The sequence below is a fragment of the Stegostoma tigrinum genome, chromosome 17 (genome assembly GCF_030684315.1).
Source record: "Stegostoma tigrinum isolate sSteTig4 chromosome 17, sSteTig4.hap1, whole genome shotgun sequence".
Lineage (NCBI taxonomy): Eukaryota > Metazoa > Chordata > Chondrichthyes > Orectolobiformes > Stegostomatidae > Stegostoma > Stegostoma tigrinum.
The window spans coordinates 16725448-16787376 of NC_081370.1; the positions used below are offsets into that span (position 1 = coordinate 16725448).

At 42.2% G+C, this 61929-nt stretch overlaps 1 protein-coding gene across 3 annotated transcripts; it reads right to left on the minus strand.

Moving 5' to 3' along the window:
• Positions 1-7041: 7041 nt before the first annotated feature.
• Positions 7042-56042, minus strand: hps5 (HPS5 biogenesis of lysosomal organelles complex 2 subunit 2). Of its 3 annotated transcripts, XM_048545388.2 has the most exons (23): positions 55898-56041; positions 47102-47316; positions 44841-44951; positions 43020-43084; positions 40497-40689; positions 39037-39167; positions 36969-37184; positions 32402-32473; positions 32217-32305; positions 30012-30190; positions 29198-29356; positions 26820-26967; positions 26364-26487; positions 23071-23199; positions 22162-22233; positions 20799-21622; positions 19044-19164; positions 15114-15269; positions 14303-14422; positions 13068-13181; positions 11315-11421; positions 10013-10298; positions 7042-7554 (listed from the first exon to the last, which is right to left on the minus strand). In XM_048545388.2, exons 2-23 carry the CDS (start codon positions 47204-47206, stop codon positions 7494-7496), a joined length of 3582 nt encoding a protein of 1193 aa, XP_048401345.1. In that variant the 5' UTR covers positions 47207-47316; positions 55898-56041; the 3' UTR covers positions 7042-7493. The 3 variants fall into 3 exon arrangements, with proteins under 3 accessions (XP_048401345.1, XP_048401347.1, XP_048401346.1); XM_048545389.2 differs by lacking the exon at positions 7042-7554 and having other exon boundaries at positions 10294-10394; positions 55898-56042; XM_048545390.2 differs by lacking the exons at positions 40497-40689; positions 43020-43084; positions 44841-44951; positions 47102-47316; positions 55898-56041 and adding an exon at positions 39710-40427.
• Positions 56043-61929: the final 5887 nt, after the last annotated feature.

Below are 61929 nucleotides of genomic sequence, written 5' to 3' on the forward strand. Positions count from 1 at the left end.
GCATGGGCCCCAGCTATGCTTGCCTCTGTAGATTACGTGGAACAGTCCCTCTTCCGCACCTACACAGGCCCCAAACCCCACCTCTTCCTCCGGTACATTGATGACTGTATCGGCGCCGCCTCTTGCTCCCCAGAGGAGCTCGAACAGTTCATCCACTTCACCAACACCTTCCACCCCAACCTTCAGTTCACCTGGGCCATCTCCAGCACATCCCTCACCTTCCTGGACCTCTCGGTCTCCATCTCAGGCAACCAGCTTGTAACTGATGTCCATTTCAAGCCCACCGACTCCCACAGCTACCTAGAATACACCTCCTCCCACCCACCCTCCTGCAAAAATTCCATCCCCTATTCCCAATTCCTCCGCCTCCGCCGCATCTGCTCCCACGATAAGACATTCCACTCCCGTACATCCCAGATGTCCAAGTTCTTTAAGGGCCGCAACTTTCCCCCCACAGTGATTGAGAACACCCTTGACCGCGTCTCCCGCATTTCCCGCAACACATCCCTCACACCCCGCCCGCGCCACAACCGCCCTAAGAGGATCCCCCTCGTTCTCACACACCACCCTACCAACCTCCGGATACAACGCATCATCCTCCGACACTTTCGCCATTTACAATTCGACCCCACCACCCAAGACATTTTTCCATCCCCACCCCTGTCTGCTTTCCGGAGAGACCACTCTCTCCGTGACTCCCTTGTTCGCTCCACACTGCCCTCCAACCCCACCACACCCGGCACCTTCCCCTGCAACCGCAGGAAATGCTACACTTGCCCCCACACCTCCTCCCTCACCCCTATCCCAGGCCCCAAGATGACATTCCACATTGGCAGATGTGCAGGTGAACCTCTGCTTAATGTGGTATACTGCATCCATTGTACCCGGTGCGGCTTCCTCTACATTGGGGAAACCAAGCGGAGGCTTGGAGACCGCTTTGCAGAACACCTCCGCTCAGTTCGCAACAAACAACTGCAACTCCCAGTCGCAAACCATTTCCACTCACCCTCCCATTCTCTAGATGACATGTCCATCATGGGCCTCCTGCACTGCCACAATGATGCCACCTGAAGGTTGCAGGAACAGCAACTCATATTCCGCCTGGGAACCCTGCAGCCTAATGGTATCAACGTGGACTTCACCAGTTTCAAAATCTCCCCTTCCCCTACTGCATCCCTAAACCAGCCCAGTTCGTCCCCTCCCCCCACTGCACCACACAACCAGCCCAGCTCTTCCCCCCCACCCACTGCATCCCAAAACCAGTCCAACCTGTCTCTGCCTCCCTAACCGGTTCTTCCTCTCACCCATCCCTTCCTCCCACCCCAAGCCGCACCCCCAGCTACCTACTAACCTCATCCCACCTCCTTGACCTGTCCGTCTTCCCTGGACTGACCTATCCCCTCCCTACCTCCCCACCTATACTCTCTCCACCTATCTTCTTTACTCTCCATCTTCGGTCCGCCTCCCCCTCTCTCCCTATTTATTCCAGTTCCCTCTCCCCATCCCCCTCTCTGATGAAGGGTCCAGGCCCGAAACGTCAGCTTTTGTGCTCCTGAGATGCTGCTTGGCCTGCTGTGTTCATCCAGCCTCACATTTTATTATCAATTACAAGCTCCACAGTTCCGTATCCTGTAGCAATGGCAGCAGTTTGTACAGTGTAGAAGAAATTTTGACCCAGATTGTTGAAAACATGCTTATTTGGCGCAAACTAGCTCTCTCAGTTCTAAGCAGTTGGAACCCTCTCTTGGCTATGCATAATATATCCAGCATGTGCTGAATTCCACATCCGTTTTAAATTGAGGCCAAGTTCAAAATCTGCACAAATGCGTAGGATTTTATGCTCTCAACTTCTTAGATTCAGTTCCTCATTTCATTTGAATTGTCGCTGTTTGTTTTTACACATCTGATTACTTTGAAAATAATTTGTGTAATTCAATAATAAGTTTTTGGCAGAGAATTTCAGGTCTATTTATTTTCCAGAGTCCCATTAATTATTTCCCTGACCGACATGTGTTTTATTATCGTCTCATTATCATTTTCAATTTCCCTACTCCTCCACTTCTAGATGTCACATACAATATCACATGGTTTAGTTGGTTGTTGGTGTAAATGGAAATAAAACCTCCAGCCCTACTCTGGCCAAACCAATCTCATTGAAACAACTTGTGCTTTGAACACAAAATGTGGCATAAATGAGATAGAAAGGATTAAGGGGATGAAGGAAGGAATGAAATCAAACAGTTATGACAGCATTGGATTCGGTGGAGGGAGGGAGGTGATGAGGATTAAGGTATAAATAGAACAATTGTTCTTTTGAACTGAAAATTATAAAGGCAAGATGGAGATGGAGAAGCAACCAACTACATCAGGTTGTAGACTTGTTCACCCAGCTGGTGTCAGAGATAATGGGAACTGCAGATGCTGGAGAATTCCAAGATAATAAAATGTGAGGCTGGATGAACACAGTAGGCCAAGCAGCATCTCAGAAGCACAAAAGCTGACGTTTCGGGCCTAGACCCTTCATCAGATGAAGGGTCTAGGCCCGAAACTTCAGCTTTTGTGCTCCTGAGATGCTGCTTGGCCTGCTGTGTTCATCCAGCCTCACATTTTATCACCCAGTTGGTGTATTTTGTTGCAGACATTTTGTCACCCTGCTGGGTAACATTGTCAGTGTGTCTCAGGTGAAGCATTGGTGTTCTGTCCCATGTTATTTATTCGCCTTGGTTTGCTGGAGTGGTTAGTATCACTTCCGGCTCTGTTTTTCAGTGGTTCGTATAATCGGGTACAGATCAATGTGTTTGTTGACGGAATTCCAGTTGGAATGCCAGGTATCCAAGAATTCCCTGCCATGACTCTGTTTGGCTCATGCTATTATGGATGTGTTGTCGCAGTCAAATTCATATCCTTTCTTGTCCATGTGTATCCATATTGTCAGTTTTCTTCCAGTTTGGCCGATGTAATGTTTTTCACAGTCTTTGCATGGTATTTTGTATATTACGTTAGTTTTATTGGTTGTGGGTACAGGATCCTTAACGTTCATCTCTGGAGGCACACTGACAATGCTATGGTGATGAAATGTCTGTAATCAAACACACTAGCTCAGTGAGCAAGTCTACAACCTCATCCACAACCCCAGCTACAAATCTTCACAAAAACTTTCACCTACAACATCAGTTAGTATAAGGGTAAGGTCATCAGTAAGAAGCAACTGAACTGGAAAAAGAAATGAAACTGTGAGAAAACAGTTATGGTTTGTACAGTGGTACAGAGGGTGGGCTTTGAAGTATCTAGAATGAGTCAAGCATCATGTACATGGGGAAGACTTGAATAATCACCTGCTCTTTACCTGTTCATCAATTTGATGTCAGTGATGTGGATTTAGGCTCCAATGAATACAATTCTAACCAATTCAATCTCTCCTCATACGTCAGTTGCACCATCCCAGGAGTCAATCTGGTAAACCTTCACTGCACTCTATAGCAAGAACATTCTTCCTCAGGAAAGGACATCAAAACTGTACACAATATTCCAGTATGGCTTCACCAATGCACTGTATCATTCCAGCAAGACATCTTTGTTCCTGTACTCAAACCCTCTGGCTATGAAGGCCAACATACAGTTTGCTAGTTTTACTGACTGCTGCACATAGAACATAAAGCGCAGTACAGGCCCTTCGGCCCTCGATGTTGTGCCAACCTGTGAAACCAATCTGAAGCCAACCTAACCTACACTATTCCGTTATCATCCATATGTTTATCCAATTACCATTTAAATGCCCTTGAAGTTGTCGAGTCTAGTACTGTTGCAGGCAGGGCATTCCACACTCTTTCTACTCTGAGTAAAGAATCTCTGTCATCTGTCCTATATCTATCACCCCTCTTTTTAAACATATGTCCCTTCGTGCTAGCTATCTCCATTCAAGGAAAAAGGCTCTCACTGTCCACCCTATCTAATCCTCTGATCATCTTGTATGTCTCTCTTAAGTCACCTCTTAACCTTCTTCTAACAAAAACAGCCTCAAGTCCCTCAGCCTTTCCTCATAAGACCTTCCCTCCATACCAGGCAACATCCTGGTAAATCTCCTCTGCAACCTTTCCAATGCTTCCACATCCTTCCTATAATGCGGCGACCAGAACTGTACACAATACTCCAAGTGCGGCTGCACCAGAGTTTTGTACAGATGCAACATGACCTAACGGCTCCGAAACTCAATCCCTCTACCAATAAAACCTAACACACCGTGTGCCTTCTTAACAACCCTATCAACCTGGGTTGCAACTTTCAGTAATCTATGCATGTGGACACCAAGATCCCTCTGCTCGTCCACACTACCAAGAATCTTACCATTAGCCCAGTACTTCGCACATGCACACTTACTTTCAGCAACTAGTTCATGAGGACAGCCAGGTCTCTCAATTTACAGCCCAACAACTATCTGCCTTCCTACTTTCACCATATTAGCCAGTAAAGTCACAGACTTCTTGTGTAATGAAAGTTGATGTTAAGACTCAGTTTGTTTCGAGCAAAAGACCTTTAGCACTGGTTATTTAAATTGCTACTTTTGAAACTCAGTACTGCCTACAGTGAACCAATCCTCTAAGTTGTTGTGAGGTAGTTAAGTTGACAGAAGGTCCTGCAAAGATTTTTTGATCTGACAATGGAAACCATGATTTTTGCTTAAATCTGGGAATGAAAGTGGCAGACAATGTGTGGTGGCCCAACCTAGGGTTCCTTCCAGACATAATGAAACAACTGAGCACACTGAATTGTGATCTGCAGGGAAAGGACAGATCAATGTTATGAATAGATTCAACTAGGTCTATGATCCTTCAAAATAAAGAACAAAATGGTGCAACACTTCCTACACTTGAAGAAAATGGCAAAGAAAAATGGTTTTACCAAAAAATGCCTGTGCATACCTGAGGAAGATAGCAGGGGAACTCGGACAATTTCAGGAATTATATATAAGAATCATATAGCATGGAAACAGATCCTTTATCTGTGCCCAACATAATCCTAAACTAAACTAGTCACATCTTACTGCTCTTGACCCATATCCCTCCAAGCCTTTTCTATTCATGTACTTTTCCAAATGTCTTTCAAATGTTGTAGCTGTACCCACATCCAACCCTTCCTCAGGAAGTTAATTTCCATGCAAACCACCTTCTGTGCAAAATATTTACCCCCATGTCTTTTTTAAATCTTTCTCCTCTCACCTTAAAAAATGTGGTCTTGAAATCTCCCATCCCATGGAAAAGACACCACTAACTCTATCTATACCCCTTATTATTTTGTAAATTTCTAAAAGGTGGCCTCTCAACCTCCCATGAAAAAAGTTCCAGTCTATATCTGTAACTCAAATCTTCTGCACCCAGCAACATCCTGGTAAATTCTCTTCTAAACCCTCTCCAGTTTAGTAATATCCCGCCTATAACTAGGTGACCAGAACTAGACACAGTATTCCAGAAGAGGCCTCACCAATGTCCTGCACAACCTCAACATGACTTTCCAACTTCTATACTCAAAGGACTGAGCAATGAAGACAAATGTGCCAAATGCCTTTTTAACCACCTATCTACACATGATGCAAACTTCAAAAGAATTATGTACCTGAACATCTTGCTCTACAACTCAGTCCCTCTGCTCTACAACACTACCCAAAGCCCAATGATAGAACAAATCATTATGTTTGTCTCAAATCTATTCCTTCAAGTGATCTGGCTACCATATTTTATCAGGTCTTTGCTTTACAAAGCAGTGGACTTGGATACAGAGATAATTGTAATGAAAAACCGTATTAATCTGAAAATCAGATCAAGGAACAGGGCTTCGAAAACAGAGGAAAATATTCATTCTTACCATTCAGTGCTTTTGAAATAAAGGTTTACTTTCACTACATATCTCTGTGAGACAATGATCTTCAATTGGGGAAAATGCTAAGTTAAAGCATTGCACCAACCTTGTAGATATTCATTTGGTGAAATGTGAATGACTAGCGGTCTCAAACTACAGCCCAAACGTCAAGACTCTCGCAGCTAATGTGCAGTTACTGGTGTCACACTGAAACTTGGTGAGTTGAGGGCATAATGAATAATTATATGCACTTGGTTTTAGATTCATATTGCGTTTTAAAAACTGTTCATTCTACACTTCCTTGGAGGTAGATCCTGGGTCGCACTTATTTTCAAAAGTGATCTTCTGCTTTGAAAGGTCAGTGGCCACTGAATCAGATCATGGATGACCTGCAGTTAAAGCCCATTTATCTGCCTTTGCTCCCTAAACTCTCACTGCCTTGAAAATTCAAATTAAACTAGCATCCAGGGTCTTTTGGGAAAGAGAAAGAAAAAATGCTTCCTGATCCCACTCTTAAATGTCCCAGCTCTACATATTAAGAGTACATCCTCTTTTTCGAAATTACCTCACCAGTGGAAATGCTACTTCTGGATGAAATCTATCAAATCACAATTTTGATGTCCCCAAATAGATCATCTCTCAACCTTTTAAAATCTGGACAGTACAATCTAAGTGTATGCAAGCTGTTCTTTAAATGTAACTATATCATCTGTTGAATTTACACAGCAATGTTTTCAAAGCTAATATTTCTTTCCAAGGGCGATTACATAAAACTGAATGCAGTACTCCAGACATTTTGATCAAGTTTCTCGAAGACAATTAATGATGGGTGACATGGTGTCTCAGTGATTAGCACTGCTGCCTCACAGTGCCAGGGATCCAGGTTCAATTCCATCCTCCGGCAACTGTCTGTGTAGATTTCCTCTGGGTCCTCCCACAGTCCAAAGATGTGCAGGTTAGGTGGATTGGCCATGCTAAATTGTCCACAGTGTCCAGAGATGTGCAGGCTAAGTGGATTAGCAATGGCAAATGCAGGGTTACAGGGATAGGATGGGATTCCTCTTCAGTGTCAGTTTGGACTTGATGGGCCAAATGTCCTGCTTCACTATAGGGATTCTATTCCATGGAAATGCTCAGCTTGCCAGCAATATTATCATCCCACAAATGAAAAACAGCACACACTTGGCATCAAATCAGAGGTTAGAAGGTTTATTCAAAAGTCTGACAACTTTCCTCTCTCAGATGAAGAAAGCATATTTGTGCTATGGGCAATTAGTCAGTGTTTATGGCAACTGCTGTCAAGCAAACACAGTGTCCCAACATACAATACACCTGGCACACAAGGACAAGACTTTGAACCCAGTGAACAGATAGTCTAGTCTTCTACTAGTTATTAAGTAGAAGGCACAGGTAAACGGTTATATTCTTGTACAAGTCCCTTTACCAGGCATGCAATAGGGTTTGATTCAGCCATTGCACCAAACCTCTCAGAAATTAGCTCTACCAAAATATCAATGGAATTAGGAAACCAGAATCAGTAGCTTATTGCACATTGGAAGTGAGCAGGAAGCAAAGCTTATACAAAACATGGAGTTCTTCTCTAGAAGGTAGCTGAAAGTGTCCAGTTTCATTTGGCTCCTCTATGCCTGCTGAGACAACAGGAAGCGATCACATCGCTCCAGCATGGACTGGACAAGAGCCCTGCAACATAAAATGGGGCAGTCAGTCACATTACAGGATGGATAATCACACAATTTTTATTTTGATCATTTTTTAAACCTGACCTCTCAAGCCTGGACAACAATTGTACAGAGTGAGCTGCTATTTTGTGGGCAAACAGCAAACAGAACTAATCTTCTCATCCAATATCTACAGACATGTAACTTTTCAGATGGAAGCCTTTAAACATTCTAAAACAAGCTGCTCAGAAACATCACGATGACCTTCACAGAGAACATGTCAGGTCAATCTTGAAGAGTTAGGACCGATGATTGAGGATGGTCAAAGCAGTGGTTTCTGGGAGGCTTTTAAAGATAAAGTAAGAGGCACAGCACAAAGTGTGAGAGAAAGAGAGTAGGGGCGAAACACCCAAGTAGTTCTGGATACCAGCAGGGAAAGTGAGGCAGGAAAAATGCAAGCAAATTCAGATTTGTGGAATCGGACAGACAAATGAATACAATTGCAGAGGTGTGGCGTAAAAAAGTCAAACATACAAATTAGGTTCAGAAGTAGCCCATTTAGCCCCATATGCCTGCTCAGCCAGTCAATAAAATTATGAGATACAGTCAGAGAGTCATACAGCTTGGTCCAACCAGTCCATGCTGAATGTAATCCCAAACTAAACTAATTCCTCCTACCTGCTCCTGGCTCATATGCCTCCAAACCTTTCCTATTCGTGTATCCATCCAAGTGTCTTTTAAAAGTTGTAATTGTATCTGTATCCACCACTTCCTCAGGAAGTTCAATCCACGCAATGAACCACCTTCAGTGTAAAGGTTTGCCTCATGTCTTTTTTAAAATCTCTCCTCTCACTTTAAAAAAGTGCCCCCTAGTCTTGAAATTCCCCATCTAAGGGAAAAGATAACTACCATCAACCTCTATTCTGAGGAAGAGTCACCGGACCCAAAACGTTAACTCTGATTTTTCTTTATAACTTCAGACGCTGCCAGGCCTGCTGAGCTTTTCCAGCAACGTCTGTTTCTGTTCCTGATTTACAGCACCCACAGTTCTTTCAGTTTTTACCATCAACTCCTTTTTTACTGCTCATTATTTTATAAACTCCTATCAGGTCACCTCTCAACCTTCTATACTTCAGCGAAAAATATGTTTGCAATTGGAATTCCACGTTCCTATTTATGATAACAGGCTCCATAGATTAGGATTTTAGATTCAGTGCACTGGGAAACAAAGATCTAGTTGCTGAAGTTCTGAGGAAGGGTCACCGGGCCCAAAACGTTAACTCTGACTTCTCTTCACAGATGCTGCCACACCTGCCGAGCTTTTCCAGCAACTTGTTTTTCATCCAGTTGCTGAATTTTGGTTTACTATTTGAAGGAGCAAATATTAGAGATTGGAGAGCCATTATTAAATATTTTAAGAAAATCTACTTGACAAAGATCTGAATAACAGTTCCAGAAAGTTACAATGAGTGAATAGAGTGTCTTGGTGATTGACGAGATATTCAATATAGTTTAGCTCAAAGTCACATTAGATCCACAAGTTGTTTCAGTCTGGCCAAATAGCCAGAGTACTGGAAGAGTACTGGGATTCTGTGACAAGATGCAGAGAGGCTGCAAAAATGATTTTGGTTTCTTTGATTTTCAATGAAAGGAAATTTTGGTTCTTTCAAAACTTCTAAGACAAGTAAAATGACAAAATCAAATCAGTCATGGGAAGTGAAAGCTCGGTGCCACCTGAAGAAGTCATACTGGACTGGAAACATTAACTGTGTTTCTCCCCCCACAGATGCTATCAGACCTGCTGAATTTCTCTAACATTTTCTGTATATCAGATTGCCAGCGTCCGCAATATTCTATTTTTAAATGGAGCTGATCCTGCATCTGCAGATGACAATAATGAAGGGAGGTCACCAATAATGAATCCTTGGCCAACTAAAAGCTTATTTATATGGCGCAAGCACTGTGGGCCAAATGGTCTCCTCCAGTGATGTTGGTACTGTGATTGCTGAGATCGATTCACAGAAGTCAGCCACAGAAGACAGATGCCATGACAGCAGTGTGGTTATATAAAATGCTCTGGCAAGACCAATAAGCGTTAAGGGATCATGCCTGTAATTGCTGAGGATATCAATGGTAACTTTGAGCAGAGCAGATTAGCTGCTGTTGTGTACGGCAGTAATCAGACTGAAAAGATAAATTTGCTGTACTATGGTATAGGTGAGCAGAGCTGAAAAATGCCAACACATTCAATAATTTGAGCAAGGCAAAATGAGGTTGTGGTTGGAGATGATGCACGGGCAGCTCCAAATGATATTCTGTCATCAGCCCAGATGCAGAATGGCAATTGTCTGAGCACCCCAGTTGATACATCACAAGAATAGAAACCTGGACTTTCAGCTACACTGAAAATACCTTAAACTATAAGGACAACAAATGGAATATGAACAAGTTTGACTAAACTGGGCTTGGAGCCCCCTCACCTCTGTCTTTTCTCTGCAATTCTTAGGATGTCACATACTCTGCCGAATCTCTCAGACATGCTCCCGTGCAGGCTGCAGTCCTGTAAGACAGAGAGTGCTCGGTCTGGGCCAAGTGTCTTTGCAAGGAGCACAGCGACATTCTCAAGGGTGACACTGTTTGACCTATCAGCATCACCATTGATGACACTGTCTCCATTCTCCACAGCAGGATAGAAAGCGATGCGTTGGTGATTCCAAACCAGCTCCAGAATGAACTTCCACTCTTCCAAAGTCTCAGGCATCAGACCTAAACAAGGGAGTACCATCAACTTTTAGAATTTTCCCAAAACCAATTCAGTTAGTTGGACCGATCAGTACAATTGGCATTCTCACTCTGACCAACCTGTAACACAAGACAGTGTAGTTTGAACAAACTCAATCCAGCGAGATTTATTCAAGACAACATGATTTGAGCAGATTGATTCAAACAAAGGTTACTCAAGCCAATGCACTAGGGGCAGACTGAGTCCAGATAGAGGCACACTGAAAGGGCAGTAGTATAGACAGATTCATGCCCAGATTTACATATATTCCAAGCAATACAGACAAAAATGAATTTGTCCAGAGGAACTCAAGACAGTGTTGTTAGCAATCTTAATACAAAGTGGCAACATTCAGTACTTGGCATACCTCTCAACTGAGTTAAAAGTCTCCTAATCAAAGGCCAACTTCGAAAATCAAGGTTGACATTCCAAAGGATTACTGAGGTTGGGAGAGATTGCAATGTGTACTACCTTGTCAGAGGTGCTCTTTTCGGAGAAGACATGAGACAGAGTCTTCATCTGCTTGTTGGATGTAAAAGATTCCATGGCACCTTTTAAAAAGAGCAGCAAAACCACCCGCACAATGTCCTGCTCAACATTTAACTCTAAATCAAAGATGGATTATCTGGTCCTTTTCCCATTGCTGTTTGTGGGAGTTTCACTGTACAAGTTAGCTGCTTGTTACAAGTTACAAACTGACTATATTAAGTGTTTCTTTGGTTCTGTAAAGTGCTTCAAGACATCTGGTAGTCAGGAAAGTGGCTACATAAATGGAAGTCTGTCTTTCCTTTCCTCTTCTTTCTCTACTGTTTGACTCCATTGTTTGAATGGAACTTTTCGGCCTCAAACAGTACCAGCCCAGCAAATCTACTGGGGAATCTAAGTATTAGTCCAGAACCTTCAGAAGTACGTGAGACAATTGAAGATTTTGGGAAGTGAGTCTAAAAGAAATAATACTTAAATAAATCTAAGAAATTTGATTAGACAATGAAATACAAACCATTCTGTTCATCAAGTAAACCAATATCATCCAGGTAAACAATGACACTGAAAGCTTCAACTCTGCAGCCTAACTGCAGACAAAGTGACAGGTATGCAGGCCAGAATCTGTGGATGAAAAGAAGCTCATATTAAACAACAGCCACTTCTTTATTAAGCCTAATGGAAAAAAATCTGGTTGTAAACTTCTGAACATGCCTTATTTTCCACTAATTAATCACCACCTCAAGATAGACACAGCTTTCTGACTTAGAGATCTCTTTTCTCTCCCGGATCAAATCTCTCCACTTCTTTCACTATCCTACTTGTGCATTACTCACTCCTCCTTATTGATACCACTTCTCCTGCCCTTCCTAACATCTGGGCTTCGCTCCTTACTTATCCTGCAATCCCAGTCTCTCCTCCACCTTATGGATTCTATTTCTTCATGTTACACAGTTTATCTTGAACACTGCCCTCCCCATCACCACACTTTGCTCTGTTACGTTTACAGCATACATCTGGTTCTGTCCAAAATCCTCCCTGTGTAATTCCCCACTTCCTAGCCACAGAGTTTCCTCTCAATTTCAACCCTATAATATACCTAACTTGCTGTCCTCCTCCAATTTGAACTTTTATTTGAAGCCATTCTTAGTCCAGATTATTGTACACAATGTGCTGACATCAGCTTTCGTGATTATACAGCTAAATAAGGAATCAGATGAGACTTATCCACATCTCCAAACTATCTCTCCTCCAATGCACTGTGAATTATTCATCTCTTGTGGCATATTGCAGTTTGGCTTTCCTTCATTTCTCTCTTCATTGACAACTTGATCTCATTTATCACATTTTTGATTAAGCATTTTCCATCCAAAGGCAAACTATTTCTTTTAAAAAATTTAAAATTCCACTTCAATTTGACAGATTTTGCAAAAAATATTCCATTTGTCCCTGTTGAGCATATTTCATTCTATGACTTTAATATTTACAAAATTCACTCCATGTCAGGTACACAGCCCAAGGATGAAAACAACTCAATAGAGAATTAAGGAAGTGCAAGAGAAGTAAGTGCGCAATCTGTAAGGAAATCAAGGGTTATGGGGGAAAAAAACAGGCAAGTGGAGTTGAGGATTATCAGATCAGCCATGATCTCATTGTGACAAATGGGTTACTTCTGTTCCAACATATTGTGATCTTGCTTTCTTCCAAAAACCACGCTTTCCTGATATACCTCAAGACATTGTCATACTCTTGTTGTAAAACATACATTCTTTGCGAGACACACATTCCAAAGAGTTCTACAGCTTCTAGCCCTTTGGAACATTATGGCTGAAAAGCTGAGGCTTAACTTTATGACCATTTAGAAATGATTTCCATTTGCAGAAAGCAGTAAACTCTCACAATCTCTCAACATTGTTGATAGATGCTGGGACACAGCGCCACAGGTAAGGACAGATTTTCAACAGTTCTGACCATTAGTGATTCTTTACCCAAATTCAGACAGTGAGTTTTGAGGGGCGATTCAACAACTGCAACACCACAGTGAACATTCCTATTCTAATGACATACAAAGCACACAGAAATGATGGGCAGAGTATTTGCATGGGGGAAAGAATTCCTGGTCCAGCTCTAATCCTAAACACGATTTAATTACAGTTCCCCAAGGCCAGCATGACTCAATTCAGCAGAGAGCGGAACTGGAATTTCTGGCCCTCATAGTTTAACACAAGAGACACAGCAGACAGTACAAGCGAGGCCGCTACCGAACTTACCCATAGGATTTACAGATGTCTAACATTTTCTTTTTTGTCTCAAGATCTCCTGGAAGCTGAATAAAGTAACTGATCAGCTGAGCATAGCCCCAGGTAAAACGATGGGAGTGAGGCCTGTGGGGGTAAACCAACAGCACTATTTATTTAAACTTCAAATGAACAATGCAAATCCAAATCAAACATTCTCCTATCTCCTCAACATAGCTGACGCACTTTGGCCTCAGAGATGAACCGAGTGTTCATGTATCACTTCAGGGACTGGAGCAAAAAAGTTAGACTGATACTCCAAGGAGTGATGCTGAATCAGAGACACCACCTTTTAGACACACCGCCTGACCAAGAACCTGTGTGCTTGCTCGTGTAAATCTAAAATATCCCACAGGACTATCTTGAACAGCAAGGGATTTGTGGCTACCATTTATTTCTCAACAAGGAACAAACTGAAATAAAATTACTGTTATACAGTAAGAAATACTACACCCAATTCTATATAGCAAAATTCTCACAATGCAAAAATTAGAATTGAAAATTAAACATTTTGGGAGCCAAGGTAATACAAGCTAAATAAGGCAATTTCTTATTTTAACTTTGTGATTTTTTTTCTCTCCTTGTTGCTCTGCAAAGTCAAAAGATGATGTGTCAAATTGTGTGGTTTTGTACCAATCACACATTCACCTTGTCGCTGGGAATTGTGAAATGCAAAGAACAATAGGGCTGTAACAAAATGTATTTTAATACAAATGTTTCAGAATGGAATATTAGAAATGACTAACCTGCCAGGAAATCTTGAGGGTTTGTAATCAACCAAACTGAAGTTACTTGAATATCAGTTTTTATTCATTCATGGAAACTGGATAGTGTCAGTTGGGCCAGGGTTTATTGGCCATCTGTGGTTGCCCAGGGAAAAATGATGGTGAGCTGCCTTTTTGAACTGCTGCAGTCCTTGGAATGTAGGGATTTTATACTGTTCGTGCATGACAAGTTATTTGTTGTGTCAAATTATTTGTTACCACTCAGAATGTTTAACTTTCAGAATTTTAAAACATATTTGCAAAATTTGGGAAAACAAGTCATATTCACGTGATAAGCACAGCTATGTCCTAACACACAGAATTAGTCACAATGCACCAGATCATTTACTCTAATCACGTACCTTGTGCATTGTAAATTACACATTATAACAAGGAGGGCATCATGTAATGCACCCAGAGCACATATGTGTACCTCCTTCTTACCTGGGATTTCCATCTATATCAGTGGTGTCAATCTTCTGAGGAGCATCATGAGACACAGCAAGTTGCAGCCAATCTAATTTCCTTTCTTTAGGCTGAAGAATGGCTTCCAAAAGATGCAATCTGCTCATGCGAAACAGACAGAAAATCTTCAGTTCGGGATCAATCAGCAGAGGACACCGCTTATCCCAAAATGAAGACCATTTTCATCATTTTTACAAAAGGAATTTCCCCGAATTATGCATGTCTTCTTTGAAAGCAGAAACTCTTGCTGGAGACATTACCAAATTTTGACTATGAACATTGCAGCACGATGATATAGCCTTAGCCCCAAGATTGAGAGACATATCCACCCTTGGGGAGTCATTGGATAGTACTGAGGAGCACAAACACTTGTCAATTCTGGCTCTCTTACTTGAGGTTGAGAATCCAATTTCAACTGATGTAATGTCACCAAATGTAGCATAAATCAGGAACTGATATCTGAACTAAGGAATTTCAAAGATATTGGACGTGGATATTTCTAATGGTCCTTCAGTCTGATACAACACTTAGAGGCTTGAAATTGGAAAATATTGATAAAGGAAAAGGATTAAATTTTGCTCTCCTCAATGTATACTTAATTCCCTTTATGAAATTGCTGTATCATGGAAGAGGAACTCATCTGTAAAGTTTTCATTCATTCACAGAGCACTAACTGCGTAAACCGGAAACTATAATAAACAGCATCTATTTTATCTCTGTCAGTGATCCTCTACAAGACGCACAATATGGTTACATTTATAAACCTAGAGAACTAGGTGATCACACTAACCTTTGGTCCTCCGGTTTGGATTTAAGCAGGTTGTCCACATATGCTAAGAAGTGAGCTGGTTGCTTCTGACACAATTCCTTGATGTCAGATGGGAGAATGTAGGGATAGAACTGGACAAAAGACCTCAGCGCAATTTCACCAAATTTCTCATACATTCTGCAGAGATCACACGTACAATTTAATCAGAAGATATGGCTATCCACAAGTCTTAAACTTTGGCTTCAGTAGAGGGCCACAATCTCAATCAGAAACTCATAAAGGCTAATCTCCGAATTACTGTTAAAATGTTATATCCATGATTCTGCAAATAGTAAGCCTGATTCAACGGTCTCTCTTCTATGCAAGAGAAAGAATAACAAGATGACCTGTTACATCACTTTATTTTGTTAAGGCCTCTTATTTCCTCAAAAGAAGGATTCGCTTGTCTTTATTAGATCAGATACAAGAAAGGGGTTGCAAACAGCAGAGAAACACAGCTTAGAAAATATATTTAAGGGGTTGATGGTGGAAAGACAAAGGCAGACATTTAAAGAATATATGGATGAACTTCAACAGTTGTACATCTCTGTCTGGTGCAAGAGTAAAACAGGGAAGCTGTATCAACCAAGGCTAACAAGGGAAATCAGGCTTGTGTTAAAGCCAAAGAGAAGGCTTATAAGATAACAAGGTGTAGAGCTGGATGAACACAGCAGACCAAGCAGTATCGGAGGAGTAGGAAAGCTGACGTTTCGGGCCGAGGCCTTTCTTCCTATAAATTGACCAGAAAAAGCAGCAAACTTGAACACTGGGGGAAATTTAAAATTTAGCAGAGGAAGACCAAGGATTTAATTTAGAAGGGGAAGATACAATATGAAAGTGAGTTTGCGGAAAACAAAAATTGACTGTAAAAGCTTTTATAGATATATGAACAGAAAAAGACTAGTGAAGACAAATGTAGGTCCCTTGCAGTTAGAATCAGGTGATTCATACTGGACAACAAAGACATGGCAGACCAGTTGAACAAATACTTTGGATCTGTCTTCACTAAGGAGGACACAAATAACCTTCAGGAAATGCTAGGAGACAATGGATCAAGAGTGAAGAAAAAGTGAAGGAAATTCTTATTAGTCAGGAGATGGTACTGGGGAAATTGATGGGATTAAAACCTGATAAGTCCGCAGAACCTGATGCGCTGCATCCCGGAGTACTAAAGGATGCGACCCTAAAAATACAGATGCATCGGTGATCATTTTCCAGCATTCTGTAGATTCTGGAAGAGTTTTAATGAACTGGAGAGTAGCTACTGTTACCCCACTCTTTAAAAAAAAGGCAGGAGAGAAAATGGGGAATTATAGACCGGTTAGCCTGACATTGGTGGTGGGGAAAATGCTGGAGTCAATTATTAGGGATGTAAGAACTGAGCATTTGGAAAATGGTGTCAGAATCGGTCCTAGTCAGCACGGACTCAGTAAAGGGAAATAATGCTTGAAAAATCTCCTGGAATTTTTTTGAGAATATGACCAGTCAAGTAGACAAGGGTGAATCAGTAGTTGTGGTGTATCTGGACTTACCAAAAGCTTTTTGACATGGTTCCACACAAGAGATTAGTAAGGAAAATTAACGTTTATGGTACTGGAGGTAATATACTGACATGGATAAAGAACTGGTAGGCACACAGGAAGCAGAGAGTTGGAAATAAACAGGTCCTTTTCAGAGTGGCAGTAGGGTACCGCAGGATTTAGTGCTGGGATCCTAGCTGTTCACAATATACGTATGATCTGAAGGACGGAATTGAATTCCACATCTCCAAATTTGCAGATGACACTAAGCTGGGTGCAGTGTGTGCTGTGAGGAAGATGCTAAGAGGCTGCAGGGTGACTCGGACAGGCTGGCTGGTGTGGGTAAACACTTGGCAAATGCATTATACTGTGGATAAATGTGAGGTTATCAACTGCAAAAACAGGAAGGCAGACTATTATCTGAATGGTGGCAGTTAAGGAAAAGGTGAAACACGATGAGACCTGGCTGTCATAGTGGAACAGTCACCGGAGGTTGGCATGCAGGTGCAGCAGGCAGTGAGGAAAGCTAATGGCATGCTGGCCTCCATAGCAAGAGGATTTGTGTAGTGGAGTAAAGATGTCTTGCTGCAGTTATACAGGGCCTTGATCTCCCAGTCTGAGGAAGAACATTCTTGCTACTGAGGGAGTTCTGCAAAGGTTCACAAGGCTGATACCCGGAATGGCAGGACCAACATATGAGAAAAGACTGGATCAACTGGGCTTGTATTCACTGGAATTTGGAAGAATGAGGGGGGGCTCTCGTAGAAACGTATAAAATCCTGATGGGACTGGGCAGGCTAGATGCAGGAAGAATGTTCCCGTGTTGGAGAAGTCCGGAACAAGGAGTCACAGTCTAAGTATAAGGGGTAACCAATCAGGGCTGAGATAAGGAAGCATTTCTTCATTTAGAGTTGCGAATCTGTGGAATTCTGTCCCACAGGAAGCTGGGACAGTTCAGACATATTCAAGAGGGTGCTGAATGTGGTCTTTGTGACTAAAGGGATCAAGGCATACGGAGAGAAAGCGGGAATGGGATACTGAGACTGCATGATCAGCCGTGATCATATTGAATGGTAGGGTATATTCGAACAGTCGAGCCTGCACCTGTTTTCTACGATTTTATGTTTCATCATTAATACACAGTAGCTGCAGTGTATACCATTTACAATGCACTGCAGAAATTACTAAGGATTATTAGATAGCACCACCCAAATCCAAGACCTCTACCATCTAAGAAGGGCAAGGGAAGCAGACACATGGGAACACTTCAGGGCGGCACGGTGGCTCAATGGTTAGCACTGCAGCCTCACAGCGCCAGGGACCCAGGTTCGATTCCAGCCTTGGGTGACTGTCTGTGTGAAGTTTGCACATTCTCCCCGTGTCTGCGTGGGTTTCCTCCCACAGACCAAAGACATGCAGACTAGGTGGATTGGCCAAGCTAAATTGCCCATAGTGTTCAGGGGTATGTGGGTTATAGGGGAATGGGGATGGGTTTGGGTGGGATGCTTCAAGGGACGGTGTGGACTTGTTGGGCCTAAGGGCCTGTTTCCACACTGGAGGGAATCTAATCTAATCTACCACCTGCAAAGTTCCCCTTCAAGTCATTCACTTTCCTGAACTGGAAATGTAACACCCTTCCTTCATTGTTGCTGGGTCAAAATCCTGGAACTCCCTTCTTAATAGCATTGTGGGTATACCTGCACCATCTGAACTGCAATGGTTTAAGGCGGCAGCTGACCACCACTTTCTTGACGGCAATTAGGAATGAATAATAAATACTGGCCCAGCCAGCAATACCCACATCCCATGAATGAATAAGAAATCAAACAAGTCATGAAGGAGGAAATTAGGAGGTGACAGAGGTAGGAAATATTGGACAAAGGCCAACACTATCAAATTATAGAGCTGGACAGAACAATTTTCTAAAATTGAAAAGGTGGCCAACTAATAGCTGAGTAATGGTGCATTAACAGTGACAAATTGCACACACTGCACTGTGAAGGAAAACCGCAAGTGACGTGATCCAGCTCAAAGGACTCCAGAGTTTAAACAACAGGCAGGAAAACACAATGGTGCTTCATCAGAGGCTGCACTGATGATGTTACCCAGCAGGGTAATGAAACATCTGCTAAACAATGAACCAGCTCAGCGAGCCAAACAACTACAACATCCACAACCCGAGCTACAAATCTACTCTAAAACCTTAGACACACTGCAACCACATGTGACACACTGCAACCACATGTTCCAGTGTTTGAGTGTGAAAGAACGAGCAAGACAGCATATGTGAGACCGCGCGCACACGAGAGCGAGACAAGGAACAAGAGTCCTGACAGGAAGTGAAACATCCTATTTAAAAAATTGGTTTTATAACATAATAATACAGGTTTACCTGGCTGCATGTGCTAATAGGAGAGGACTCTGTAACTGCTTCGCACCACTGAGTAACTTCAGCACTTTCCGCAGATCTCCACCCTTAATGGTATCAGAGATGGAGTGAAACTGTGTCATCTCTGCCGTAAATAAATTAAAAATTAGTTAATACAGGCTTTGAGACTGTCCCTGTTCTAGTATCTGGTTTTGCAAAACCAAAATCAAAGCAGTTCATCAAGAACTGCTCCTACCACTCTAGCCACTGCGAGTTGCAACTAGCTAGTTCAAAATTACAGTCTGGGTGCCCTTGGTTTCTCCAATTATAGTCTGGGCCCAAAGTGTACCAGATATTTCTGATGCACAGTGACTGGCGGCAAGGTGAAGTCCTCCTCCCACCACAACAGATAGTCTCACCACAACTCATTCATCACATCAACACAATAGCCCTCTTTCCTGCATTAGCATTTGTGAACCTTTACATTCACAGGCATAGGGAATGCTGATATACAGCAGTTGAACATGAGGAAGTTCTGAGGAAGGGTCACCAGGACCCAAACATTAGCTCTGATTTTTTTCTTCACAGATGCTGCCAGACTTGCTGGGCTTTTCCAGCAACTTCTATTTTTGTTCCTGATTTACAGCATCCACGGTTCTTTTAGATTTTTATTTTGACAGAAAATGGAAGTTTAGTGTAGCCTCTAATCAGATGGAAATTGACGTCAAATAAAAACAGATTATTGAGGTACCAGATAGTGATGGGGACTGTCAGAGTGCAGCAGAATCTAGAATAACTGGAGAGCTGGGCAGATAAATGGCAGACGGAGTTCAACCCGGACAAATGCGAGGTGATGCATTTTGGAAGATCTAATTCAAGGGCAAACTATACAGTAAATGGAAAAGTCCTAGGGAAAATTGATGAGCAGAGAGATCTGGGTGTTCAGGTCCATTGTGCCCTGAAGGTGACAACGCAAGTCAATAGGGTGGTCAAGGCGGCATATGGCATGCTTTCCTTCATCGGACGTGGTACTGAGTACAAGAGTTGGCAGGTCATGTTACAGTTGTATAAGACTTTGGTTCGGCCGGATTTAGGGTACTGTGTACAGTTCTGGTCGCCACATTACCAAAAGGATGTGGATGCTTTGGAGAGGGTGCAGAGGAGGTTCACCAGGATGTTGCCTGGTATGGAGGGTGCTAGCTATGAAGAGAGATTGAGTAGATTAGGATTATTTTCATTAGAAAGACGGAGATTGAGGCGGGACTTGATTGAGGTCTACAAAATCATGAGGGGTATAGACAGGGTGGATAGCAAGAAGCTTTTTCCCAAAGTGGGGGGCTCAATTACTAGGGGTCATGAGTTCAGAGTGAGAGGAGGAAAGATTATGGGAGATATGCGTGGAAAGTTCTTTACGCAGAGGGTGGTGGGTGCTGGAACGCGTTGCTGGCGGAGGTGGTAGACGCAGACACATTAGCATCTTTTAAGATATAGCTGGACAGGTACATGGATGGGCGGGGAGCAAATGGACACAGACCCTTAGAAAATAGATGACAGGTTAGACAGAGGATCTCGATTGGCACAGGCTTGGAGGGCCGAAGGGCCTGTTCCTGTGCTATAATTTTCTCTGTAGCTTTCCTGGTGTCTGTACAATCACATAACTGGATCAAGATAGGTAGAAGCACGTAGTATATAGTAAGGACTGGTGACAGGTGCAGCAGGGGTACAGAATAAACAGCACAGGTATGAAATCAATATTAGAAACTATTGGTTTGTATTTACCTTGTAATCCCAGGATGAGAGTTTGCCACACTCGAGGAGTGGACCAGTTACGAGCTGTGATGCAGCGCTTCACTCTTATCAAGTCTAACAGGAAGAAATAATTTCGCAAATACAGACACGCCCGAGTTGCAGTGGCATCTTCGGACAATTCCATTGCTGTGGATTTGTCCTTCATCATACTTTCAAATATCCCTAACTCAAAACACAAAGTGCTCAGTTCTGTCGTGTCCATGAAGAGATCTGCTGGTATGCTGCAGGGAGAGGCTGTGACAAAGGGCACACTGGACAACTCAGATGAAACTGGATCATCATCTACCACTGCATCCTTAGGTGCAACTGCCTTCTCCATTGCTCCTTTTCCATGTTTTGGGATTGGTCTGTTCTCCTGGTCTTGACAGACAAACGTTATTGACTCTTCTCTCTGCTCTTGATGGTGAAACATGTCAGAATCCACTTCTGGTTCTTCATGGCTTGAAAGAGATGTTGACTGTTCCTCCTCTTCTTGAGAACTTAATGGCATTAACTCTTCCCCCTCTTTTTGAAGGAATATTGCTGGTTCGTCTTTATTCTCTTGGCAGCTAATTGCTGTTAATTTGTTTTCTTCTTCTTGATGACTAAGTATTGCTGGCATCTCCATCTCTCCATAGGCAAATATCACTGAATCCTGACGACCGAATACAACTGACTCCACCCCTGAGGAGTCATTCAGAATTTGAGTTTTTACTTCAAATCGAAATGTTTTTTCCAAATGAGGGAGCCAACATTGGAGTGTTTCCTTCAGAAGGGAGGTGTCAAACAAAACCAGGGGGTTTCGTAGTTTAATCCTACAAAGAAAAGGCAAACCCTCAATTCAAGCTAGTCACAGACCAGCCAGCCAACTCTCAGTTTTACATACTATCGATCCAAGAAGTCTCACATCTCATTAAATTTGAAACACAAGTGATCCTAAATCTTTAAAATCAGGCTTATTAACCTAGATGTTTTAAGACATTTACTAGTAATCAATATATAGAAGAAAAACAATCTATAATACAAATAGTGGACAATGGGACATTAATTGACCACAGTCAAGGCAGCAGTTGTGCTGCTGTACTGGCTTCAGAATCGTTGAGCTACTGAGGGTATCTGTTCAGGGACTGATTGTTGAAGCAAGGCAGGAGGGGTTTTATCCCACTTCTAATAGTTATGCATTAGTCCTGGGAGTTACACAACAGTGTAGAGGGAGGGCTGTTTTTGCAAAACTTGTGCTTCAAAGTTACTTGAAGGATGCCTGTCACGGACACAGGGTGTTCAAAGAAAGTACTTCATTCATCACTGGTTATTAGGCATGTAACAAAACAACAAAACTTGTATTTACACTCACACAGCTTCTGCTGTTGCCAGTTTCAGCTCCTGCAGTTTATCCTCCTCCTGAGGCTTGTTATCAATGCTCAAGCTGTGATGAGAGAGCATATTACAGCTATAATTAACATCCAGGCAGACTGATTTAACCTTCACACTTGACTCTTTCTCTGGATCCTGCCCTCTATCGTCACTTACGGCTTCTAAGTTTCTTCCAATAACAATTTTGCAATTTAAACAATTTTTCCTGAACTTAACAGTTAAATGACTAGAGCAAACTGTTGCGCTTATGGTCTTTACAAATAACATGCAGGATCCTAGGTAGATCTGAAGTTTGGACATCAGCTGCTGAGGGTCAACCGATAGAGAGAGATGTCAGAGGCCTCTTCCCCGATGACACGGTGGATAAAAGCATCATTTACAGTAAAACAAGCTGCAGAGACCTGTGCTGAAACAGCTGATCACATTTTATTCACCACACAAGTTTGTGTAGCTAAGAAAGTAAAGAGAAAGTCAGGTAGGAAATCAGTCATAATGATATTATTGCTGATCCATGCTGGAAAGTGACCATTCAAAGGTAATGGACAAGTGGCTTCTCTGATGTTTCTAAAATAAAACAATTCTCTCAACATTCATGGTCTATATTCACACAAAGAAGAGCCAAACAGGAAATATGTTCCAAGAAGAAATTATTGCCTTCAGTTTAGGAACAGTTAAAAAACAAAGGAGGGAATAAATACTGACTTATAGTGAGCACACAGCCAGGAGTGTGTCACATGTTCATTTAGCTAACAGCAAGAGAAGTAGCTAACTCTGGGGACAAAATGAGTCCAAAAGAGATAAGGTTCTTGTTTCAGATCAAAATTGATATGCAATATTATGTCATGATAACAGAGCAGTTAAATTACTTGAGATAAAAGATTTTTCTTACCTGCATTCCAAGTTCTCCATTTGCGCCTGGAGTGGCTCACTATCTTTTATTTCAGATTTCAATCGCAAATCAGAGTTGGGATGAAGCGTACTGATAGTTTCTTTTGTTTTCCTGACAAAGCTGGAGACACTATAAACCAGGTCAAAAAAGTTCAAGAGCTGTTGCTTCTCCAGAGACATAGGACATCTAACCTGACATACTTTTAGGTTTAAACAGACAAGCAATATTTACCTTGTTGGCCCTCACTGCATCGATCAAAGGATAGGCTTGGATGAAGATGACTTTTCGCTATTCGATCTCTACCTTCCCAAATGCAATGCTACTTGTTCCTCCCAATACAGATACAGATACTAGTTATTTTTCTCCAAGTTTGAAATCTTGCAGTAGAGCACCTTTGCTGGCAGCCTATTCCAGGCAATGCCAACCTTTAGATATAAAGGAATGCTTTGACATTTGTTCTAAAACTTGCTGCTCACAATCCTGAAGTTAAGCCCCCTTTTTCTGCTGCCTGACACAACTGAAGTAATTGTTCCAGGTTTGTATGTGTGCCAAGTTCCTTCAGGACATTCCCAGATACTTACTGTCTTCTAAAAAGACATATGCTAGAGATTATCTGCATTTGTGCATCTGTTCCATTAGAAGCCTGACAGCTCACCATGTGGAGACAGACCCCCAAAACCCGACCACTGGGGTTTTTCTACTCCTTGGCAAGTAGAATCAGTGAGGCTACAATTAGTTACATAAACACTGTTTCTAGTTAGTCTTACAGTTGTGGTGAGGAAATTGTTGGAGACCGTTTTCAAGGACAGGGTAACTGACCACCTCAAAAAATTACAGTTAATCAGGGGAAGTGAGAATGGATTCATGAACTGTAGGTCATACCTGACAAACCTCAGACTTTTGAAGAGGTGATAAAGAGGATGCTGTTTGTATGGACTTTGAGAACGTAGTTTCCCACAGAATTGGAAGCAAATAACTGATAGGAAATTGGTTGAGTGGCAAGAAATATTTGAATTATGGGAAAGTACTCAAGTTAGCAAGATATGACTAGTGGTGCCCTGGAAGGATCTGTGTTGGGGTCTTCATAATTCCCAATATTCATTAGCAGTTTGGATAATGGCATAAAAAGTCAAAAATCCAAATTTGTTCATGATATAAATTTGGGCAGCATTGCAGACAATGTTGACGACAGCATAAAATTACAACAGGACATCAGTTAGGCAAATAGGCGAAGCTTTGGCAGATGGATTCTGATACAATTGAAGTTATCCATTTTGGACTGACAAAGGATAGATCACAGTATTTTTTTGGAAAGTACAAAGTTAAATACAGTGGACGTCCAATAAGATCTGGGGGCTCAGTCGCATAGTTCTTTAAAATGCCACAAAAAGGTGCAGAAAATAATCACGAATGGAATGCTGGCCTTTGTATCTAAACAGCCACAGTACAAGGATGCAGATGTTATGCTGCAGTTATACAAAATACTGGTTAGACTCCAGAGAGTATTATGAGCAGGTTCGGGCACAATACCTTACGAAGGATGTTTTGGCCCTGGAGAGATTTCAATACAGATTTACAAAGATGATACCTGGACTTCAGGGGTCAAGTTATGAGGAGAGATTAGGCAAATTAAGCTCTTATTCTCTAGAATTTAGAAGGTTAAAAAAGAGTGACTTAATCAAGGTTTTCAGGTTATTAACAGGGAAAGACAGGATAGATAAAGATAAACTGTTTCCACCGGTTGAATATTCTAGTGCGAGGGACCATTGTCTAAGAATGAGCAGAGATGTTAGAAAGCAGTTTTACATGCAGAGTAGTGGAGGTTTGGAACTCTTCCTCAAACAGCAGTCTATGCTAATTCAACTGTTAAATTTAAATCTGAGGTAGACAATTTTTTATGAAACAAGGGTATCAAAGGAAATGGGCCCAAGGCAGGTACATGGACTTAGGCCACAGATCAGCCATAATCTTAAAGAGTGGTGGAGCAGGCTCAAGAGTCTGAAAGGCTACTCCTGTTTCTATGAAAAAACACAGAACTAATCATAAAAGGGATACGGTGATACATGTTTCATGGCTGACAACTTGCCTCACTATGCAAGTCACATTCTATCATATGGAGATTTGGGACCTATGAGACAATAAGTCCCCAGGGAGGTATAAACATCTTCCATGCTACCTTATCAAAAATGGAGATTTTAAAATCTGTACCAGGACACTGAAACTAAATCACTTTTGGATATGAAAGCTAAAATGACTGCTGACATGAGCTAACCCAAGCTAATTTTTGAACTTCGAAATGCAGTTAGAAAGAAATCATGTGGCTAATCAAGCTGTATGTATGTATGTACCTGGTCTTGGATTAGCAGAAGAGGTACCAGCAGGAGGGAGAAGCTGCTTTCTCCTCCTCCTCCGCCCTTCAGTCTGCCAGCTAAACCCGTCTAAAGAGTTGCTGACTGTGTCTACGTGCCCACAGCCCGCCAGGATTATAAAGGAAAAGCCTTTGGGTTTCTGTAGTAACATTTCCAAAAGAAAAGGAACTGTATAACTAATTTTTGAAACATCACCACAGTTGAGAATCAAAAGCCAGCGAAGTACATGCAAATCAGAATACAAGCCATACAGTGTGACCAGAGACTTAATGTTTCTTGACTTAGTATTTGGTCAAATTTACCTTCCTCTACCTTTTAGATGTGATTGTGTGTATGGATTACAAGTGTGTGCGCTAAGTTTTGGAATTTATATTAACCCTTTTAATGTTTGTACCCAGGTCAATTTCAGAATAGTAAATCTGACCACTTTGTTAAAAGCTCAAGAAAACCTAGTTGGTTAATCCTGTGCAACCAGTCCATGAAGAGGATTGACTGGTCCATCTTCCAAATTTTAAGATCTTTTACAAGCAATTCAGGATGAAAAAAGCAGAGGAAAGCTAATCCATTCCTCCTTACCTAATCATAACAAAACCCTCACTGATCACATTAGATTAAACAGCAAGTGCTAGCATGCTATTTGACCAATGGCACACAACAGTAAAAGCTAATACTGTCCTCACCCAACTTCTTCACAACTTCCAGAAGTAGTCAGTGGCTGACATCTTTTTCCCCCTCTTTGCAGAGTTGTACCAAAATAAAACCCTTATAATGTTGTCTACCTTGCCCAGCAGATCCAGATGAGGGATCAATCCCTGGCTGCTCTGATCATCTGATTCAGAGCAAACACTGTTATTACCGATCAGAGTGTTTATTGGGGTCATATCAAGAATTGCAATAGTGTCAGTAACAAACAATTAAAATTACCTTTCCTTCATAGCCTGTAAAGAAACTCGTGAAGATGTGGAACGAAATGATAATGGAAGATGAAATGGAATCAGTGTTTCACTCCGATCACCTTCAATATTCAAGGATGAATGGGAGACATTGTCTAACAAATGGAAAAAAAAATACAAAACATCAACGGAGAACAGCATACCTCCCTACTGGTACAGGTCTGAACCAGAGACCTGATGATATGCTACAACATTACATGTAGTAAAGAACACAACAAATGAATGCGCCAAGCAGTATACTTAATTTGCAGTATCGTAATGATGGATTTAGTGGCATTACATGTTCCTGTTGAACTGACAAATGGGCTAATTTTCCATGCAACATTTCTCAATGGCACTGTTCTCATTTAAGCAAATCGAACAGAGTTCCAGCAGCACAGATTTTGCCCCAGTTTAACTGTCCTCTAAGGGCATCACCTCTCCGTACCTTGCTCTTCCTCTTGTACTGAAGTAAATTCCCTCAGCCTCTCCTCTTCAGACAGATGGCTGTGCAATGAACCAGAGTCCTCATCTGATTGGCTACCTCGACGACTAACCACACGATAAATACCTGAATCTAGGACATTAAAACTCTCCTGAAAAAAAAATCAAAACATAAAATCTTGAGAAGCTGCTGTTTCTCTTTTGTTTAGTGTTCGACATTCTTTGCTTCCATGCCATCTGGCTCCAATAACATGGATAATTCGGTAGATACATTTCCCTGGGCATTGGGTGATCGTTCAGGTCGTTATTCTTCCTGTAAAAGCTGAGATTAGCGCTGCCAATGCATGGATCAGCAATAGATTTGTGGCAAATTGCACTGTTCATTTTTTGGAGCCTCATTTCAGCTGTGTTCAAGTTGCAGCAGTGGGAATTAACACGAATGTCACATACTAGATGTTAGACAGGAGTGACATATCAGTTGGACTGTGATAATGTTTAGCTGCGTCTGTTCTGATGAAAGTTATTTACCTAAAAGATTAACTCTCTCTCTCTTCATGGATACAGCTGGACATAACAAGTGTCTACATACGAACATACGAATCAGAAGCTGAAGTAAGCCACTTGAACATCTCAAGTATGCTCCTGGTGTTCTCTATTTCTGAATTTTTAAAATCAGTCTACAGTTCATTTTGTTGGATTTCTAATGACCAACAAACTGAAAACCAACTTCATGAAACAAGAAAAATCACCCACTGTTAGTTACCTTGTCTCACTGTTTTCTGTGGCTGCTCCCAAATCAGGACTCAATTAGATCTGTAAGACTTCTGAGTGAAAAACAATTAAAGTACTCTGCCCTTTCAAAGGATAGCAGTCCAATTGCCCTCAGGAGTTAGCATATCAGGTTTCTGAAGTAACTGGAAAAGTTGGTTTTGATTAGCTTATAATTGGCTGTTTTCACAAAAAAGTTGCTGTGCTTGAGCCTCTAAAAGCATTACATGGCAGCAATTGAGAGTTGAAACGTGCAATTGTGGCAAGTTTGATACTGCAGTAACACGCAAAGGAGTTCGGCTTTCATAACAGATAGTCACCACCCCTTGAGAGTACATGCAGCAGGTATGCTTTGTGGAATAATTGATGCCCTTCTCCAGGCTCCAGCTTGGGTGGATGGATCTCGATTGCTGAAAGTTTAAAATCTCAAACATATTTTCAAAACAGGTACATCGCTGAATTGTGTTGCACACATTTTGCAGCATGTGGTGAATATAGGACTTTATCACCACATAAATGGTGACCGCTGAAATCGTGATGGGCAACAGTTGAATGACGCATGTCAATATGTTGCTTAACCCTTAAGAGCAGCACCAGCAAGCTAAAAATCTTACCCACTTTCCAATGAAAGTCACATGGTAATAATTATCAGGCAGATTGCTTCCCCCATCAGATCAGGAGATCAGCCAACACAGACCTGGCAACTAAACTAATGACACACTGAGTAGCATATTGACCCACCAAATCTGTTCTGAAACGGACAGGTATTTTCTCAACAGCTAAAGGTGACTAACAACAGGATATATTCAAGTTCAATACATATGACCATCAGTGCCAGCCACCACAAAACCCCAACACACTGAACAAAAAACCAGTGATCTTGGCAATATCAAGATAATAAAATGTGAGGCTGGATGAACACAGCAGGCCAAGCAGCATCTCAGGAGCACAAAAGCTGACGTTTCGGGCCTAGACCCTTCATCAGAGAGGGGGATGGGGAGAGGGAACTGGAATAAATAGGGAGAGAGGGGGAGGCGGACCAAAGATGGAGAGTAAAGAAGATAGGTGGGGAGGTAGGGAGGGGATAGGTCAGTCCAGGGAAGACGGACAGGTCAAGGAGGTGGGATGAGGTTAGTAGGTAGATGGGGGTGCGGCTTGGGGTGGGAGGAAGGGATGGGTGAGAGGAAGAACTGCCTCCCTAACCAGTTCTTCCTCTCACCCATCCCTTCCTCCCACCCCAAGCCGCACCCCCATCTACCTACTAACCTCATCCCACCTCCTTGACCTGTCCGTCTTCCCTGGACTGACCTATCCCCTCCCTACCTCCCCACCTATACTCTCTCCACCTATCTTCTTTACTCTCCATCTTCGGTCCGCCTCCCCCTCTCTCCCTATTTATTCCAGTTCCCTCTCCCCATCCCCCTCTCCGATGAAGGGTCTAGGCCTGAAACGTCAGCTTTTGTGCTCCTGAGATGCTGCTTGGCCTGCTGTGTTCATCCAGCCTCACATTTTATTATCTTGGAATTCTCCAGCATCTGCAGTTCCCATTATCAGTGATCTTGGCAGATGTCTTGTACTTAAACACTGAGTGCAAGACGATTACACACCACGTACATGAGAAGAAAAGCTGCTCCGGCGGCTGCTGCAGGCTGAGTCAAAGGGTTCCAACTTCAACAGCATCTCCTCCAACCGGGCAATAAGGTGGCTTTGTGTGGTAGCATCCAGCTGTGACTTCAAGTGTTCCAGTCTATCCACAGGCAACAGCTTACGGGCCTGAAAAGATTAGCACCAACAATAAGGTCACTGCCACAAGACAACACAGCTCATTATCAAAACTGCAATAATTGGAGGCCATTTCTACATTGGACTATTCAACGTTCAATTCCTCCAATGTTAACATTTGTAGATCTCCTTTATGAAAAGAACATTTTCAAAGTTGCCCCATCTATGTAACAATGACTACATTGCACCATTTCTATCACTTCCCAAATTGACTATTACTACTTACAGTCATTATCCATTGCACTCTGCTCACTTTGACTATATAACAATTGCTGGGCAATACAGAGACCAATATGCGACAGAGGCCCTTATAATTAAATGCTTTTGCAATCTACTTTTAGTAGGGACACATTACCCTGTAATTCTAATATAACTACTTCACAGGGAAGCCAAATATTAATGAACGTGATCAATGAGACTCAAATCATGCAAAAGAATGTTTGAGCATGCATCGTATAAAATCCCTCCCATGTGCCAACCCTCAATCTGCAGACTTGGAATATTTAGCAGAAGGGTTTCTACTTTAGCTTTTTATTAGAATAAATCTTTAAAATTGCTTTAGGAGGACAGAAATAACAAATACCACAAATCTATCGTTAGGACAAAGTGCCTAAATTCAACTGTAACCCTGGCAGCAGATCCTTACCCTGCTTGCAGTAATGCAGTGTTGGAACAGACAACAGACTTGTGCAGCCAGAGTCCACATGTCTCGCCGAAGTAGACGCTCTGTGCATCGCTCTCCCGACAACAGACACAGGTGAGTTACCCGCCCATCATTATGGAGAGAGAAGAGTTCGTTCTTGTAAACAGCAATATTTTGCACATCTGAAAATAAGCAGCGGAGATAAATGAAGGCAAATCAGTGACCAGAGAGCCAAGACTTACAGGTAACTTGCTGAGCTTCGCACAACTGAGCACCTTAAAAGGTGTACTACACAAACTCACTTAAATGTTGTGTTCATGCGTTTAGGTGCAAGAAAAACATTCATATCCTATCCTCAAAGCAGGCAGAGTTTGAGAGGGAGTTTTCCATCTTTCGGCTCATGGTTTCTAGTAATTTAGGCAAGAACCTGTTTTTCTACTGAGCAAAGGGGCCCCCGATCGTCTCTGTGCAAGTAAATGGCTACAGCGGTCATCCCATCAATAGACTTCAGGTTACTGTGTTGATAATAGGGGCGGGAAGGATATAAGGTGAGTACATGATGGATTCAGTTTCAGAGGAGACTCCGCCAAGAAATAACAGACTGTTAATACCGTCTTTCTTGAATATATCCAGTAACTTAGCCTCCACAGTCTTTTGTGGTAGACAATTCCACAGGTTCACCAACCAGTAAGTAAAGAGCATTTTCATTACCTCAGTATAAAATGCCCAACCCTGTAGCCTGAGACTGTGACCCTGGTCCTAGATGTGGCTCTGGGATTGGTTGTAGCCTCCCTACAGCCAAGGTCAAGGATGTCACTGACCAATGGCAGTCCACAGTTTAGGAGGAAAGCAAACAAACAGTCGGTCAGAGGTCATGGCCAAAACTGGTACCAAAGACATGGACAGAATGAGGAATGAGACTCTGAAAGCAGATTTTCAAGAATTAGATAAGAGATTGCGCCATTAGAGATCCTGCTTTTCAATCCCAATTTAAAGATTCTTCCAATTATTTCATGCCAGCGAGCAAAGAAATAAAATGATTTAGCAAATTAACACACGGCCGGAAAATAATGGTGTAGGAGAGAGGGCTTGAGAATGGCTTAATCATGCTCACTTTCCCTCCCATAACATCCAGCTCTATGACCTGTATCAACTGAAGGTCAAGGGCAGCAGATGCACAGGAACATCACCAAATACGATCTCCCTTCACGTCAGACATCTTAACTTGAAGCTAAACTGCAGATCTTTCTCTGTGGCTAGGAAAAAGAATACCCTCAAACTCCCTCCCAACACCACTGTGGATGCTTAGCAGATTCAAAAGTGATGGACATTATGAAAAATGAATAGTCATAGTTGGAGACATTTTTCTAGCAGAAAACACATTACACATTACACATTAGTGGAATTACACATTACACATTACACAGAATTACACATTAGTGGAAGCTCATTGTTATGGTTGATGTAATCCAAGTGCAGCAGATATTTCATGGTGGTTGCTCCCAGGAATGGATTTTATCTTTGTCTGAGTTGTTTGCAGTTGTCCCAGTTGCCTCCAATGGTATGACTGACTGTTAAGTACACGAGGCACTTACTCCAAAGTGTTTCAAGGAAGTAGTTTACCGTCCCCTTCTCAAAGGCAACTGGGATAAGCAACAAATGCTGACCTTTCCAACAATGCTTGTTGCTCCCATGCACAAATGAAAAAAAAAATTAGGGACAACACCAGAAGAGAACACACATCACGAAAGACAAAATAATCAACAAACGTTAGAGGATATTGTGCAGCATGCAACAAAGAGGTTATTTCTGAATGGATATTGTTTGAAGATGTGGAAAAAGTTCAGCAAAAATGATCAAACGCATCTTGGAGTCTAGGAAGTAGGACTGTTGAATAGTACAGCCCAACAGGAACCATTCTATCCACTGGTATTTGTACTGGCTCTTTCAATGTTTAGCTCAGTTAGTGCCACTCAATGATGACAGGACTGTCTCAATTGTGCAACCTTCACAGTTGAATGACTTGCCACAGTAACCGCCCAAGACATCTGCAGAATTCCCCACCTAGTACAAGTAAACAGAGTCCCAACATGAGAATGATAATGGGTACAGTAAGGGAATGAATAGCAGGAATCTATTTCAAATACACAAAAAACAACCACAACTCCATCACAACACAATGAAAGTGCAGCCACTTCAACATCTCACCTTTCAGCTCACTCCAGAGCAACACCTGAACACTCTGCGGAACAAACACATAGATCCCTCGGTCTGTCCAACTCAGAACATAATTCTCACTGTAGGAGGAGAAAAAAAAGAAACTTAAAATGTTAATGTTGTCATGTAATAACTATTCAGTATCATGAGCACCTTCCATTTTTTCTGATTCTTACCTCAAACACACGAGCCTGGGAAAAGAGATAGATTGTGGAGAACTGGAAGTCATGCTGTAATGTAACTCAGATCTGAAAAGGTAATTAAACATTTTGTTGAATGAGTACAACATGCAAATGAAAATGAACATAAGTATAGGCTGAAATTTGTGCCTCATTGTACTTTACTCATCAAATACACCACTGGTGGCAACTCAGACAACTGCAAACAGCTGAAACAAAAGAAAAATGCCATTCCTGGCAGCAATTGTCAAAGCGATCCGATACACTTGGGCCAGATCAGCCACAAATGAGTTTCCACTAACGTACGAAACAGCTATGCCAGAAAAATGTCACCAACTATGAACATACATATTTCACATTGTCCATTACATTGAATCAGCTCCACAGTATAAATGGGACAGATTGAGTACCAAGAGAATTGGATATTATGAATTGCTTTCGAGAGAAATAGTTCTATTATGTAAATGGAATGAGGGCCTACTAGCCAAGGGGAACTCAGGACATGTTATATATTTAGGTTTCAGCCAGAATTCGACATCGTGGTGCACATGAGAATGATCCAAAATCAAAGGCGTTGCAGAGTCAAAACACAGCTTGCGGACTGCATCAAAAATTAGCTCAATGTACACAGAGCTGCGAATGACAGATCAAGGTGCCTTTGGTTCATTGTTAGAATGATAGATAAATGATTTGGCAGTAGGATCAGAAAGAAAACTGCAAGAAAGAGAGTATTTTACCATAACCATACTAGTCCTGATGCTCTCCTCTTAGACTGCCAGCTGGAATCATTGCTGGAATTCCCCAAGATGAAATACCAAGTTAAAACTTTGGCAAGATTAATTTTGGGTTTTGGTTTTTGCTTAGCTAAAGAGCTTTCAGCCACAGGAGTCACCAGCAAGCATCTTGTGGTCCTTTTAAATAATTTGAATTTTATCAAATATAACAGAAGTAGAACAGCAGCTGGTCTGCAAATAGCAAGGAACAAATGAATAGAAGTAGTCATAAAATTAGGGACTGCAACATAGGACAGATAATCAAAGGGTACCAGCAGCTAGCTCAGATGATGTTTGGAGCAACTAACCAGGAGTATAAACACAAGAAATATGAGGTTAATAAGTTGTAAATAGTAATTGTTTACCTCACCTGCAGTATGAAGCATAGAGAGTAAAGTGGATCCGCAACAGAATTCATATCAGGATTGGATATAATAAAGTGTGAAAACAAGAAAATTTACATGAAAAGTTGGGAATAATGACAATTAGGGGTGCTAAATCAATTTAATCCAAATGATTATTTTACAACCATAAAATGTGAAGTATGCACTTATCTTCAAAACAGGTAAGATGAACAGGCATTTGGACTTAAATACTTCATCAGAGTGAAATATGCATTTAAACTAGCTACAACAAGAAAACATAGCTTGTGGATGGGAACTGGGATGAAAATGGATGTTATGTGTTTCAAATAAATGACAGATTATGGGATAGAATTTTTTTTTAAAATTTTGTAATCATCACTAATGGTTCTGTATATTTTCCTATATTTAAAAGACACAAGTTACAGGCAAAACTCAAAGAAATGAGCAGGACCAGTAAAGGCCGCAGTGCAATAATGGGAGTACAAGAAGGTATATTGATGAAACGAACAATGAAAACTTTGTTATCTTAATGACATGAATACAGCGAGTACATGTTAAAAGGAACAACTGAGGAAATTGCAGATGTATTTAGTTATAATTTTGCATTGCTCTCTTGGTTCAGGAATGGTCTATGCATCAGAAAATTTCAAACTTTTTTTTAAAGAAGTGAAGACGGGAAGCTGGTCAGTTTATCAACTACAGTTAAATTAAATATTCCAGGAGCAGAGACAAAGGGTATAGGTAAAGTGAATGGCAGTTGTATCTTCCCCATGTTGGGGAATTTCAAGACTAGGAGGCATGTTTTTAAGGTGAGAGGAGAGGGATTTTAAAAAAATGACATCAGGGACAATTTTAGTTATTTGCACAGGCATGTCAGGAATGAACTTCCAGAGGAAGTGGTGGATACTGGTACAGTTACAACATTTTAAAGACATTTAGCTAAGTACATAAAACCATAAGACATAGGAGTGGAAGTAAGGCCATTCGGCCCATCAAGTCCACTCCGCCATTTAAATCATGGCTGATGGACATTTCAACTCCACTTCCCTGCACTATCCCCGTAGCCCTTGATTCCTTTTGAGATCAAGAATTTGTCGATCTCTGCCTTGAAGGCATCCAACGTCCCAGCCTCCACTGCACTCTGCAGCAATGAATTCCACATGCCCACCACTCTCTGGCTGAAGAAATGTCGTCTCATTTCAGTTTTAAATTTGTCCCCTCTAATTTTAAGGCTGTGCCCACAGGTCGTAGTCTCCCCGCCTAACGGAAACAACTTCCTAGTGTCCACCCCTTCTAAGCCATACATTATCTTGTAAGTTTCTATTAGATCTCCCCTCAACCTTCTAAACTCTGAGTACAATCCCAGGATCCTTAGCCATTCATCATACGTTAAACCTACCATTCCAGGGATCATCCGTGAGAATCTCCGCTGGACACGCTCCAGGGCTAGTATGTCCTTCCTGAGGTGTGGGGCCCAAAATTGGACACTGTATTCTAAACGGGGCCTAACTAGAGCTCTATAAAGCCTCAGAAGCACATCGCTGCTTTTATATTCCAATCCTCAAGATAAACGACAACATTACATTCGCTTTCTTAATTACGGACTCTACCTGCAAGGTAACCTTTAGAGAATCCTGGACCAACACTCCCAGATCCCTTTGTACTTCTGCTTTACGAATTTTCTCACCATTTAGAAAATAGTCCATGCCTGTATTCTTTTTTCCAAAAGTGCAAAACCTCACATGAATAAGAAATATTTGGAAGGATATGGGCCAAGCACAGGCAGGTGGGACTAGTTTAGTTTGGGATGAAGGTCATCTTGGTCCATGCTGTACTGCTCTATGATTCTATGGCTGAATATGTGGGCAATTATCAGTTCAAGAAAAAAAATGAGATCTGCCCATGTGGATTTGTGAGAAGTGAATTATTTCTGATTAATCTTTGTGAATTGTTTTGAAGGGATCATCAACATGAAGGACAGTGGTTTGTCTCGGAATGTTGTCCAGTGGACTTCCATAAAAGGTTCTGTATGGGATTTTATCAAAATTCAAAACTTGAGACAATTGTTGGTACTTGATGGTGGTAGGAGTCAGAGAGGAGGGTCAAGGGTTAGTTCTCCAATTGGTAAGATGCTAAGTTCCATTCCGCTTGAAATGGTACTGGATCCTCAATTTTTTCCCATACACATTAATGATGCATATGAAGGCAGAGACGGTTGTCTATCCAAGTTTACTAATGGCACAAAGTTCGGTAGCGCAGGCAATTAAAGGTACAGACAAACTAACTTGCAAAGGCAAAACTAAGGCAGATGTCATAAGTTTTACATTATCCACTTCAGTTTTGTGAAAGACAAAATGAAGTGGTCTTCTCTCCATTAGGAAGTGAACAGCCGTGGCATCCATGTACACAAGTCACCATAAGTTAGTGCACAGGTACCAAAATCAATAAAAACAGCAAATAGAATGCTTGCTTTTTTATAGAGGGAATCAGAATTCAAAAGTGAGGAAATGATTCGTATGCGATTCATTGAGCTTGATCAGATTCCATCTCAAGTACAGCAGTCAATTTTAGGCACTAAACTTAAGAAAACTTTTACACTATTTGGAAGGTAGACTGTGCAAGTTCTTCATACCACGATTTAAAGGGTTAAATTATAAAGGTAAGGTAAATTATGGGTTTTGAAACAGGATGGATAATTAAAACTATTTTTTGCTGTTGGAGAAATCCAGAACAAGAGGTCATTTTTGACAAACACTTCCCCTGCTTTAAGCAGGAATGGGAGTCTGAACCTTCCAAAACGCTGAGGATTCTGGATCAACTGAAATTTCAAGATTCAGGTCAACTGATTTCCATACATTTTCACCCCCACCCTCACAATCAACTTGCGCATATGTTTTTACACACTTCTGGCGTAGACAGGACTTGAACCCAGGCTTTCTGACTCAGCGGTAGGGACATTAACACTGTGTTACAATAACCCATCAACAGATTTGTATTAAAGAAGGGCATTAAAGGATCTAGAGGAAAGGTGGTAAATGGAGTTGAGGTAGCAAAGGGCCATAATCTAACTGAATGGCTTTCAATTGCTCCTATTGGAGAAAGTAGTAAGAGATATTCAAGGAGACAAAGCTAACGGTGGCCATGAAAATACCAGGAAGCTTCACTGTGGCAGTCAGTAAATGAAACAAGCACTGTTTGACAACCAGAGACAAAGAGCATAAAAGACACAATAAGGAGGTGGTAGAAATGTGTAAAATAAATCAGACAGTCTGTTGAGGCACAGATTTTAAAGGCATTCAAAACTTAGCTGGAAGCCCGGCTTCAAAGACTAAAATTCCAGAAAGGTGCATTCGGTGACCCTTTTCATGTTTTAATGAGCAATTATACTAAATCAAGGTGACACTTAACAGCTATACAACTGAATACCTGTGAGAAATAATGGGAAGTGAAGGTAATCCCAATAACTGTTTGAACTGATGCGTGCTCAGCACCTCTCCCTCAAAGTTCACCTCCCACATTCGTGAACCAGGTCGTGCGCAGAATATCAATGGCTGTGAGAATCCAGTGTTCTTTGATCCTGGTAAGAAACAGGCTCCAAATTCTCCATCTCGCTCCTTGTTTCCAATTTTCCAGAACTTCTCTCTGTCATCCAAGAAGAATTATAAACGAACGAGTATGCAAACCTCTCCAGTTTTACATTTTTAGAAGAAAAATCAATCTGTTCAGAGATGTTGGGATACACCTTTGGAACAGGTGGGCCTTGAATCCAGAACTCCTGGACCAGAGGCAGGGACACTACCAATGTACCACAACGTCCTTTCCTCTTTAGTTTATTGCGTTGTAAATATCATACATCCAAGAACGTTAAAAGCCTTGTATTTGTGTACAACCACTTCTAAGCAATATATTTCAGGTCTGCTCTTACTCAAATTCTCTCACATTGACAATCTGTTAGTGCTTCTCTTTTTCTCCCCCAACTTGTGGAATGCAATAGAATATTTCAGAGACACAGCTACCCTAGTAGTGCTGGAGAAAGCCGATTGCTAAAAAAAAATCAGCAAAAGAAAACTGGAACCAGATCATGACTCTGAATTGGAGAATTAAAGCAAATTTGTGATGCCAGCATCCATCTGACAATGTAAGAGATCAGCATTGTCAGGGTATAGATAATAACTAACTCAATTCAAATATTTTTGGTCTCACCGCTTATGAAAAATATTTTAGACTTATTATAAAATGAGAAGCCCTTTAACTCTTGGTTGAAGCAAGAAATTCTAAATACAAGGTCCAATTTAAATAGTTGAGGAAGCGTAAGAAATATACTGCTTTTAACAAAAGAGATAGCAAAATTTAAAATCATGTTTACTGGAGCACTTCAAGAGTTGTATATAATATTATGTGCTTCTGGGAATAGCAAGTGCAGAAGCATACTGAGCCAATGGGATCCGAGCTAAAGAAACACCGCTTGGCAACAACATTCTGATTGGCTCCTGACCAGACAACCATGGTGTGTGGTGTCAGTGCCTGCAAAGAAAGCAGCAGAAAGGTCCGTCTCTCTCATTCATATAGGGGTGTCTGAAAGTCTCCAGTAACAGCTAACTCACTTTTCATTGCAAACCCCAACCACCACTGGTAAAAGATAATGTGTCTACAAAAAATAGCTGTTTTCTTATTAAGTGCAGAAACCTGGCGATTGTTTTCTTTCACCTGGAGTTCATCGTTCTGGTAAACTGAAGGTTTTTGATCATATTTGCGACACTCCAGGAATTGCGAGGCTTGATTTCCAGTGCATTACCTTGGAGTTGTGGCAGTTTATCTTCCACTGAACCAGCTTAAACAACTGGCAACACAAAATGACTAGGCACATACAGGTTAGTTAAATACATGGCCTCTTTTAGCATCAAAGGTATGTTAACATGGAAGGCCCTTCGTTTAATTTGTGATCTGTAATGAGATAGCCAATAAATTTACCAATGGACTCAGACTTGGAATTGGGGGTGAGGAAGAGAAAATTGGTAAAGCTTTATCACTGAGCGCTAACCAACCAATTTTATTGTATAGTCTCCCAAATGTCACCAGGCAAGGACAACCTCAGATTCTAATAGTAAAATAATATCCAAATTAACCAGGTCCCCCATAATTCCACACATCAAGAATGATCACCTCAGTAAAATTCAGAAAGCTGAATAGTGCTCAAGACAACCGTACCCATTAGGGATTGTGAACTCTTGGAGAGAAAATTGAGTATTTGAGTAAAGGTGACAAAACTGCAACACCCGGTTTGAGATGAATGTGGTGATGGTATTGGCTGACCTCCAGCAATCTCATCTCACCTTCAACAGCACAAGTCTCAACGAAATCAACAACTTAAAAATTAACAAAGTTAATAAGCAGAAATGTTCCACTTTTTAAAAACAAAGCATGAAAAATCTTCAAAACCAAAATTAAAATGCAGTAATTAAAGTCGTAACATATATGGAATACTGGCACATACTTGTCAGTGTCACACAGATAGCAACGAGTGAGAGATGAGACCAACAATCTGCCCTCCTGATAGTCAAGTTGCACCACTCTTGAGTCCACTGTTGTAATCACTTGAACTGGAAACATCACAAATGCAGCAGCCTAAGATGGAATAAGAAAGCAATCAATAAGATGTCTCTGCATTGACCTCACAACACCAATTCTTGCATCCTCAACATCCTTCCCGAATATGCAGTGCACAGTAAATTCACAGACCAATAACGTTTTCCTATCTCATTTTTATCCTCTTTCCAGCGAAATCTATATTATTTGTTACTAAAGTACTCAGAACACCAGAGTATTGACTGCTATTACTTAACACAGATCTTTTCTATTTATAAAACTGCATAGTTCAAAAAAAACAAAAGAACTGTGGATGCTAAAATCAGAAACAAAAACAGAAATTGCTTGAAAAGCTCAGCATTGCTGAAGAAAATCAGAGTCACTGGACCCAAGCATTAATTCTGATTTCTCTTCACAGATGCTGCCAGACCTGCTGAACTTTTCCAGCAATTTCTGCTTTTGTTGCTTATTTTAAGCGTTTTCTTCAGACTGACTTAAGCTTAGCACTGCTTAATCATTATTTCTTTAGTTATTTAACTGTTTCTTTAATTACATTTATTTTAATCATTGCAACATCTTACACCAAGGATTTGTTCTTTATCCAAGCTTCTCAATTTAAAAATGGAATGCAGCTCAACTGGAGGAAAAACAGCAATATAGATCACAATGAGCACAATCAGCACTCCAACAATAATTTCATACAATCATACAACCTTACCAATGTCTTTCACACATATTAGTAATCACATTGAGACAACGAGAACTGTAGATGCTAAAGTCAATTTTCTATTTCCTACATAAATGGTTCTGAGATTTAATCACATTCACTTTGTTAATCATTTTCTTTTTGCATACATATAGAAGCTTTCACAATCCCTTTTTGTAATTTCTGCCATTTTTATCTTCAAATCGTTCTTCCTTATCAATTTCTTGACCCTTCTTTGCTAAATTCAAAAATTGTCGCAATCCTCAGGCTTTTTTTTTTGGCAACTTTATAAGCCTCCTCTTGATGTGCTCCCACTTTTCCTGTTGTGTATTTTTGAAAACCAAGCATTCATTCTTCCAATACTAGCCATTACCTATCTACTGCCAAACTTTTTAATGTTGAATCAACTGTAGCACCTCGACTGCTGTACCAGTTAGGCACACCACACACATTAAAAGTTAACTTTACGGCCTCATGGTCTATATGGCTCAGCTACATCATGCATTTATTAATGAGTCCTTTAAAATGCGAGGAATGTTATGCAGTAAGATTATGCTATATTATTTGGGTGGGATGAATACCAAGGTATGATTTGCTCACCCTACTTCTTTGCCACATTTTGTAGATAGATAGGAGCATATTGCATAAAAGACATCACAGACCTTTCCTTGTTTGGAGGAATTCACTTTCAGGCCAGAAACCTTTCCCAGATTGTCTCCCACGAAGACACGGAGAGCAGTAGTATCCCAGCAGAGGGCAGTGACTTGTCGGCCTTTGTGTTCTGACGACACATAAATACGTTCAGGTTTCCCACGCCGTTCATGATGCAGCTCCCACACAATCACATGTCCCTGGCTGAACAAGGGAAATCACCAAACTAATAATGAGGACTTGGTCATGCTAGGAATTTGCTTAATGAAAACCCAACATCTCTCCTGTTCTCGCCAATGAAGATTTCTCAGTGTTCAGAATATTTGTCTCTTAAGCAAGCAATGGTTACAACATACACACTTGCTGTCACTCACCAGCAATTCAACATCTTTCCTGCAAAATTTCTCTCTATCTCACTCACTCTACAACATGTATCATCCAGCACATCTGACTGCCCTGTCATTTTATACCCTCTTAAATAGGGAATCACCTGGCACACATTTCATGATAGGCAAATTGTCCAGTTACACGGAGTGATATCTTTTAATGCATAGCGTGAACATGTGGAATTGTTACCAGTAGCTATGATTCAATAAAACCTTGATTTTACGAGTTCACCCGTCACTGCTGTTTAACATTGGGCCCTCCCTAATTAAAATAGGACATTTGAAAGATACATAAATTTCTTTCCATATTAAGGACAAAATTAATTTTCACTTGGAAGAGTCTGAATTAATAAGAAACAGCCAAAGATTTGTTAAAGGCAAAATGTACCTGACTACTTTGAAGAAACAGAGTGGATAAAATTTTGAGCAATAACTGAATTAGAACATAATGTCACTATGTTCCACAGGAACTTTCAAATGGTAAATTACCATAAATTTGAGGAGTTCAAATTCTGCCAGACAATGAAGTAAAGTTGAAGTGTTGGACTATATTAGACAGCTCTTTCAAAGACATGGCATTGACACAGTAGCCTAAGCTGATTTTTGTGCCACAAAATGCTATAATTTAACTAAGTTTTTATTCACCTAACCCAAGAAAGAAGAGAAACTATTTAACTTGAATTCAATCAAACAATTGATTGATTATTCACTTGCTTTTAATTGGTGTAAATTGACTAAGTACCAGTCAATGCTCTTGAGGACTTTTTTTCGCAAGGCCGCTTTTAAGTGAGTCAGAAAGGCCAGGCAATTTTAGTAACTGTTGAAAAAGAAGAAAGCCTGACAATATGAGAAAATTACAGTTCTCAACGCTGGGATGAGAGTTGTCCTATAAAGAGAGGCTGAATAAGTTGGACAAATAGTCACTGGATTTTAGAATGGTGTAAGTGGTAATTTATTGAAAACATACAAGATAATTAGGGGCCTTGACAGGATACATGCAGGTCATTCCTGCTGGCTGAGAACATTAAACATGGGAGCCCAGTCTTACGATAAGGGGAGCATCTAGCACTGATAAGAGGAAAATGTCTTCACTTGAACGGTGGAGAATCATTGGAATTTGTTATCTCAGAGGATTGAGACTGCTCAATTGCTGACTGTATTTAAAGCTGTGACACACAGATCTTTTCATGTTGGGGAATGAGGTATGGGGAGTGGGCAGAAATATGAAATTGCAAGATCAGCCACGCATGGATTGAATGGCAGATTATGCTCACAGATCACCTTTTTTTAAAGAATTTATTCGCTCGTGGGATGTAGGCATCACTGCCTGGCTGGCATTTATTGCCCATTCCTAGCTGGCCTTGCAAAAGTAGTGGTGAGTTGTCTTCTTGAACTGCTGCTGTCATGTGCTGTAGGTTGATCTATAATGTCCTTAGAAAGGGAACTCCAGGATTTTGACCCAGCAACACTGAAGGAACAGCAACATATTTTCAAGTCAAAAGCTGAATGACTTGGAGGGGAACGTGCAGTGCTGTTCCCATTTATCTGCTGCTCTTGTCATCCTAGATGGAAGTGATGACGGATTTGGCAATTACTGTCTAAGCATCTTTGGTGAATTTCTGAAGTGTATCTTGTAGATAGGGCACACTGCTGCGAAAGAGTGTACACAACCTGCTCCTAGTTATATTCTGTATAACCAGATAGGCTTAACATCTACATCAGAATCCATGTTCTTATTTCTGCTGGCTTTGTCTAGCCACTTTAATCTATATATTTCTGAGTTAAAGCTCCAAGGAAAGCTTAAGGTAGCTCTATTCTCTTGTTTTCTGAACAAAATGTAAACCAGTGAAGGCACAGGTAAGAACCATCAATTAAAGTAATTGAAAATGATTATTTGGGCACACTAACAAATGTTAACTGAATATCAGCAAAGGTTGTGAAAATATTTTCTTAGACAAGAGAAATTGAGGCTCACTTACAAAAGTGGTTAAAATTTGGCAGAATAATCCTCCGTTTTTCAATTTGGACTTAAAGAATAGAGAGTAACTGCATCTTTTGGTGTTTTTGTATGAAGTGTGAATTGAGAGAGGCTGCTACAGGATACGAAAAGAATCCAGAATTAAAACTCTAATAATAAAGTATACTTACCTAGTTGCTACAGCAACATAGTCTTCATCATGCTGACAGCAAGCAACATGAGTGAGAGCTCCTTCCTGCAGTAGAAGAAAATTCTATCAAATTCACATAATTCCAATATCAAAAGGCACAGCATCAAAAAATACCTTTTTTTTGTAATTAATATGATTTGGATTTCTCTGCTGAGCCCTCGTGCAGCTTTCCCGTAGACAGGAGGAAAGCGCTACTTAAGACCTTGAGAGGGAAACACTGCAGTACTGTATCAACAGAAAATTCATCACTCAAGACTCATAGGGCTGGTCATGGCATTAGAATAGTGGAGCTAAGAGTCCACATACATTTAAATTACAAACTAGTCATGTTTAATTTTTTTTAAACTTGTAACTTTCCCTATTTCTTTCCCTGCTCAAATCAATAAGCTTGCATTTATATAAACACTTTACCAAGCCTTTTGCATACATTGATGCTGGTTTTCCAAGTGAAAACAAGGCCTCCAAACATAAACAAGTTAGATCACTTTCTGAAGAAGGGTCAAGACCCAAAATGTCAGCCTTCCTGCTCCTCTGATGCTGCATGGCCTGCTGTGTTTAACCAGTTGAAGGAAGAATGTTGAACAGGACACCAAGAACAATCTTCATTCTATCAATAATGCCAACCTTTTACATCTATCAGAACAAGCAGGTTAACAAGGCATCAGAAAAATGGTTCCAGAATACAGCACAATTGTGGCATAGCTCTGAGATATCAGCCCATATTGTCCACTCAAATCTTCTGGGTGGAGTTTGAACCTACGGATTTCTCCACTTAAAGGAGTCCGCAACAGGAGGCTCTAGTGGGTGGTGCTGGGCTACAATAAGGTAACAGTACTTCATCTGTGACCATTATGTTTGAACCTATAGGTCAAACATTGGCACATTATTCAAGCCTGATCCTGACTTCAGGTATCTGCAAGAGAGCATTTCCTAGCAGGTTACTTCAATAATGAAGAACAAGGAAATTCAATGTTATTTTTCCCTCACTAGGTTAGTGAAGACAATTGCAGCACACCTACTGTTGACCCATTTAAAAGAAGATGTAGTATACCAAGAAACAGAATTGTTTTAAACTCATTTAAAAATGCAGTGCATAACTGAGTTATCAAAGACAGAAGGAAAGTGCAATTAAACTATATTACAAAATACTTCAGTACACTCCTGTACCAATTCCCCCTTGGCTGTGTTAGAATATGTTCTGTAACCATACAGCAACAATTAATAATTCTATTTCTGACTTCTGACATACAATATACTGTACAATATTGCAAGAGGAGCTGAATAAAAAAGTAGGGAAGTTACGTTTGGGACAGGACATTGGTGAGACCATATTTCAGGAAAGGTGATCTTATTAGGAAAGGATAGGCTTGTCGTGTACTTACTGGAGTTAAGAAGCAACCTGAGTGAACAAACCATGTCCTGAGAGGTCTTGACAGGGTGTATGTAGAAAGGTTGTTTCCTCTTGTGGGACAATCTAGAGCTAAGCGGCACTATTAAAATTAGGGTCACCCACTTAAGACAGAGATCAAGAGAAATCTTTTGCACACTGAGGGTCATGAATCTTTGCAACTCTTCCTTGAAAGGCGGAAGCAGAGTGTTTGAATATTTTAAATGCAGAAGTAGACAGATTTGAAATAGGAAAAAAGGGGTGAAAGGTTACCAGAGAAAGTAAGAATGTGGAGGGAGATCTCACTGGCAGAACAGGAACAATGGCCATGTGGCCTATTCCTATCTTTAATTCAAAAAGTTCACATTTTCATCCTAAGAAAACAGGTCGATGCGAACAAATTCCATTTCTCACCTTGTGCGTTAACATGAGTCTTTGCTTCCAACCGTCCTTTTGAATTAGATGCAGTCCACCAGCTGAGCTGCCCAGTGCCAACCACTTCCGAGACACTGACAAACACGTACACTGAGAAAAGAATGCATTGTAATATTTTCATAGCTATAATGTCAAAACTACCTGACCCCACCTAAGTGATCCCCACTAGAATCTCACACCAGTTGCTATATGAAACCTATCCTAACTGAGTGACGAGTTTCCATCAGGTCAGGTCAAAATTTTCAGATGACACAAAGCTAACTGGGAATGAGAGAGTGAGGAAGATGCAAAACATTATTTCAGAAGGATTGGGAAAGACTTAGTGATTAGGCAAGAACATGGTAAATGGAATACGATGTGGAAAAATGTGAAGAACAGATATACAATGTATTTCTTCTATGGTGAGGTGTTGGGAAGTGTAGATGTACAAGGAACTTCAGTGCCCTTGTCAATAACACACTGAAAAGCTCACATGCCAGTGCAGAAAGCTATAGAAAGGCATTAGCCTTTATTAAAACAGGGTTTGAGTACAGAAGTGAAGTATTGACCAATTGTACGGAAGCTTAGTGAGACAGCACCTAGAATAGCATGTGCAATTTTGGTCTACTTATCTGAAGGAGGACACTGTTGCCATTGATTGAGTGCTATAAAGGTTTATCAGACTTGTTCCCATAGGTGGGACTGTCCTGTAAAGAAAGACTAGGAAAACCAGGCCTGTATTCGCTGTAGTTTGAAAGAATGAGGTGATGTCATAGTAAGGGACAGAAGGTTTGAAAAAAACTTTTTTATGGAATCTGCAACACTCTGCCTGTAAGTGTGGTACAGGCAGAAACTCTCATAACATTTAATATTTAGATGGGCATTTACAATGCTAAGGCATATGTGGCCTTAGGTAAAGTGCTAGAAAATGGAATTAGAATAGTGAGGTGGTTGATTTTGACTGGCACAAGGGATTCCTTTCTGTGCTATAGATCTCTATGATTTATTAAAACTTACAAAATTCTCAAAGGGATAGACAGGGTTCATGCAGCCAAGATGTCTTCCCTGGTCATGCAGTCTTGATCCAGGAATCCAATTTAAAATAAGGGGGTTGCCATTTATAACAAGATAATAAAGTGTAAAGCTGGATGAACACAGCAGGCCAAGCAGCATCTCAAGAGCACAAAAGCTGACGTTTCGGGCCTAGACCCTTCATCAGACGAAGGGTCTAGGCCCAAAACGTCAGCTTTTGTGCTCCTGAGATGCTGCTTGGCCTGCTGTGTTCATCCAGCTTCACACTTTATTATCTTGGATTCTCCAGCATCTGCAGTTCCCATTATCTCGGTTGCCATTTATGACTGTTTGAGTAGAATTTTATTCAAAGGCTGGTGAATCTTAAGAAGTCTATACCTCAGAGGGCTGTGGAAGCACAATCTTTGAGTACATTTAAAGTAATGGGTGACAACTTATTGATATTTTTTGGCATAAAGGGTTATGGGGTTAAGTGTTGGTAAAAGACGTAAAAGTGCTCGATCAACTATGATCAATTTTAATGATAGAGCAGGCTCTGTAGGCTAAATGCTCCTACGGTTACACATTCTTTTAACCCTTCATTCAAATTGTTAACATAAATGATGACCAGTTCAGGATGCAATATAAAAGCAAAGTTGCTGGAAAAGCTCAACAGGTCTGGCAGCATCTGTGAAGGAAAAAGCAGAGTTAACACTTCAGGTCCCGTGCAATATAGTTCCTTGGAAAATACAACTTCTCACATCCCACCAATGGGGATTTAGACCCTTGAACTCTCTTACACATGTCATAGCAGGAAGGACATGGCACACTACATTCTCATAGTTCCACTTTAATAGAAAGGTACACATTTATCTTAATTTGAAACAGGTACACTGTGCTGTTTTCCTACCTTTTTTTTTAATCCCACCCCTGTGATCAGTGCAGGTGAGTCATTGAACTGACCAAGAGTACAGGACTTAAAAGGAAAGTTGGCTGAAAACTACTGCACCTGCAGTGTTCATTGAAATATTGCCATTGCCCGTCTTAAAGGGGAGCACTCCAATTTCCACAGGGTCCTGACAGCTGTTAGTGGCAAAAACCCAGAACGATAGTAACACAAAACAGATCATCGTTGCTTAGTACAATCTGATCAACTTGGATCAGTATAATCACTCAATTTCCCTCCAATAAAAATATAAAACATCATTTGATGCAAGCATGTGGTTTGTGACCTTCCCACCTCCACTCACCTTCAATCTGCTTGAATCTAACCGCAGAGCAGATAAAAGGGGATCCAGAGAGTCCAACTCTGCCAGGACATGGCTGCATGGCTCTGGAAGCACTGGCAGTGACATCGCAAGGCTGTGTGAATGTGTTTCAATGGAAATAAGAAGTGACCGAAGATATGATTCAGAAAAGCTGCAAACTTGTTCACAGGCTTTCTTGCAGATCCTCCATGCTCATGCTGCAGATAGAATCGGATACAAATCCCTGGTAAGCAATTTAATTTCAGTCAGAAGATCTACTCCAATACCAGAACACTATAATTTAACATAATCTCAGACACCACCATTTACAATTTTTAAAACATAGCCATTGCTAGCTAATGGTCAGAAAAAAAAATACGAAATTTGAAGAAAAGTGTGAATGTTCTCATTCTAGATCCCTAAACAACATGGGTCCAAAGTAACACATTCTTTCCATTTCTACTCATGAGTACACAAATCAATAAATGCACAATCACAAGCACACCACAATAACTACATCCAGGAGGCCAGGAGTACATGAGAGGTGTTTCTGAGGGCTCGAACCCTTGAGCACCAAGCTGCACACCCATGTCAAAAGGTGAGTAGTTAGGGGAAACTGGTATTCCACTACTCTTTTTGACAGCTCCAAGTAGTAGGGTGGTGCACAACAGTGCTTGTAGCCTAGCATCCTTTCTCTGCAATCCTGCAATATTGAGAGGGTTTAGAGAGGGTATTAGCTTCAGCCAGTGCATGTGGGGGTATGAAACAAGTGAAATTGGATAATACAGTTTCTTCAGCTTCTCTCCCACTAGAGTACACTGTCATCATAAAATGAAAATAATCTCCAATTAATGCAACTAGAGCACACAAAATGATGCAGAGATTTGGAACAGGTGTACCACTGAACCCCCAGCATCATTAATGAAACACAGAGTTGGGTGCAAATCAGATAGTCCGTCTATAAATTCCTGACCACACTCCCTCACAGACTTAAGGCTGGGTGGTGAAATGAGGTGAAATATTTCAAATGCAGGTTTTGGATCAATAGAGAATTATTTTATGTTAGTGGAAGTACAGGCTTGTTATTAATGGTAGTGGCTGTGTGCAGTCCCAAATAGATTGCCACAGGGCTCAGTATCAGGTCTACTGTTTTTCACAATTTTATTAATCATCTAAACAAAGGTACTGTGAAAACCATCTGCAAAAAAGTCTTTCAATGTGAGACAAGGGCTACAATCTGTTGGCACACACCTGGCAGATGGCATTCAGCATAAATGTTGTGCATGTTATGCACATGGATAGGGCCAACACCAAACATGTATACACTGTACGAGGATCTGAACAAAAACTGAACAGGAAAGAGACTGATGTATAATAGAACATAAATCCCTACTGAATCATGATCAGCACCAATTGCATGGAAAAAAAGTAAGCAGACAATTCTTAAATCTTGTGAGGACAACCATGAGGGTAATCAGGTCAGTAACAGTCAAGATGCTCAGATAACATATATAAAGTATTTCTGCATCTTAAGTACGTACAGACGCCAAGAGCTTGTTTTCCCGAAAGTCACTGAGCATGGAAATTGACGCTTCAGTCCAACCAGCCCACACCAACCAGGTTCCCAAATTAAACTCGTCCCACCTGCTTGAGCTTGGCCCATATCCCTCCAGACCTTTCCTATTCATGAACTTATCCAAATGTCTTTTAAACATTGCAACGGTACCTCACTCATCACTTTCTTATTAACCTTCAGAACAAGTTGCCAGCTCGTGCAGCAAGTGTGAATCCAGCACATACGTTCAAGAGTGAGCTGAAAAGTTTCCTTTATTCAGTGATATCACAACATAGAGAAGGCAGGCAGGCTTGGCGGTCATCATTGGTGTGAGAAAGTTCCACCAATACCTTTATGGATGTAAAGTTGTAGAAGTAACGAATGACAGATCCTGGCTACGGCTACTCAAAGAGGACAGGGGCACACCGCACATAGAATAAAAACCCACCGCCGAATTCAACCTGAAGCTAAGTGTGTACAATTACAAGCTAGAACATCATCCAGGAGGCCAAATGGCAAACGAGGATGCTTTGAGATGTCTCCCACTAATCCACCTGAAGAATCCATTCTGGTTTTATATTTCCTGAACACCCTTCCAGTCAATGCTGACAATATCAGGTGGGTCAATGGGCTAAAGAGTGGCAGATGTAGTTCAGTTTAGATAAATGTAAAATGTTGCATTTTGGACAGGCAGAACAGGATAGGACAGATATGCTAAATGGTAAGGTCCTAGGGAGTGTTGCCAAACGATGACAACTTGGGGTTCAGCTTCATAGTTCCTTGAAAGTGGAGTTGTGGACACATAAGGTAGTGAAGGTGACATTCAGTGTGTATTGAGTATAGGAGTTGAGATGTCAAGTTGTGGCTGCAGAGGACATTGGTGAGGCTACTTTTGGAATACTGCATTCAATTCTTGACTTTTTGCTATGGGAAAGACTTTTTTTTAAATTCAGTCACAGGATGAGGGTGTCACTGGTTAGGCAGCATTCATTGCCCATTTCTAATTGCCCAATGTAATAAAATGTGAGGCTGGATGAACACAGCAGGCCAAGCAGCATCTCAGGAGCACAAAAAGCTGACGTTTCGGGCCTAGACCCTTCATCAGAGAGGGGGTTGGGGGGAGGGAACTGGAATAAATAGGGAGAGAGGGGGAGGCGGACCGAAGATGGAGAGTAAAGAAGATAGGTGGAGAGAGTGTAGGTGGGGAGGTAGGGAGGGGATAGGTCAGTCCAGGGAAGACGGACAGGTCAAGGAGGTGGGATGAGGTTAGTAGGTAGCTGGGGGTGCGGCTTGGGGTGGGAGGAAGGGATGGGTGAGAGGAAGAACCGGTTAGGGAGGCAGAGACAGGTTGGACTGGTTTTGGGATGCAGTGGGTGGGGGGGAAGAGCTGGGCTGGTTGTGTGGTGCAGTGGGGGGAGGGGACGAACTGGGCTGGTTTAGGGATGCAGTAGGAGAAGGGGAGATTTTGAAACTGGTGAAGTCCACATTGATACCATATGGCTGCAGGGTTCCCAGGCGGAATATGAGTTGCTGTTCCTGCAACCTTCGGGTGGCATCATTGTGGCAGTGCAGGAGGCCCATGATGGACATGTCATCTAGAGAATGGGAGGGGGAGTGGAAATGGTTTGCGACTGGGAGGTGCAGTTGTTTGTTGCGGACTGAGCGGAGGTGTTCTGCAAAGCGGTCCCCAAGCCTCCGCTTGGTTTCCCCAATGTAGAGGAAGCCGCACCGGGTACAGTGGATGCCGCACCGGGTACAGTGGATGCAGTATACCACATTGGCAGATGTGCAGGTGAACCTCTGCTTAATGTGGAATGTCATCTTGGGGCCTGGGATGGGGGTGAGGGAGGAGGTGTGGGGACAAGTGTAGCATTTCCTGCGGTTGCAGGGGAAGGTGCCGGGTGTGGTGGGGTTGGAGGGCAGTGTGGAGCGAACAAGGGAGTCACGGAGAGAGTGGTCTCTCCGGAAAGCTGACAGGGGAGGGGATGGAAAAATGTCTTGGGTGGTGGGGTCGGATTGTAAATGGCGGAAGTGTCGGAGGATAATGCGTTGTATCCGGAGGTTGGTAGGGTGGTGTGTGAGAACGAGGGGGATCCTCTTGGGGCGGTTGTGGCGGGGGCGGGGTGTGAGGGATGTGTGGCGGGAAATACGGGAGATGCGGTCAAGGGCGTTCTCGATCACCGTGGGGGGAAAGTTGCGGTCCTTGAAGAACTTGGACATCTGGGATGTGCGGGAGTGGAATGTCTTATCGTGGGAGCAGATGCGGCGGAGGCGGAGGAATTGGGAATAGGGGATGGAATTTTTGCAGGAGGGTGGGTGGGAGGAGGTGTATTCCAGGTAGCTGTGGGAGTCGGTGGGCTTGAAATGGACATCAGTTACAAGCTGGTTGCCTGAGATGGAGACTGAGAGGTCCAGGAAGGTGAGGGATGTGCTGGAGATGGATCAGGTGAACTGAAGGTTGGGGTGGAAGGTGTTGGTGAAGTGGATGAACTGTTCGAGCTCCTCTGGGGAGCAAGAGGCGGCGCCGATACAGTCATCAATGTACCGGAGGAAGAGGTGGGGTTTGGGGCCTGTGTAGGTGCGGAAGAGGGACTGTTCCACGTAACCTACAAAGAGGCAGGCATAGCTGGGGCCCATGCGGGTGCCCATGGCCACCCCCTTAGTCTGTAGGAAGTGGGAGGAGTCAAAAGAGAAGTTGTTGAGTGTGAGGACGAGTTCAGCTAGGTGGATGAGAGTGTCGGTGGAGGGGGACTGACAGCCTCACATTTTATTATCTTGGAATTCTCCAGCATCTGCAGTTCCCATTATCTCTAATTGCCCAATGGGCAGTTCAGAGTCAACCACATTGCTGTGGGTCTGGAGTCACACGTAGGCAAGGCCAGGTAAGGATTGCAGTTTCCTTCCCTAAAGGACATTAGTGAACCAGTTGGGTTTTTCCAACAATTGACAATAGATTCACGGTCATCATTAGACTGCCAATTCCAGATATTTATTAAATTCAAATTCCACCATCTGCCATAGCAGGATTCGACCCCAAGTCCCCAGAACATTATCCAAGTCTCTGAATTAACAGTTCAGCAGTAATACCACTAGTCCATCGCCACATTGTTAAACTTGAAAGGGTTCACGTAAGATTTACAAGGATGTTGCAAGGTTTGGACGGTTCGTGCTATAGGGAGAGGCTGAACAGACGGGGCTATCTTCCCTGCAGCATCAGAGGCTGAGGGGTGACCTTATAGAGTTTTATAAAATCATGAGGGGCATGGATAAGGTGAATAGCCAACATCTTTTCCCCAGGGTACGGGAGTCCAAAACTAGAGGGCACAGGCTTAAGTGATATGGGAAAACATTTAAAAAGGACATAAGTGGCAATGTATTCATGCAGAGGGTTGTGCATATATGGAATAAGTAGCCAGAGGAAGTGGTGGAGGCTGGTACAGTTACAACATTTAACAGGCATCTGGATGGGTATATAAATAGGAAGGGTTTAGAAGGATTTGGGCCAAATGCTGGCAAATGGGACTAGATTTATTTTGCATATCTGGTCAGCATTGAAAAGTTGGACTGAAGTGCCTTCTTTCTGTACTGTACGTCTTGACAACTATGTAAAAATAATGATGTATCAGGTATGCAGTAGAACTTCTGGACACAGTTAATTAGCATTGGAGCTTAACAAGGAAATTCCAAGTATCTTTTTCCATAAATTGGTCTAAGGTTTAAATAGCTGTCCTTTTATCTTTCCTAGAGTATTAGGTGCTATGCTGGAATCCTCATGCTCACTTGTACAATGGTTGTTTGAAGTATGAACTGTTACTGTCCTGTCCATCACGTTCATATGACTTCAGGCCCTGGGTAGCAGCGTCTTATGGTCTGACATTATAAGAATAATTGGTGGACATGGGAAGCCTTTTGAGACTTTGCAATCTTGGGTCATATTGCAGTAGCATGTGACATCAATTTTTCCTCATCCGGTTACAGAGCTTGCATTCTCACAGCTTTGTGACAGTGCAGGAGAGTAAAACAATAACTCACTGTAAAAAACTGACTAACATATAAAGCACATACCGACCCAGTCGAACATAGGCATACAGAAGTTGAGCCAACATTTGCCTAAGCTGCCCAAGAATCTGAAACAGCAGAAAGTCTAGTAAACCAATCTAACCTACTAACTGCTCTGGAAAATAACATGACACATCTCCTAACCGGGAAATGATACTGGATTGGTAATCCACAAACTCAGACAAATGCTCTGGGGATAACAGTCTGAATCCCATCATGGCAGATGTAAAATTTCAATTCAACAAAGTCTAGGTTAGCTTGTTTAAAAATTCCAATTGCCAACTGCCATAAAATCCATATCAGTCACTAATTTTCACCATGAAGGAAATCTGCTATCTTTACCCGATCAGGTCGACATTTGATTCCACGACCACAGAAACATAATTGATTCTTAACTAACCTTCAAATGGCCCTGGTAAGCCACAGTTCAAGGGCAGTTAGAGATGGGCAACAAATGGCAACAGCAACATCCCACGTAAAAATAAAAGTAGATCAAAATCAGTTGCAACACCATACAGGCAGCAACAGTGGGATGTGACAGCTGATACCTTAAACACATTCCAGTTTCAGATGGCTGAGAAGGCCAACATAGGCATAACAGCAGGTAGATACCCAACAGATCTTCAGTAAAAAAGATAAACATTCCAGTACGGGGAAACCATGCCCACATGACATGTCAGGACACCATACTGCAAAGCATGTTCCACAATCAACTAATGTCAAAATTAATATCTACACAAAAACAATGTGGGTGAGGCTGCACACGTTGCAACAGTCATATATGCCAAACATACAAGCAGTAAGGGAAAATGCAGGGAATATCTCCGCAAAGAAATGCAGACAGAATATTACACAGGCCACTGGAAGGTGGGCAGCATATCTCACACCTAAGCACCAAGACTGCATAGTTAAAGAATGTGGGAACACACACGCAATGAATAACAAAACATTATACACTTGAGTTTGAGTGATACACTCAGTATTAAATCATAAAGTCACAGATTCATACAATACAGAAACTGACCCTCCAACTCATACGTGCCAGCCAACTTTCCCAAACTAATCTAGACCCACTTGCTTGCATTTGGCCCATATCACTCGCAACCTTTCCTATTCATGTACCTGTCCAAATGTCTTTTAAGTGTTGTAACTGTTCCTGTATCTACCACTTCTTCTGGCAGTTCATTCCACACATGAACCACCCTCTGTGCGAAAAAGTTGCCACTCAGGTCCCTTCTAAATTGTTCTCCTCCTGCCTTAAAAATACATCCACCATTTTGAACTCACCTGCCATAGGGAAATGACCTTCTTATTAACTTTATGTGTGCCCCTCGTGATTTTATAAGCTTCTACAAAGGTCACCCTCCCCCAACTACTTATGTACCAGCGGAAAAGGTCCCAGCCTATCCTTATAACTCAAATCTTCCAGTCCTGGTAACATCCAAGTAAATCTTTTTTGAACCTTCTTCAATTAATAACATCCCTCCTACAGCAGGGTAACCAGAACTGTACACAGCTTTGGAAAAGTGGCCTTACCAATATCCTGTACAACCTCAACATGACATCTCAACTCCTATACTCAATTGTCTGAGCAATGAAGGCAAATGTGATAAATGCTTTCTTAACCACCCTGTCTACCTGTGATTCAACTTTCAAAGAACTATATACTTGAACCCCTGGGTCTCTTTGTTCTACAACACTATCCCATGCCCTACCTCTAACGATACATGTCCTGCCCTTGTTGTTTTACCAAAACGCACTACCTCGCACGTATCCAAACTAACCTCATCTGCTACTCCTCAGCCAATTAATCTAATTGATCAAGACCTTTCAGTAATCTTCGAAAACCTTCTTCACTGTTGACCATACTACTGATTTTGGTGTCAGCCTCACAAACATATTTTTCTAATTTCTAATTTCTCAGCCAAATCAAATAAATTACAAACAAGAGATGACCTTGCAGAAATCCCTGTGAAACACAGCTGGTCACAGGCCTCCAGTTCAAAAAACAACCATCCATCACCACCTTCTGTCTCCTACTGTCAAGCCAATTTTGTATCAAATTGGCAAACTCTCCCTGAATCCCATGTGATCGAACCTTACTAGTTAGGTTAACATTGTGGAACATCGTCAAAGACTTTAGTGAAATCCACGTAGACAACATTTCCTGCACTGCCCTCAATCTTTTTGATGATAACCTCAAAAACTCGATCAATTTTGCGAGACTATTTCCCACTCACCATGCCATGCTGACTATCCTTAATCAGTCCTTGTTTCTCCAAATGCATGCAAATACTTTGTCTTAGAATCATCTCCAACAACATACCCACCACTATTGTCAAACTCGCAGGTGTAGTTCTCAGCCTTCTCTGTACAGCCTTTCTTAAATAAAGACACAATATTAGCGACCCTGTTACAAATATCTCTGCTAGAGACTCCACGATTGTGTCCCAGCTTTTACCAGTTTTACACTTCACTAACTGAAACATAATGCCTCTAAACTCCCATTTTTTCACTTCTAAAAGCTTCCCACTTGCCAGTTTCCCTTTACCTACAGTCTACTCCAATCAATTGTTGAAAGTTCCTGTCTCATAACATCAAAATTTGCCTTATTCCAACTAAGAACTTCAACTTTTACACAAGACCTATCCCTTTTCCATAACTACTTGAAAACTAAACAGAATTATGATCACCAGTCCCAAAGTGCCACTAACACTTTAGTTACTTGCTCTGCCACAAGATCAAGTTTTGCTCCTTCTCTGAAGCTCTTGCCTGCCTTTTCTAATTGTTCAGTTTTTTTAAAAAAACTCAGAACCATCCTCATGTCTTTGTATTCTCACTACTACCTGGGATCAGAGTTGGCACGTGACAAGATCATTTGCAGCAGGAAAATAATATCTGACAACAGTAGACAATGCACAGACAGAGGCAGAGCAATGCAGTGGGAAGGGACAGGAGGCAGTGTTCTGGGGAGTGGGAGCGTCAGTCAGGCCTGGTTCTCACACCGGTCACTGTCAATTCCCGGGTTGTGGTGAAGCAGGAGGTAGTGGAGAGGCTGCAAGCCCGGCCCACAAGCGGAGATTCCCGGTGACACTCTTAGGGGATTATCCTACCCAGACCCGGCCAAGTCTCACAAACAGGCCGCAACGCTAGTCCCAGCCTCTACCTGAGAACACAGCACTGACCTGCAGCGACTCCGACTGATCCCGGCCTAAAGTCGAGTCCCAAGTGCCGCGGACTTCCCCAAATAAGCCCCGCCCGAGGGAGGGCCAGGACCCGGGCCCGTGACCGGGAATCCCAACGCCACCCCCCTCCCCGGGGTTGGCACGACCCGACATCTTAGCCCCCAGAGGCAGGGTTTGGCCTGTACCAGCCTTCCCGCGGGGGACGGCGAAGCTACAGGAACTGCCTCATAACCCCTGGCGTCAAGTTTGGAATATGTCATGACTTCTTAAACTCAAATAATGAGAGTGCATCCCCTCTGGAACTATGGCGACTTTGCCTTAAAATAATAACAAAGAACTGCGGATGTTGGAGATCATAAGTCATAGAATCCCCCCTACAACGTGGCCCTTCGGCCCAACAAGTCCACACTGGCCCATTCCCCTATAACGCATCTAATCTACACATCTCTAGACCCTACGGGCAATTTTGCACGGCCCATCCACCTAACCTGCACATCTTTGGATTCCACGCAGACACAGGGAGAACGTGCAAACTCCACACAGGCAGTCGCCCGAGGGTGGCATCGAACCAGAGTCCCTGGCGCTGTGAGAGAGCAGGGTTAAAGCAGATAGTGCTGGTGAAATTCCAGAGATTCCCAGACTCGAAATGTTAGCTGATTTTTTCACGTTAGATGCTGCCAGTTTCTCCAGCACTTTCAGGTTTTGTTGTCTTAAGTGGAAGTTTGAGTACTATCCCTATACACCTGCGTTCCGCATGCAGAAGGCCTCAAGGCCCTCCGCTTCTTCGTGTCCCGCAGGCCCGACCAGTCCCCCTCCACCGACACCCTCATCCGCCTCGCTGAACTCGTCCTCACCTTCAACTTCTCTTTCGATTCCTCCCACTTCCTACAGACTAAGGGGGTGGCCATGGGCACCCGCATGGGCCCCAGCTATGCCTGCCTCTTTGTAGGTTACGTGGAACAGTCCCTCTTCCGCACCTACACAGGCCCCAAACCCCACCTCTTCCTCCGGTACATTGATGACTGTATCGGCGCTGCCTCTTGCTCCCCAGAGGAGCTCGAACAGTTCATCCACTTCACCAACACCTTCCACCCCAACCTTCAGTTCACCTGGGCCATCTCCAGCACATCCCTCACCTTCCTGGATCTCTCAGTCTCCATCTCAGGCAACCAGCTTGTAACTGATGTCCATTTCAAGCTCACCGACTCCCACAGCTACCTAGAATACACCTCCTCCCACCCACCCTCCTGCAAAAATTCCATCCCCTATTTCCAATTCCTCCGCCTCCACCGCATCTGCTCCCACGATGAGGCATTCCACTCCCGCATATCCCAGATGGCCAAGTTCTTCAAGGACCGCAACTTTCCCCCCACAGTGGTCGAGAACGCCCTTGACCGCGTCTCCCGCATTTCCCGCAACACATCCCTCACACCCCGCCCCCGCCACAACCACCCAAAGAGGATCCCCCTCGTTCTCACACACCACCCCACCAACCTCCGGATACAACGCATCATCCTCCGACACTTCCGCCATCTACAATCCAACCCCACCACCCAAGACATTTTTCCATCCCCAACCCTGTCTGCTTTCCGGAGAGACCACTCTCTCCGTGACTCCCTTGTTCGCTCCACACTGCCCTCCAACCCCACCACACCCGGCACCTTCCCCTGCAACCGCAGGAAATGCTACACTTGCCCCCACACCTCCTCCTTCACCCCTATCCCAGGCCCCAAGATGACCTTCCACATTAAGCAGAGGTTCACCTGCACATCTGCCAATGTGGTATACTGCATCCACCGTACCCAGTGTGGCTTCCTCTACATTGGGGAAACCAAGCGGAGGCTTGAGGACCGCTTTGCAGAACACCTCCGCTTGGTTCGCAATAAACAACTGCACCTCCCTGTCGCAAACCATTTCCACTCCCCCTCCCATTCTTTAGATGACATGTCCATCATGGGCCTCCTGCAGTGTCACAATGATGCCACCCGAAGGTTGCAGGAACAGCAACTCATCTTCTGCTTGGGAACCCTGCAGCCCAATGGTATCAATGTGGACTTCAAAGCTTCAAAATCTCCCCTTCCCCCACCGCATCCCTAAACCAGCCCAGTTCGTCCCCTCCCCCCCGACTGCACCACACAACCAGCCCAGCTCTTCCCCTCCACCCACTGCATCCCAAAACCAGTCCAACCTGTCTCTGCCTCCCTAACCTGTTCTTCCTCTCACCCATCCCTTCCTCCCACCCCAAGCCGCACCTCCATCTCCTACCTACCAACCTCATCCCACCTCCTTGACCTGTCCGTCTTCCCTGGACTGACCTATCCCCTCCCTACCTCCCCACCTATAGTCTCCTCTCCACCTATCTTCTTTTCTCTCCATCTTCGGTCCACCTCCCCCTCTCTCCCTATTTATTCCAGAACCCTCACCCCATCCCCCTCTCTGATGAAGGGTCTAGGCCCGAAATGTCAGCTTTTGTGCTCCTGAGATGCTGTGGGGCCTGCTGTGTTCATCCAGCCTCACATTTTATTATCTTGGATTCTCCAGCATCTGCAGTTCCCATTATCATTGAATACTATTTGTTTAGTTACAACTCTAAATTCATTTTGTCACTAACTTCATACGTTTAGAGTCACAGAGATATACAGCACAGAAACAGTCTGTTGGGTGCAACTTGTCCATGCCAACCAGATATCCTAAATTAATGTAGTCTCATTTGCCAGAATTTGGCCTTCTCCCTCTATGCATTTCCAACTTCTCTACCCATCCAGATGCCTTTTAAATGTTGTAATTGTACCAGCTTCCACCACTTCCTCAGGCAGCTCATTCAGTACACATACCCACTGCATGAAAAAGTTGCCCCATTGGTCCCTTTTAAATCTTTCCCCATCACATTATAACCTATGCCCAGGACCCCAGCACCCTGGGGAAAAGACCTTGTATATTTACCTTATCTATGCCCCTCATGATTTTATAAACCTCTATAAAGACACCCCTCAGCCTCTGATGCTCCAGGGAAAATAGCCCCAGTTCATTCAGCCTCTCTCCAGAGTTCAAACCCTCCAACCCTAGTGATATCCTTGTAAATTATTTTCTGAACTCTTTCAAGTTTCACAGTATCCTTCATGCAGCTCGGAGGCCAGAATTGAACGCTGTATTTCAAAAGTGGCCTCACCAATGTCCTGTACAGCCACATGACTTCCCAACTCCTATACTCAATGCACTGACCAATAAAGGCAAGCATACCTAACACCACCTTCACTGTCCTACTTGTGTGACTCCGCTTTCAAGGAACTATGAACCCGCACTCCAAGGTCTTTGTTCAGCAACTCTCCCCCGGACCTTCCCATCAAGTATATAAGTCCTGCTCTGATTTGCCTTTCCAAAATGTTGTACCTCACATTTACCTAAATTAAACTCCATTTGCCACTCCTTAGCCCATTAGGCCATCTGATCAAGATCCCATTGTACTCTGAGGTAACCCTCTTCGCTGTCCACAACACCTCCAATTTTGGTGCCATTTGCAAACTTACTAACTATACCTCCTATGTTCACATCCAGGTCTTTTATATAAGTGACAAAAATCAGTGGGCCTAGTACCAATCCTTGTACAATTTGCTACATTGCTGGATAGTTGCCAGGGTTAACTTGGTGAGAGGTGTGGAAAGCTCTGCTCAATTCTATTTCCAGGATTTTGGTCGTGTTTGTGTTATCATATCCCTTTACTCAACATTCAGTTTTGTCAAGTCTGGTACATGCTTTAATTTCACAACAGAAGTCCTCTAATAGTCAGAACAGTGTATAACCAAAGATATTTACTAGGTAGGATACAACACAAAAAACAAATTTGCTTTAAATTTAATTGTGAGATAATGTTTCTGTGGTCATTCTCTCAGACTGAAATAACTACAATCTGAATTCCATTCAAATCCGAACTAAGATTTAAATATAGTCCCATCTTTCACAAAGATGTTTGTCTCCTTCTACAATATCAATCAATTCTCCCCTACCTAAGCCCCTCCACTCTAGTAATTTACCATTGATGTCTCTATCTTTAAAAACCTTATTGAAGCCTACTTATTTGATCAGTCCATCCATACCTCTGCCTTAACCAGTGTTGAGGTTAGCATGAAAGACCCTCATTCTCAACCTTTCCCCTTGCCTTAAGTGTGGTGACCCCCAAGTTAAACCACAACCAGTCATCTCTTTCTAATGAAAGAGCAGTCAACAGTCCTCATACTACAGTGACTTTACTTTTACATTATTCTTGAGGCACAAAATATAAGCATTAATTTATGTTCAAATATTTTCCTGTGGAAAAACAAATCCAGATAGCTACCTCTGACAAGTGGGTACAGGTAGTTAAACATCATGAAGCTGTTGGCCAAAATGACTTGCAACCAACCACCCACCCTTTCAGCTGTTAAAAAAAAAATTAGAATATCTGGAATATTTAATCCCTATTCAAATGTATTCAACAAGGTGAAGTTTCAGTACTAAGTTTTAATTTGGACAAACCTTACCATAAAAAAAGTTGTCTTCTCACTCTGAACAGGACCAAACAACCTGTTTGGGATTGAAAATAAATGTTATCAGATCACTTCAAATTGTAATTCTGTCAGAGTTCCAAACAACCTTTTGTTTTAAAGAAAATGTCTCTTAATTCAGTCTTTCCTAATTTAATCCTTCCCTTATTTTGTTTTCCAAATCTGTTTTGACATTGAATTTACCTGTTCACATTTACATTTCTTGATTCAGTCTCCATGCACATTAAACGGTCTTCAGTATTTTTGGTTGAAGAGATGTACAGTTACTTACTCTGTTCAGGCAGGTCCCAGATATTCTAGTATTTTTAGCTCAGTCATTCACCTGGCAGAGATAATGGGAACTGCAGATGCTGGAGAATCCAAGATAATAAAATGTGAGGCTGGATGAACACAGCAGGCCAAGCAGCATCTCAGGAGCACAAAAGCTGACGTTTCGGGCCCAGACCCTTCATCAGAGAGGGGGATGGGATGAGGTTTCTGGAATAAATAGGGAGAGAGGGGGAGGCGGACCGAAGATGGAGAGAAAAGAAGATAGGTGGAGAGAGTATAGGTGGAGAGGTAGGGAGGGGATATATCAGTCCAGGGAAGACGGACAGGTCAAGGAGGTGGGATGAGGTTAGTAGGTAGATGGGGGTGTGGCTTGGGGTGGAAGGGATGGGTGAGAGGAAGAACAGGTTAGGGAGGCAGAGACAGGTTGGACTGGTTTTGGGATGCAGTGGGTGGAGGGTAAGAGCTGGGCTGGTTGTGTGGTGCAGTGGGGGGAAGGGGACGAACTGGGCTGGTTTAGGGATGCGGTGGGGGAAGGGGAGATTTTGAAACTGGTGAAGTCCACATTGATACCATTAGGCTGCAGGGTTCCCAGGCGGAATATGAGTTGCTGTTCCTGCAACCTACGGGTGGCATCATTGTGGCACTGCAGGAGGCCCATGATGGACATGTCATCTAAAGAATGGGAGGGGGAGTGGAAATGGTTTGCGAACTGGGAGGTGCAGTTGTTTGTTGCAAACTGAGCGGAGGTGTTCTGCAAAGCGGTCCCCAAGCCTCCATTCACCTGGCATCCAAGTATAACATTACTGTGCAATTTGGGTGACTGGCTGACAGGATCGTGCCATGCAAAATTCCTTAGGAAATCTACATTTTAAATTAATGAACAGTTGTCATTCTTTTGTTCACACTGCTCGTGGCAAAATCCAACCAGTAATGTAAAATCGAGTTGTCAGAAATTGCTAACACAGAAATCTGCACACTTGTTGTAAAATGACTGTAGGAATGTTACTGTAGTGAAGGCAGTAATAGAGTTGGTCATCATTGAGTAAAATATTTGAAATTTTGGTCCTGCACACAATTATTTTGCAGTCATTGCCATAAGTGACGTGCGCTTGCTAACACACCTATAACAAACTAAATAAATATTAAAAAGCTAAATGTGTTAAATACATAGTCATGAATTAAACATAAGAAATTTAGACTGAGGGTGATAGAACAAGCTGT

Bases quoted from the DNA above. Each gene is read 5' to 3' on its own strand.
- hps5 (XM_048545388.2), bottom strand. From the start codon at position 47,206: ATGTCACTGCCAGTGCTTCCAGAGCCATGCAGCCATGTCCTGGCAGAG. The intron at 37,185-39,036 runs GTATGTGCCAGT...CTTGGATGACAG, and splicing joins TATCTGTGTGACACTGACAA to AGAGAAGTTCTGGAAAATTG. The intron at 14,423-15,113 runs GTTAGTGTGATC...TCGCATGAGCAG, and splicing joins TCCAAACCGGAGGACCAAAG to ATTGCATCTTTTGGAAGCCA.